Here is a 72,089-nt window from a genome sequence, read left to right as displayed (position 1 = left end):
CAGGGCTGATGCAAGGCCAGGCTGGAAGAGCTCTTCCCTATGTTGCCAATGTTACCCAAGGACGAGGGGACTCCTTCCAAAAGGAAAAACTCTAGCTCTGAACTCATGTGCTCTAGGTTCAGTTTTGGGGGGACCTAGAATCAAAAAAAAGGGAGATAAGACTATTTCTTGTACTCTCTGGATCATGATGTCCTAACCCTGGAATTCTGGGTAAAATCTCTTTAATAATAGCCTTTATATGGTGATTTAAAGTTTATGATATACTTTATCTTACTTGATCCTCACAGCAATGCTGTAAGGTAGGTGCTATTATTATCCCTGTTTAACAGATGAAGAAACTAAGGCTGAGAGAAGTTTTGCCCAGGATCACGTAGTTACTAAGTGCTTGAGGCCAGATTTTAAACTCAGATCTTCCTGACACCAAGTTCAATGCTCTATCCCTTACACCTCCTAGCTGCCTCAGAACATATGTAGGGTAGACCCTAAAAGGGATTAATAGGGTCTCTCCTAGAAAAGGCTACTCAATGTACAAAGTAAATATCAGGTTTAGAACAGCTGTTTATTCCCTCTACCTCAAAAGAAATGCTTAATACACAAAAGGCTCATAAGTTTATATTGAAAAATATTTAAAACATGAACAGTAACACATTATTCCTATTATACGTGGGAGATAAACACAATTTCATAAGACAACTCAACAGATATTTCACTTTTGCCTCGGATCTGTATTGTCTGAGTAATTCCCAAGTGCAGACCTCCTGGAAAGCCACAGCATAGCTTGGGGTTTTCTTAGCCCTTTAAGGTGCAGCCTCCTCCTGGTGATGGTCATCTCCTGGGAGAAGCTGTTGCAGAAATCACCTCTTCTCTTGACCTCATGAGGTTCCTAACAAGTCTGAACAAGTCCAGTTCTGAGGATTGCTGTTCACTGACTTGGATTCAGGAACAGACACCAAAAAGAACAGGCAGCCCCAGGGACTTAAGGTCCAGTCTCAGCCCCAGGGACTTAAGGTCTAGTCTCAGGCTCAGCTAGGCATGGATGTATTCTTGCTATCACGTGCATGTAGCTAGAGAGGAGAGGGAGAGAAATCTTCTCTTCCTCACCCTCAGTCAAAAGTCTAAGGGAGAGGCTGTGTTAGTCCCAAAATGGCATCCTTGAAATAGGGGAAGGGAGAGAGATGGGAACTTTCTGCATTCCTTATATAGCCTGCTACTGAGAGGATGACTCTTTCTGGCTCAGCTGTCAATTATCTTTGACACAGGTCCCAGGTGCAGGCACCCATGGAGATCAACCTCTTGATGTGTTTTGTATGTCCTTGAACAAAGGGGCACATGGAGCTCTCTGAAAGGGGCCAGGGTGAATGCTCAACCCTGCCCATCAGTCCTGTTATACCAAGGAAGATGCTCAAATCATGAGCATCCCACTCCCACTTGAGTCTCTTGCAAATTCACACTGACCTTTTCATGGTTGCTGTGGCTGTAGATGGAAGACACTTTCTCTAGCAAACTTCTCACCCTCAGAGGTATACTTAAGAGTCTAGCCACTACGACTATTTTACTGATTACAAATATGAGCTTCTTTGTTTTTTGTGTGTGTTTAACTGAGTAAAAACTTTAATCAGAATAATAGAAATAAATCAAATAGGTTGATCTCACTCAATACATGCAGTGTGTTACTAGACTCCTTCAATTCTCCAAAATAGCCCCCAAAGTGGCAGATAAGGCAAACGACATTGAAGAAATTCAGTCTTCTACTCCTCCTTACCAGGAATGGGCAGAAGATTTTTCCACTTAGAAAATTCTGAGTTTCTCAAGAAAGTTAGTTCCTGGATGTCCCACCATTTCCTTTTAAATGCCAGAGTTGGAAGTATACTAAAAAGAGTCCTCTTTCTGCTACTTCTGCTAGAAGATTCCTAGCACAAACACAATGTTTGAGAGACAATGAGTAATAACAGTCCAGGTAGGATAAGAGGGTGACTGGGATAGGTTTGAGTGTGGGAATCCCAGGAAAGGATCACTAAAATTAAAGGAATGCCAAAGACAACTCTAGGTTAACTGTCACTACTTAGTCTAACCTGACATTGACTACAGGTATTAATCTCTGAAGTTTTATAGAGAGCATGGTATTTAGAACAAAGAGGGTACCTAGAAGAAACCAAAATGATTAAGAGTTTGCCAGATAATCTAGCCCCTATTTTAAAAAAAAATTAATAGACTAGCTGATTAAAACTCCATGCCTCCATTTCCCTGTCTATAATATGGGAATATTAGCACTTGCCATTTATCTCTTCCATTCCCCTTTTGACTAGTGATGAATTAGTGGTTGAAGTCTTCGGATGAAAGATGCTCAGAGCACAATGTTGCATTCATGAAAAATGGCATCCATTTGATATTTGGAGTGCAATGACATTGAATTCATTTCCAATTTTAAACACTTAGCACATCTATACCCACCCTTTGATAGATATTCTAAATTAATTTTTGAGCCATCCATCCCTATCTCCAGGAAGGGAGTCACCTCTTTGCCAAAAATTTTCCACTCTTTGCATTGGAAACAGAAAAAAATTGTGATTGTGGCAGTTCTCATTTAGCATTTGCTATTTAACTAAAAGCTTCAGCATAGAGAATTGAGAAGGAGTATGTTTTTCTTCCTCTCTTAGGTAATGAATTTGATCTATCGCAGCTGCCTAAGTACTTAGATACCATGGTGATAGGCACCACATAAACATGGAGCTAAACAGGTAGGGAGATATATGGAGGCAAGCATAATTTGCTTTTAAGTGCCCTTTCACTAGCATAAATAAAGCAAGAAAATAAAGTTGTTGCAAGTACCTGCAATACTAATGTAAAATGGGAATTAAGTGGTAATTACAGCATTTTTAGTAAATCTGGTATGTTTCATTGAACCACAGAGGGGAAAAGTACACATTTTTTAAAAAGCTATAATGCATCAAGAATTTAGTGGCTATTAGGTACAGTTTCGCATAAGCCACTCTATTTCCTTAGGGGAGTATCTGTCAGAGCATCTACTCTTCCTCAGTTCTGTGGAATGGGTTGTTTTCTCCATCTGAGACCTCCAGATTGGTATGCGTACTGCCCAACATCCTTTGCTCCAGAGTGCCCATTCTTCTTAAGCTGTCCAAATCATGGGCGAAATCACCACTAAGCTCTTCAATCTCCTTTTAGCTAGCAATGCTAATAGGAGTAGGCGAACAATCACTGCAAGGTTGCACCAGATGACCTCAAAGATCCCCTCCAAATCTCACAGGGTTTAATTTGTTTCTATGATTTGAGCTGCTCACGTTGAAAAAGAGTCAAGTCCCAACCTCACTTGAGATACCTCTGCTTCTCTGTCTTTACAATGAAACTTGCTCAAGGAGTTAAGGGGGCTTGCCTATATTGTTTTCTAATTTGTCTTCATGTGTGTTAAGTGTTCAGTGTTGACTAAAAGTGACATTATGGAAAGCAATTTGGGACTGTGCCTCCAAGGTTACTAAAATTGTGCTTGCAGTGAAAGTGCATTGCTAACCTAGTGGTTACTCTGCACTTGGCATCCACATTCCTCTCCTTTCTAACAATTCTAATGCAACCTAGAAGTGAAAGGGGTCTTGGAAGGCCATTTAGAGTCTATTCCTTACTTTGGTCAAGCCACTTTTAAAATCTCCCAAACAGATGAAAATCTAGTTTCTGTGTAAAGTTAGATATCTGTAAAGCCTGGTGGAGGGACTACAGGGTTGGTCTGAGAGTCAGCCAGATCTGACTCCAAGTCTTTCCTGAGACACACATTAGCTGTACAACAATGGACAAGTCACTTAATGTCCCAGTCCTTCTATAAGTCACTGATTTGCATCTGTGAAGGCAATTTTCACACTTCATTGATGAAATCACAAATGCAGACCGACCAAGACCATGAAAATATACAGAAGAGATACATACCCTTCCCCGGTAACCCATTTCAACACTGAAACCTGTTAGGAGTTTTTTCGTTGCTATTCTATTCCCAGTCCTTCATATTGTCCTTTAAATTCTTTTCCTCTTGTCTTTTCTTCTCTTTATTAAAAAAAGAGCAGCTTTTATTTCAATGCCCTCTATAGACTAAGAAGATGGTTTATATATTTAAAGAAGTAAGCTTACTTCTCCAAGCTGAATAAGCCTGGTCCCTCCTGACTCTTACTTTCCAGCCCTGAGCTACTCCCAGTAGACTGATCTGTTGGCTTTTCAAGACCACTCTGTACAGATGTTAACCCTTAGAATTTCACAGTAGGGGGAAAATACCCCATCAGCTGTAAATCCTCTCTTGCTTTTCCTGCTTAAAGTCAGGGAACACACCCAAAATTACTGCTGGAGACCATAAAACTTCTTTTCCTTCAAGGGCCCCTTTGTTAGGAATGTTCGTGGCAGCATCCATGCCGGTTCACCAATGGCCCATAAAACTGGCCCAGCCTTTGTGCACAGTGACCCCAAAGGATGGCCTTTTAGCAACTACACCCTTTGTCTGTCAGTGAAACAGTTGTTTGGTTCACTGGGATAGCTGGCTGGCCTTCAATTTGCCTTGTGATTAGCTTGTTTGCTTTACAAATAGCTTTTGAATCCACATGCCTCTTCTCCTCCTCCCCAGCCATCCCCTGCCCACCTCCCAATTCCACAGCCACTGCCAGGGATGTCGTCTGATGTCAGGGGAACTTTGGGTCTTGGGGGAGATTTGAAAACAACACACGTATAAGTGTAAATTAACGGTGTTCCTTTCCTTAAAGGTCTAACTCTGATCCAAGTGCTTCCATCCTCTCTAACAATCCTAACAGAATTTGTAGCATAAAATTCAAATCCAATCCATCAGTAAGAAGCATGATGGCATTTGTGAGACACCAGGAAGAGCCTAGGAAGATCTAGACAGAGCAGTGTCTGTCTGTGCTTATTGGCTCTCATGGAACTCACTACTCCCAAGGCTGCCTGGCCTGGAAATCCTCCTCTTTGTCTACAAATCCTTTTGTAGAACCTTCGATAGTCTCCCTTTGCGTGCAGAATTTCTGCTGGGCAGTTAAGTTAGTTGCACTCCTATAGCTTGCTCCTTTCTTGAGTTCAAAGACAACACCCTTCTTTACTGTGAAACATCAAACCATTAGACTGTGAGCTCTCTTAAGAGTAGGCACTATCAATTGCCTTTCTTTGTATCCCAACTGCTTAGCAGAGTGCCCGGCATGTGTTGTTCAGTTGTTTCAGTCATGTCTGACTCTTCATGACTCCATTTGGGGTTTTCTTGGCAAAGATATTGGAGTGGTTTGCCATTTTCTTCTCCAGCTCATTTTTTACAGATGAGGAAACTGAGGCAAACAGGGTTAATTGACTTCCCTAGAGTCATACAATTAGTAAGTGTCTGAGGCTGGATTTAAAGTCAGGTCTTCTTCCTGACTCCAGGCCTGGCACTCTATCCACTGCACCACCCAGTCACCCTGGCACATAGTGGGTGCTTAATAAATGTTTATTGACTGACTGTGATGTTATGATCCTAGAAGCCATTTCCTCCCTTGAGTGACTACTTTTCTGCATATTTTCCCATAGATGTCTCTGCTCCTGACTGGATAAATTATGTCCTACTGGTCCAGTAGCTCCAATGACATGGCTGATAAGGCATGGGATTGGGGAGGAAGCAATCTCTCTCTTCCCCTCTCTTACTGTCCTCTGGTTCAAGTACTGGGGTCTCCTTCCACAGCCCCCATATTAGAATTTAAACTACTGAACTTCTTTGATTTCAAGCCCCCAGAGTTGTGGCTATCTTATTTTTTCAGCCAATCACCTCTTTTCCCTTGTTGACCCAAAAAGGGTTGTACCTCATACAGGGATCACAGAACACAAGCATGAAAACAGACCTGAATTAAAACCTCAACATTTGTGACTGTATCCTGTGATAATATCAGCTAGGCTCAGATGATAGGAATCATTATCACCCCCTCCTTTAATACTCTCTATGTTATCCAGCTTGGTAGCTATGCCAAGACAGTTTTTTATCCATCTCCTCCTTTTCAAGACCTCCTTTAGAGTTCAAACTCATAACTACTGATGCCCACATATCCATCACCTAGGGAAGTTAGGGGGCAGCTAGGGGATAGAGTGCCAGGCCTGGCATCAGGAAAACGGCCTCAGGTACTTACTAGCTCTGTGAACCTGAGTAAGTCACTTAACCCTGCTTGCCTCAGTTTCCTTATCTGTAAAATGAGCTGGAGAAGGAAATGGCAAACCACTCCAGTATCTTTGCCAACAAAATCCCAAGTGGGATCATGAAAGGTTGGACACAACTGAAAAACAATTGAACAAAGGGAAGTTAGGACTACATGCATGCATTAAAATATGACTTTCTAATTCAGTCATGGGCATATTCAAGGGTTTCTAAATCTTCTTCTCTATTGGTCAAACTCAGCGGTTTGCCATAAAATACGATCTTCAGCTGTGTGATTTAAGGCAAGTCCCTTGAGTTTTCTGGGCCTCAAGTCCAACTGTTTCTGAAAACTTATCTTACCACATAATTTATCAAAGCTTCTAGTATAATGTTTGAGGACAATACTTGGGCCTAACATTAATCTGACTTGTACAGTCATTCAGTTGTGTCTGATTCTTCATGACCCTGCAGACCATATCGTTCATGGACTTTTCTTGGCAAAGTTACTAGAGCAGTTTGTGATTTCCTTCTCCAAATCTGACTTGTACCTACCAAGTACATCATATCAATTAAATTTTGTTTAATAAATTTAATAAATATTCAGCACCTAATGTTGAGAGACAGTGTGGTGTAATGGAAGAAACCTTGGTTGTGGAGTTAGAAGACCTAAGTTCAAATTCTAACTCGGTGGGATCTTGGACAAATCACTTAATCTTAAGGTTAACCTCCTTTCTCACCTCTACAATGAAAAGGGTGGGATAAGTTATCTCCAAGGTCCCTCCCAACTCTGAAGCCTAAGTGCATAGCATTGGGCCTTAAATCCTTGATCCACTGTTAGCCCTCTCATTCTGGCTTCATCTGTCTCCAACTTTTTCTTTGATCCAATGGTCTCACTTTAATGTTTCTCCCACTACTCCTCTAGAATCCCTTGCTTCCCTGCCATCCAAAATCTTCACCTGCAAAGGCTTATGCCTGGATAATCACTACCATCCAATTATTCCACTCCTGCTCCAAGACTGTTAAGTATTGCTAGAGAAAGTCAGGACATCAAATTGATTGCATCTCCTACAAATTCATGCCTCAGCTAAATTCTTGCTGTTGCCTGACAAACCTTTCTGCCCTTGACAAACCTATCAACCCCCTAATTCATTCCTCCTAGCAACATTTTTTTTCTCTTTTTTTCTCTCCTTTTTCCAGCCTAAATGCACTCCAACTTGCAACATTTATTGCAGATTACCTAGCCTTCTATTTTGCTGAGGTTGAGGCCATCTGATGTGACCTTCCTCATTCTTCAAAACATTTTCCGTCACTGGCATCCTCCTTTTTCTCTAGTCCCAGGAGTTTCCCTATTCCTCACAAGGCTAATCAGTCTACCAGTGCCCTTTATCTCTTTCCCCATCTCCTCCAGAATCTTCCTGAAGCAGCTATTTTCTCTCTTTGGTCCATCTCAATCTCTCCCTCATCACAACATTCTAAGGTATTCCTAATTCTGGAAAGCTTGTTCTTTTTTAAAGTCAATTTATTTTGATTTATCAACAATCACTTCCAAAAGCTTTTGAGTTTTGAATTTTTCTCCCCCTCCCTCTCCAACTGCCTTCCCAAGATGGCACACAATCTGATAGAGGCTATACATATACATTCCTATTAAACATACTTTCACATTAGTCGTGTTGTAAAGAAGAATTAGAACCAATAGAAGGAACCACAAGAAAGAGGAAACAAAACACAACAGAAGAAAAAGAAGAGCAAATAGTATGCTTCCATCTGCATTCAGACTCCATAGTTCTTTCTCTGGATGTGGATAGCATTTTCCATCATGAGACCTTTGGAGATGTCTTAGATCCTTGCATTGCTGAGAAGGACTAAGTCTATCCAAGTTAGTCATCTCACAACGTGGCTATTACTGTGTACAATGTTCTCTTGGTTCTGCTCATTTCACTCAACAATAGTCCATCCAAGTCTTGGAAAGCTTGTTCTTGCCCCTCTTAAGTAGTGGCATATAGTAGGTGCTTAATAAATGTTTACTGACTGACTGACTGTGATGTTATGTTCCTAGAGGCTGTTTCCTCCCTTCGGTGACTACCTTTCTGTACATCTTCCAATAGACGTCTCTGCTCCTAACTGGACAAATTATGTCCTAATCCCTATTCCACTACTTGATCATGGTTCTTCTGTCTAAACAAGCTCTCCTAATTTGAGTTCTGGATAAAATTACCTGCCCTCAAGGCTTACACTTTCCTACTGCCTATTTCCTCCTCAATTCCTTGAAATCTGGCTTCCCCCTTCATCACTACAATGAGATCGCTTTCTCTAAGGTCCCCAATGACTTCCTAATCACAGAATTAAAAGGCTTCTTAATCAATTATCATCCTCCTTAACCATACTGCAACATTTGGCTACCACCTCCTACTGGGTATTTTGACCTCACAGACAACACACTGAATTTGTTCTCCTCTTACTTCTCTTATTGTCCCTTCTCTCCCTCCTTCACTGGTTCCTTATCCTTTGTCCTTTGCCCTCTACTCTTCTCCCTTTTTAATACCCATTCCCTAGCTGCTTCATAAATTTGTTGCATTGAATTAAGTATAATCCTATCCATTCTCAAGGCTTCATCTAACACCTCGAGGTTGATGGGTCCCACATCTGTATATCCTGTCCCCACTTTTCTGAATCCCAGGTGAAAATCGCCAGAGATATCGCCATAATAACTCAACCTCCACATGTTCAAAACTAAACTTACTATCTTTTCCTCTGAATCTACTCCTCATTATGGCTTTTTAAAAAATTTCTGCGTGGTACTTTGATTCACTCTGTCTCCCACATTTGTTATTTGGAGATTAGTTTGATGCTTCCTTTTACCAGTCCTATAATAATTGTGATAGCTAACATTTAATGTTCACAAGAGCTTTACATATGTCATTCTTAAAAACAAGCTTAAAAGATAGGTACTATTATCATTCCCATTTCACAGATAAGGAAACGGAGATTCAGAGAGATTAAATGACTCTGGCAGAGTCAGACACACTGATAGTAAATGTCAAAAGCAAGATTTGCACTCAGGTCTTCCTAATGCCAAGTCCAGCACTCTATACCACTTATGTGACTCAAGCCAATCACCAAGACCTGTAAATTGCATCTCTACTACATCTATCATGTGTAACTATGCACACGCCACCATTCTAGTCCAAGGGTACTCAGTAATACCTGTCTATTCTTTGCTTTTGTTTTTTTTGTTTTTTGGTGAGGCAATCAGGGTTAAGTGACTTGCCCAGGGTCACATAGCTAGTGAGTATCATGTGTCTGAGGCCAGATTTGAACTCAGGTCCTCCTGACTCTAGGGCCAATGCTCTTTTCTCTGTGCCATCTGGCTGCCCCAATACCTGTCTATTGCAATAGCCTATTAACAGATCTTTTCTCTCCAATCCATCCTTTATACCGCTATCAGAATAATCTTTGTTATTATAAATAACAGGTGGTAGACAGAGAAGAGCTTTCCCTCCTCCCAGCTGGAAATTGGAGGAGCTGATCCCTCCCAGTCCAGGCCTTTCTTCTTCCACATGGCCATCTTAGGAGTACAAGCTTTTCCTTTGGTCCTACTCATAGGCTCCAACATTTAAAGAAACCAGGCCTGGACATGACAAAGATTCCATGTTTAGCCCAGAAGTAAAAGAAAAGTCCCAGATATGGTTTAAACTCCATTGTTCAGAATTATTAATTATTAAAGATTATCATTAATTAAATAATTACTTATTAATTCATCATAGATTGTCAAAATTATCAATTAATTACCAAAATCATTAATTAAAGATTAACATTGAGAGAGGATTCTGGAAAAACGGCAGAGGTAAAAAACTGCAGGCTGTCCAAATTTCCTCCAAAAAAGGACAGAACTTCGCCTCAGAGTGAACAGAGCAACAGACATAAATAAAAGTCAGGGTAAAGCAGTTCTCCTAAGACAACTTGAGAGGACCTCAGGAAAGACTGGACCTCCAGGGGCCAATGTTTAGCCTGGATGAACCTCGAACGCCTCCAGGGAGACTTTGCTGAATCAACAAACCACAAGCCGGGACAGAGCCACAGCCTCAGCCTTGGAAAGTCCACTTCACAGACTGTGTGGGGGTCAATAGCCCAGCAGGGAAGATTGAAGGACCCTCTGCTGTCTTGGGACTGCCAGGCACCAGGCCCTGGTAAGTGCGGTAGCAAAGGACCAGGGACCCTGCTGCTTGCTGTGGGCACTTGCAGGACAGCTGAGTCTCTGATTTTGGTTCCAGAGCACAGGGAAGAGCTAAAGTTTGCAGCCACCAGGACTGCAGGGAGCAAGAGCATTTGCAGGATATTGTGGGGGGGGGGGGCGGCGTGCATAGTCATGACTTAGGGGTGGAGAGGAGTACCCAAGGTTGGGCCCTGTAGACAGAGATCAGAAAATAACAGAAAAACTTGAGGCCTGGGGCACCATTCCCCACACCTCAGGACCAGAACCTGATTATAATAACAAGCTACTAAAAGCAAAATAAAAATAAAAATGAGTAGGCAAAAGAGAAAGAACCCAACAATAGACAGCTACTATGAAGGCAGAGAAAATCTGGGTTCATCATGTTCAGAGGAAGACAGTGAAGTTTAAAAAGTGACTCTTTTTTCAAAGAGAAATGCCAAACAGTCACAAGCCCAAAAAGAGTTCTTGGAAGAATTTAAAAAGCATTTCAAAATCTAATAAAAGAGATGAAAAAAAAAACTAGTAAAAAAAAAAAGAGCAATCCAAGAAAATTAGGGGGAAAATTGTAATATGTAATATTTTATTCTTCCCCAGTTACACGTTAAAACAATTTTTTAATGTTTGGGTTTTTTTTTTAATTTTGAGTTCTAAATTCTATTTCTCCCTACCTCCCTCCCCTGAGGTGGTAGGTTATGCCACATATTTTATACATAGATTATACCATATATTTTACATGCTATACACGTGCAATCATGTAAAATCATATAAAAAATTTCCATATTAGTCATTTTGTACAAGAAGACTTGAATTTTAAAAAAGAATGAAATAAAGAAAGTAAAAAATAGCATGCTTCAGTCTGTATTCAGACAATATTGGTTCTTTCTCTGGAGGCAGATAGTATGCATCATCCTTTGGGATTGTCTTGGATTATTGTATTGCTGAGAATGGCTAAGCTATTCACAATTCTTCATCAAACAATATCGCTATTACTGGGTCCAATGTTCTCCTAATTCTGCTCATTTCACTTTGCATCAGTTTATGTAATTTTTTCCAGGTTTTTCTGAAATCACCCTGCTTGTCATTTCTTATAGCACAGTAATATTCCATCACAATCATACACCACAGCTTGTTTAGCCATTCCCCAAATGATGGGCATCCCTTCAATTTCCATTTCTTAGCCACCACAAAAAGAGCTGTTATAAATAAAATCAGGAAAACTAGTCAACCAATTGGAGAAAGGGATCGAAAATCTTAAGGAAGAAAATAACTCCTTGAAAACTAGAATTGGGCAAGGGGAAGCTAACAAGAAATAATAAAAGCAAAATCAAAGGAATGAAAAAATAGAAGAGAATGTGAAATATCTCAGAAAAAACAACTGATCTGGAGAACAGATCAAGAAGAGACAATATAAGAATTGCTAGACTATCTGAAAGCTACAATCAAAAAAAGAATATTGATACAATATTGTAAGAAATTATTAAAGAAAGTTGCCCTGAAGTTCTAGAACAAGAAAGTACAGCAAAAATGGAGAAAAATCTACCAATCACCATCTGAAAGAGATCGTAGGAGGAAAACTTACAGGAATATCATAGACACGTTTCAAAACTTCCAGACTAAGAAGAAAATATGATAAGTAACAAGAAAAAAAAAACAATTTAAATACTGTGGAGCTACAATCAGGATCACACATTAACAGCTTCTACATTAAAAGATCATAGGTCTTGGAACACTGTATTTTGAAGAGCAAAGAGCAAAAGAGCTGGAGTTGAAATGAAAAATAACTTACCTAGCAAAGTTATCTTAAATTTTTAAAAAATGGTCATTTAATGAACTGAAAGACTTTTAGGCATTTGTGACAAAAAGACCAGAACTTAGTGGAAAATTCAACATATAAGATCCAGGAGAAATAGAAGGTAAACTTTAAAGACCAATTATAAGTAAGTCAAGGAGGTCAAATTGTTTACTTTTTATATGTAGAAATGTTATCAGTACTCTTATGACTGTCATCATTACTTGGGTAGTTTGAAACAAAGGCTTGGGCTGAACTGAGTATGATGGGGTGATTCTAAAAAATAGAACTGAGTAGGAAAAGGTAAAAAGGAGCAATTATCTCATACAAATGAGGTATGATACAGAAGAAGCATGTGGAAGTGGAGGGCTGGTAATACTGGAACCTTACTCTCATCAGAAATGAGTTACAGAGGGAACAACATATACAGATACAACATATGCATCTAGAAAAGTATAAAAATCTTCTAAATCTATAAAGAAATAAGAGGGCAAGGGGATGGGATAAGAGAGGGACTCTTAGAGGTGTGGATAGATTAAGGAATATCAGGGCAAGGTAGTGCTTAGAAGTAGATTCTGAGAAGGGATAGGGTAAATAGGGTGAGAAGGATGGTGAAGAAAAATAGGATGGAGGAGGAAATGCAATCAGTAATTATAATTTGAATGTAAATGGGATGAATTTTCCCATAAAATGGAAACAGCAGAATGGATTAAAAATCTGAATTCAATAATATGTTGCTTACAAGAAACACAATAAAAAATGAGAAATGCACACAGAGTTGAAATAGAGGGCTGGAGGAGAATTTATTATGCTTCAGCTGATGTTAAAAAAAAAAGCAGGGGTAGGAATCATGATCTCAGACAAAGTTAAAGCTAAAATAGATTTAATTAAAAGAGATAAATAGAGAAACTATACTATGTGTCACCAATAGTATTTAATATTATTTTAGACCATTTAAAATAACTGTAGACAGTATAAAATACCTGAAAGTAAACTTGCCAAAACAGATCCTGGAACTACATGAACATGATTACAAAACATTCTTCATACAAATAAAGCTAAATGTAAATAATTAGAGAAATATTAATTGTTCATGGGAAAGCACAGCCAATATAATGAAAATTAAAATTTTACCTAATTTATTTATTTAATGCCATCCCAATTAAATTATTAAAAAGGTATTTTACTGAGTTAGAAAAAATAATAATTCATTTGGGAAAAAAGATCAAAAATTTCAGAGAAACTAATGAAAAAATATGTAAGGGAGGAAAGGTCAGCAGTACCAGAACTCAAACTATATTATAAAACAAAAAATATCAAAACTATTTTGGTACTATCTAAGAAATAGAAGGGTAGATCAGTGGAACACAGTAGACATACAAATGATTATAGTAACCTTGTGTTTCACAAATCTTAAGAATTAAGTTTGGAGAATAAGAATTCATCATTTGGTAAAAGTTGTTAGGAAAGCTGGAAAGCAATATAACAGAAACTGGATGTAGACCAAATACGGTATCTTAAACCATATACCAAGGTAAGTTCAAAATGGGTACATGACCTAGATATAAAGAGAGATATCACAAGAAAATTAGAAGAACATGGAACATATTTACCTATCATACTCATGGAAAGGAGAACAATTTATGAAGAAACAAGAAGTAGAGAGTATTGTGAGATATAAAATGGATAATTTTCATTATATTAAATTTAAAAGTTGCTTACACAAATAAAACCAGTACAGCCAAAATTAGAAGGAAAGCAGAAAATTTGAGGAAAAATTTCATAGACAAACTCTCAGATAAAAATCTCATTCCTCAAATATATAAAGAACTTTGTTAAATTCATAAGAATACAAGTCATTCCCCAACTATAAAACAGTCAAAAGATTTGAACAGGCAGTTTTTTAATGTATATGTGTGAGTATATATGCACACATATATAACTACACACCTACATATACATGTACACACATATATAAAATGTTCTAAACCACTATTGATTAAACAAATGCAAATTAACTTTGAGATATCATGTTACACCTATCACATGGGCTAAAATGATAGACACTCTTCAATTGGGGAAAGGCTAAAAAGTTGAGGTATATGGCTATGATGGAATTCAACTGTGATATAAAAAAATGATAAGTTGGTTGATTTTAGAAAAACATGGAAAGACTCGGACCTATGGAGGAAGAAGCTATCCACCTCCAGAGGAAGAATTAACAAATAGAAATATGCATAGTAACATCTTAGATATATTCATGTGTAAAAGCTGAGTAGCTTTGAAAAAAATGGGTATTATTTATTACATAATTTTTTTAAAAAGTAAGCAGTCTGAAATGGAAATTTATGGTTTTATATTGAATCCTCTATGTTCTCTTGTATACATGGAAATTTTTTTTCTCATTTTGTATTTGTTTAAAATGAATTTAAAAATTTTTAAAAAGAAAAAAATTAAAAATCATCACCATTAGATTCATCAAGCTCCCAGTTAGGGAAATCCCTAATATTCAAAGATTCAGATCTATTAAATTCAGGTTATTTCTAGATAATCTCTGGTATCCACTTTTGCATTACCTGTGTGCAATTAAAGACTGATGCATCAAAAGTACCTGAAGTCAGTCTTATCTTTATCTAGAGAAAATTGGCTTTAAAGGACTATTTAAATTAGCAAAGATAAAAGTTAAAAGAAGAGAAAAGTTCTAGATTTAAATATCTATCTTATCAGATGGAAAAGAAAATGGGGCAGGAGAAAATAGAAAGAGATACTTCACCCACTGCCTGAATTTTCAGCCAGGGGAAAGTTCACCAGCAATCAGGCCTGGCCAACATTCTGATCACAGCTTTCCTGTCTGCCTCTGGTGGATGAAGATGCCAGCTGCCTTCATGGATCTCAGGCATGTACAACACTATCTCCCCCATGTGGAAATAAATTTTACAGAATTTCACATATGATAGGTATTTCTTACCTTCTCGATGAGTGGGGGAGGGGTGGAAGGAGGGAGAGAATTCAGAGCTGAAAATAAAAATTAAAAATAAATATTCTAAAAATATAATTGGGAAATAGTCAACAAAAATAAATAAAAATACAATAAAACATCTGCTTCACTTTTTTCTCTTCACTTCCAGCCACTCTGTCATCTTTGAGTCTATGTCCACTCTGCCTTAGAGGGATTCAAAAAGTTCACATCAGAAATTTGGCCCTCCGACTCAGACTCCACAACAGATCCCCAGCCTTTTGCAGAAAGAGAATTCTACTACCTGCAGGATTACAAATCCCAGGATGTTTCAGAACAACTTCCTCTCTCCACAGAGACCTAGTCTGATTTTGTTTGAATATCCTGTATATAGGATATTCATACAGTAAGAATCACTGTTAGCACTTTTCTAACTCAAAAGTAACTTCTTATTGTCTACCAAATAAAGTTAAAATTCCTTTACCTGAAATTCAAAGCTCCCTACAATCTATTACTGCCCTCTTTATTTTATCTCATATTAATCCCCTTCCACACACTCTTTAAACTCCAGCCAAACTGTATCACTCTCTTCCCCCTAAAATGACTGACTTCCATGGCTCGATGCCTTTACTCACATACTTACAATGTCTTCCCATTCCCTCTTTACCTACCAATGCTCTAAAGCCTAATTTGAATGCCACCACACCCATAAAGTCTTCCCTGATCCTGGAAGGACCTTCTCCCTCAAACCTTGCATGGCACTTTGTTTTGCTAACTCTGTAATTCATTCATGAAGGAATGGATATTACAATACTCTGTGTTTTGGTCTCATACCCCTACTAGAATATAAACTCCAAGAGGAAGGTTATCTTATTTAAATTTTTTATCTCCCTCCATGGTATCTAGCAGGATGCATTGCTTAATAAATGTTTGTTGATTGAAAGACTTCATAAATGACTTTACACTCTGTTGGAGAATATATATAATATTTCTTCAGAGAAGTCTGGAACAGTGCGTTGATAACACTGATGGAATGATGCCTGAGACGACAGCGGAAAAGTGGCATTCACAGAGGGAACATGGGCTCAAGGAATGCATTTTCATTCACACCATTGCGTTCCCAGTAGTTATGCCTTACTGCACTCCTGACCTAGGGGAAGGAAGGGTGAAATGTTTTACAAGTTCTATCATACAGAAGACCTAGGACCTAGATCCACCAAGTTAAACCAGGGGAAATTGACCTCTTTTGTGTCTCTGTATCTCCAAGTGCCCAGCTCATCATAGGTGCTTAGTGCTGAATTTAATTAAATTACATGTTTTCCTCATCACAGAAGAATGTGGAGACTTGAAAGGATGCAATCTCCAGAAATTCAGAGAAAAGAAAAAGAGCACTAGATAGGCTGCGATTTTACATTTGACCACAAGATGGAGGTAGAAGAATGTTGAGTGTCCACTGATGAGTCCAAAAAAAAAAAAAAACCCCTATTAAGAGCTAATCAAGATGAAGTGGATTTTGTGAAGTTTTTCGCCTCTGCTTTCTCCACATTGCCAACCTCCTCTACATTTCACATTGTCCTACCCCTTTTGATTAAAGTGATCTTGAACCTAAGTGTTTTTTTTAATATTTTGGATTTTTCCCCAATTACATGTAAAAGCAATTCTTACGCTCGTTTTTAAAAAATTTTCAAATTCCAGATTTCCTTTCCTCTTTCCCTCTTCTCCCTGCCTCCAAAATTGAGAAGGCAAGCAATTTCATATAGGTTATACGTGTGCAGTCAAGCTAAACATATTTCTATGTTGTGAAAGAAAACACAGACAAAAAAAACCAAGAAAAATAAAGAAAGCAAAGAAAAAGTATGCTTCGATCTGCAATCAGACTCCATCAGTTCTTTCTTCAGAGATGGAGAACATTTTTCATCATAAGTCCTTCAGAATTGTCTTGGATCATTGCATTGCTGAGAATAACCAAGTCATTCACAGTTGATCATCATATAATATTGCTTGTTACTATATACAATGATGAACCTAAGTTTTAAACAAAATTATTTTACTTATTAATTCAACTGGGGGCAGCTAGGTGGCGCAATGGATAGAGCACTGGCTCTGAAATCAGGAAGACCTGAGTTCAAATTCGGCCCCAGACCAAATGCTTGACACTTACTAGTTGTATGACCCTGGGCAAGTCACTGAACCCCAATTGCCAAAAAAAAAAAAAAAGCAAAACACTTATTAATTCAACTGTAGCATGTAGTTCATTTTCTTGTATTTTCACTGTATTTGCTAACCCCTCTTATTAATTACTCTTATTAATCATCCCCTCTCATTAATTACTATTAAGAGCATTTTCCAAATTGGAAGTTTCAAGACATAAATTATCATCTCGTCTTTTAACAATTACAGGTTACTTGATAAGTTCTGCATTTTTACAGTCTGTCCCCTAGTTACTCACTTCCCCTTGCAGTAAGGTAAGGATTTGTACATAGTGGATATTCAGAAAAAGGCTGGTGTTTGAGTAACTGACTAACTTCTCTTCTCCATTTGAGAAACATAGACATGGAATTAGAACAATCTGAGTTGCCTCAAGGTGGAATGGGCTGCTTGGGTAGGGGTCCAGAGTAACGGGCTGTACTTCATAGAAGTGTCAAGGAAAGGCTGAATAACTGAGCACTCATTGGGTGTAATGCAGCAGGGATTCTTTTCTGGTATGGTTTGGATTCATGGATCACTGGAGTCCCTTCCATTTCAAGATTCTGATTCTTTGAGTAATTGAGGCTTGCCCTAACTCCTGAAAAGTTTAATTGTGCCCATTTCAAATCAACAGAAACCTTGTCCAAGGTTCACATAATACTAGTCCAAGAGAATCGGTAATAAATTTAGTCTTACAATGCAAGGTTTCTGAGTTCTAATCCTGTTTTCAGGGCCAGCGTGAGGTATATACACTATCCAGGATTAAAAATCCCAGATCTCCCATTTACTCTGCATCCTTAGGCAAGTCACAGTTCACCTTTGGTTGAAGTTATCCCTTCCTTATTATAGCTATGGGAACTCTGGTTTTCCTTTGAAGCATACTGTGGCTGGTATCAGGTCTCACTAAGTCATTCTGTAAATTAGAACAAATGCACATTTCTTTATTTACGAATTCTTGTTCCTTTTTACAAACTCTTGACAAATTTTCTAAGCTCCATAAGAGAAAAAAAAAAAGCACTTGAAGGTATAAGGCATATTATTTTTAGTCCTTTGTTATTAATTAGTTGTCAATAACAGGACGTCTTGATTCATTGTCTAGATTAGAGCGCTTCTTAAACTGTGGGTTGCCACCCTACATAGGATGGTAACTGAACATGGGGGTTGGGAAAAATTTGGCAACAGTAAAAGGTTTCTGAACACACAATGACCAAAATATCAGTATCAAATATGCTGCCAAGATATAATTCTTTACGTAAAAATAAACAAGCACATCCATCTCAACAGTATGCAGATTTGATAATAAATGGTAAAATTATATGTATGCCAAAGAATTGTTTTAAAATAAATTTCTTTATGATATATTATCAGTAAATGTTTGATTTGTATGCCTATTTTATATACCTATATACCTGGAGTAGTATAAAAATTTCTCAGGTGAAAAGAGGTCAGGAGTGGAAAAACTTTAAGAAGCCCTGGACTGGAATACAAAATAAGGTTTCCTCATTCCTGTTAACTTAGAATTTTTGAGGAACTTTCACATGAAACTCCTTTTTAGCCACTTGAAAGTCATGGAGTACAATAACAAGATAAGGTATTGTTCCATTCATCAAGATAGGCAGCATACATAGAGTTAAAGTTCTTTCTCTGAATAGTGGCTGTGTGACTATGCACTAATTACTTGACTTCTAAATACTCTAAGTATTTCTCTAAAATTATAAGTTAGTTCTAGAGAGCTGCTGATCTGCATTGGCGGAGGAAATTTCCTTAGTGGGAGTATTCTACACTGATGAAATCACAATTCTAGACCAAAAAATAAAAATCCTGCTGGTTTGAATGTTACTGAAGTGATTTTCTGCTAGAGTCAGGAGACTCAAATTATAGGCTTACTATATTAATGCAAATATCAACATTATATTTCCCTATGGGATTAGTAAATAGAGATATTAGCAAGTCAAGAAATATAGACCATAAGGTTGGGGGTTTTTTTGGATGAGAATAAACTAGCCCTACTTGCACATAGGGTATTTGAAAATTTGCAAAGGCCCTGTTAAGTATTTTTGCGCGTAATTCATTAGAGGTTCATTAGTATTTCTAGCATATCACCCTGAACTGATCTTGCATCTCACTTACATTCAACTTTCTTTTGGACACCAGAATATGTGTGGATGAGGCTATTGCTCCCAGTTGACGGAAAATTCCCATGAATCCTCTGCACATGCCATTTATGTATAGTACCACTTCTGACCCCAACCTCCTGCTTCCCCTCTTGGCTGGAATCAAAGTCTCCCTTGGAAAAGGGTGGGGAGGGGCAGCTAGGTGGTATAGTGGATAGAGCTCTGACCTTGAAGTCAGGAGGACCTGAGTTCAAATGTGACCTCGGACATATGATACTTACTAGCTGTGTGATCCTGGGCAAGTCACTTAACCCCAATTGTCTCACCAAAGAAGGGGAAAAAAATGGCCTTAGAAAAGTAGGAAGAAAAGACTGTAGAGGTATCTATTCTCACCTCCCTGCAAGACACATCTAGACAGTCCTTCATGGACAAAACAACACTGCACACATCCTCCTCCTTACATACACTATATTGTTATTCCTTGATTACATGCAGGAGTGGCCATGTAGGCTCAGAAAAGCGAAGCAAGCACTTCCTAGAACTCCTGGGTCCAAAGCAACTTGTGTAGTTTCTGGAGATTTCTAAAGTACTAAAGAAGCTGAGGAATAAATGTTTTATTGTGCACTGTTTTATTGTTATTAGGTATTGGTTAATTGCTTTTATTGATTCTATGCCAAGAGTAAAACATTTGGTGCAGTTAAACATGTTTTGTCCATGCAGAGAGCCAACTCCATTATTACAAGGTCATATAGCTATAACTCCAAAAAATATAAAAAAGCTCAGGGAAAAGGTGGGATTTGACACAAGTGGAGGCTCAAGAACTGATTCTCAAGGGCAGATATACTATATTTCACACACCTTAGCTAGCAAGTTGGTACTTGCCCAAAGAGTGAGGCAGAGTTGTGGGATAGACGATAATGCACTGTTTGTGAACCATAGAGGGTTCTGCCTTTCCTGGGCACTTCTGCCCAACAGGATGGAGGTGTGTAACTGCCAAGGTGATCCTGGAACAAACCCAGCTCCTCATCCTTGCTGCTGAGAAGGACCTGGAGAGTGGCTATCAATCCCACCTGGCCATTTAATATTTATATGATTTTTCTTTCATTTTGAGAATATTTAGGTTTAATGATAAATGATGGTATAAAGCTCATTGCTACCTGATTTATAAAACATATATATGTATATTTCCCCCAGTCGTTTTTCAGTTGTGTCCGACTCTTCATGACTCCACTTGGGGTTTTCTTGGCAAAGATATTGGAGTAGTTTGCCATTTCCTTCTCCAATTCATTTTACAGATGAGGAAACTGAGGCAACCAGGGCTAACTGACTTGCCCAGTGTCACATAACTAGTAAGTATCTGAGGCTAGATTTGAATTCAGGAAGATGAGTTATACCGACTCTAGGGCCAGCACTCTATCCATTGTGCCACCTAGCTCTGTGTGTGTATATGTATATGTTTTTGTTTATTTTATATATACTTACATACACATATATGTATGTGTACATATGTGTATATATACACATAGATAAATAAAATTTTATTTCATCCTTATAACTATTTTGTGGAATAGTCACAGCAAATCTTATACACATTTTACATATTAAAAAACTGGTTTTCAGATTCTGCTACTTGCCAAAAGTCACATGGCAGTCAGTGAACAGGCCAAAAAACTTTGAGTCAAATGACCTGGCTTCAAATCCTGGCTCTTGCTCAAATCTAAGCCTGGCAATAATTTAGTGGAAGGATCAATAACAACTAATTCACATGTTTCCACTAGCAAAGCTAAGCCAGTGCCATCCTATGTCTGCTTACCACCCCCTCCTCAAACAGATCATGGATTGTAAATAATGGAGCAAAATCATTGTTGCTTTAATATGCAATTTTAAAACATTTCAACAAAAGCATTATTTTCAAATATGCTCTTCTGTCCAGATATAAAGAGAGTCAGAGAGATAGAGTCAGACATGGAAGATGAGAGATAAAGTGAAGGAGGGAAGGGAGTGAAGAGATATAGTGAGAGAAAAGTGAAGAATAGTGAGTGAGAGAGAAGGAAGGAAACGAGAGAGATGAGAGGCAGGGAGAGGAGAGGAGAAGAAAGAAAAGGAAAGGAGGAGAAGGAGAGAGAAAGACTCTGTGTGATACAGTACTGGACTCAGGTCAGAAAGATCTGAGGTCAAATCCTATTGCTGACATGAGATAATGTGCAAGTCATCACTTCACTTAAACCTTAGGAAACTGTAATATTTACCTACTAAGTTATGGACTCTACCTTGGGTGAGAGGAGTTCCCACATTGACATGTGTTACACAGTATATACTTAATTAGAATCAAGGAGATTCCCTGCTTCCACCATGTCCAGTGAGTAATGTGACAAAAGAAAAAGGTTCACTTTTTTGCCAAAGGGGTAGTAATTCGTACTTGGAAAGAAAGGACAAAAATTATCTGCCTTCTTTGGCCTCTACTTTCTCAGCTTTGGGCAGATACCGTATGTGCTGTTTAGGGACACAGCTTCCTAATATCTAGGCTCAATGTCTGTGCTAATTCTGGCAGTCTAGTACTTCAGCCCATCTGTTAGGGTGGCTCTGTGCCCTCTCTCAAGGCCAAATAGTTGTAAATGGTCTTTTATGTGCCAGGGTTTTCAGTGTTTATAAGAGTTTCTGCAACAATATTCACCCCATTCTGAAACTGAATGTATTCCAAACTAAGGTAGACTTGCTTACCTTTTAAGTTCTTATATATTTGCAGTAATAAGACCAGATATGTATTTGTATTTATGGAAAACATTTGGTTTGGAATAAAATGTAACCTTACTGTAAAATACTACACATAAGGGGCAGCTAGGTGGTGCAGTGGATACAGTACCAGCCTTGGAGTCAGGAAGACTTGAGTTCAAATCTGGTCTCTGACTAGACACTTGACACTTACTAGCTGTGTGACCCTGGGCAAGTCATTTAACCCCAATTGCCTCACCCCCCCCAAAAAAAATGCTACACATACAAAATTCATTTGTTTCCACAGATATGTTTAAAACCACTGCATGCAGCCATTTCATATGTCTGGACTAAGCACAGTTTAAGAATACTGGCCAAAGTAGGCCTATCCCGACAATCTGAACAATATGGATTAGAAAATATGAAAGTTCAGGTTTTTTTCTCACATAATTAAATTTATGGTACTGTGTCTCTGAAGACAATATCAATTTGTGTGTGTGCGTGTGTATTTTTTAGAAGACAGCATGATCCAGTATCCTCTTTCAGCATCCATTAAAAATTTGCAGATGTCTGGTTGAAATTCTGAATTCTAAGTCCAAGACTTCAACCACACCATTTTCTGACTACTCCTTCAAGAGGCTTAACTCTCCATCAGAAGTGAGAACTTAAGCTGTGCAAAGATTGCGGGGAGAGAGTGGATTGTGGAGCATTACAGGATAGCACACTAAAAGGGAAAGGCAAACTGGTATAGTGGTTAGAGAACAGGCCTTAGAGTCCGGGACATCTTGGTTCAATGCCCACCTCTGACACATCTTGGCTGTTATCATAGGCACTTCACTTAACCACCCACTTAGTTTGCTAAGACTCCAAGTTGAAGGACAGTTGTCCATCTGAACTGGTGGAATGAATTTCTTACCTGGGAGTTTCCTAGGCTGATGAAATCATGAAATCTAGACATCATCTTCCTTCTAATCTCAAATGCACATATGAAAAACCCAACAATAAATGAAAAGCATGAGGATGAATAAAAAAAGAATAGTACACTTTTCTATTACATGTACTGAATAAATTACATTTGACTAGGGTTCATAGGATTTTTTTTTAAAAAGGATTAGAGGGAAAGCCAAGATGGTGGAGTAGAGGGAGCATAAGCCAAACTCTCTCAATATTCCCCTCCAAACAACTTTAAAATAATGCATTAAACAGAATTTTGGAGTGGTATAGGCAAAAAAAAAGTTGAGTAAAGACATTTTTCCAACCCAAGATAGCTTAGGAGGTCAGAAAGCGAGGTCTGTGATGCTGGGATGGGGGGCTGCCCCAGGATGCAGTGCAGCAATAATAACAGCTATGGGACCTTGGAGATTGCAGTGGTGATAGTAGCAGCAACAGCAACAGGGGACCCCTGTGTAGGATTTGGGTGCAAGACTGGTGACCATTCAGCAGCTCCATTACCACTTCCAGCTTCCAGTTCTAGAGCAGGAAGGGGTGGAGAGTAGCACTTGGGGTCACAAGGGAGCAGGGGCCCTAATTACTGGTACCAGTTCCAGGGCAGAACGAGGGGTGCTTACAAAGCAAGGGAGCTGGGGCTCTTCCTGGATAATGACCAGCACAGATTAGGAAAGAATAACCTTACATCTCCCCCATCATATCTTAGAAGCACCACAGAATTAGCTGTGAAAACAGCAAGGTGAAAAAGCCTAAAGCTTGGGACAATGAACCCCACCCCACTCCACCCCTTAAAGTGAGCATAACCTAACTAACATAAAATTCAGAGTCAAGAAACAGGCTGGAAAAATGATTAAATTACAACAAAAAGAACCTGACCATATAAAGCTGCTATGATAACAGGGAAACTCAAAACAGAAATTCAGAAGAAGATAATGATGTCAAAACATCTATAAGCAAAACCTTAAAGAAAAATGCAGATTGAGAAGACATTAAAAATTCCAAATTAATCATCAAATTGGAAATCTTAAAAATTAAAGATGAGATTAATAAAACTGAGTGTAAGAAAATCATTGAATTAATAAATAAAACTAGGAGTTGGTGTTATGAAAAAACAATAAAACAGATAATCAATTGGTTAATATGATTTTTAAAAAGACAGAAGAAAATCAAATCACTAGTTTTAAAAATGAAAAGGTTGAATATGCCACTAATGAAAATGAAATCAAAGTAATTTTAAGGAGTTATTTTGCCCAATTAGATGCCAATAAATAAAAAAAATTAAGCAAAATGGAAGAACACTTACAAAAATATAAATTGCCTAGATTAACAGAGGAGGAAATAGAATATCTAAATAAACCTCTTTTAGAAAAAGAAATTGAACACACCATAAATGAGGTTCCTAAGAAAAAAGCATCAGGATCAGATATATTTACAAGTAAATTCTACCAAACATTTAAAGATCAACTAATTCTAATATTAAATGAATTGTGTGGAATAATAGGCAAAGAAGGAGTCCTACCAAACTTCTTTAAATGAAACAGATAAGATAGTTATACCTAAACCAGGAAGAGTAAAAAACAGAGAAAGAAAATTATAGACCAATTTCATTAATGAATCTGGATGCAAAAATTCTAAATAAAATACTAGGTAGGAGACTACAATATATTACAAAAGTATACATTGTGATCAAGTGGGGTTAATACCAGGAACGCAGGAGAGGTCTAATATAAGGAAAATTATTAACATAATTGATAATATCAGTAACAAATGTAACAAAAATCATATGATTATACCAATAGATGCAGAAAATGCTTTTGATAAAACACAACACTCATTTCTATTTAAAACACTAGAAAGCATAAGTATAAAGTGATTCCTTAAAATGATAAGAAGCATCTACCTAAAACCATCAACAAGCATTATTTGTAATAAGAATAAGCTAGAAGCCTTCCCAATAAGATCAGAAGTGAAACAATATTATTCAGTCACCAATATTATTCAGTATCATATTATAAATCCTAGCAATAGCAATAAGAAAAGGAAAATCCTAAAGATTTGACTAAAAAGTTAATGGAAATAATAATTTTAGAAAAGTAGCAGGAATAAAATAAACCCACATAAATCATCGGCATGTCTATATATCACCAACAAAATCCTGCAAGAGAAGTTAGTAACAGATACTCCATTTAAAATAATTGTAGGGGGCAGCTAGGTAGAGCAGTGGATAGAGCACCAGCTCTGGAGTCAGAAGGATCTGAGTTCAAATATGGCCTCAGACACTTGACACTTATTAGCTGTGCGACCCTGGGCAACTCACTTAACCCCATTGACTAACCAAAAATAAATAAATAAAATAATTGCAAACAGTATAAAATACCTGGGAATATACCTACCAAAACAAACCCAGGAACTATATAATTATAATTATATATAATTATATAATTATAAAATATTTTTATACAAGTGAAGCCAAATTTAAATAATTGGAGAAATATTAATTGTTCATGGGTAGGCAGAGCCAATATAATAAAAATGATAATTTTACCTAAATTAATCTTTTTATTTAATGCTCTCCCAATTAAATTACAAAAAAAAATTTACTGAACTAGAAAAAAATAACAACTCATTTGGAAGAATAAAGAGTCAAGAATATCAAAGGAATTCATGGGGAAAATGTAAAGGAAGGACTATAAGAAAATAAGTATCAAAACATCTGGCACTGGCTAAGAAATAGAAAGGTAGAGCAGTGCAACAGAGTAGACATACAATACACAGTAGCAAATGATTATAGTAACTTTATGTTTGACAAATGGCAATATTTAAGCTTTAGAGAAAAGAATTCATTATTTGGTTAAAAAAAATTACTGAAAAAGCCAGAAAGCAGTCTGACAGAAACTGGGCATAAACCAATATCTTATACCATTTACCAAGATAAGGTCAAACTTGTTACATAAACTAAAAAGATATCATTAAAAAAAATTAGAACATAGAACATTTGCCTATCAGACTTATTGATAGGAGAAAAAAATATGAATAAACAAGACATAGAAAGCATTGTGAGTTATAAAATAGATAATTTCAATTACATTAAATTTAAAAGATTTTGTACAAATAAATCCAATGTAGCCAAGAATAAAAGGAAAACAGAAAACTGGGAGAAAATTTTATACAGTTTCTCAAATTAAGGTCTCATATCTCAAATATATAAAGAACTTTGTCAAATTTATAAGAATATGAGTCATTTCCTCCAACTGATAAGTGGTCATAGATATAAATAGGCAATTTTTGGTAGAGAAATCAAAACTACATATAGTCATATAAAAATGCTCTAAATCATTTTTGGGGGGAGCTAGGCAATGGGGTTAAGTGACTTGCCCAGGGTCATACAACTAGTAAGGGTCAAGTGTTTGAGGTCAGATTTGAACTCAAGTCCTCCTGAGTCTAGAGCCAGTGCTCTATCCACTACACCACCTAGCTGCTCCTTCTAAAACATTATTGATTAGAGAAATGCAAATTAAAACAGTTTTGAGATATCATTTTACACCCATCAGATTAGCTAAAATGATAGAAGGGGAAAGTGACAACAGTTGGAGGGGATATGGAAAAATTAGGACACTAATTCACTATTGGTGGAACTGTGAATTGATTCAAACATTTTTGAGGACAATCTGGAATTAGGCCAAAAGAGTTATAAAACTATATACCCTTTGACCCAGCAATACTATTATTAGGTCTGTTTCCTAAAGTGATTAGGGAAAAATGAAAAGAACTTATATGTTCTAAAATATTCATAGGCACTCTTTGTGGCAGCAAAAAACTGGAAATTGAGGGGATGCCCATCAATTGGGGAATGGCTAAACAAGTTGCGGTATATGATTATGGTGGAATATTATAAATACTCAAATCAACTACAGAGGACCTATAAAGGAGGATGCTTTTCACATCCAGAGAAAGAACTAATAAATAGAAGTATGTCTGCTATGTTTTACGTATATATGTAAAGATACACATACACATATTTACACATACACACACACACATATATACATATACACACACATTTGTGTCTAATAGTAACCATCTCTAGCACAGAGTGGGGAATAAGGGAGAAAAAAATAAAAAGTACATAGTAGAGAACAAAAGAAAACTTAGAAGGAAGCACAGAAAAGTGGGATAGCTTTGAAAATGATGGGTAGTATTTATTGCATAGCTTTTCAAAAAAGTAAACAGTATGAAATATAAATTTATGGTTTATATTGAATCTTCTTTTTATGTTTTGCTGTATGTAAATGTTCTCTCTTTTTCTCTTTTTGTATTTATGTTCAAAATGAATAAAAATTTTTTAAAATGTAGATTATATAAAAGTCCAACAAGAATTCCTAGAAGAACTAAAGAAAGTCTTTTTTTAAAGAGTAAAAAATTACTTTAAAAATCAAGTAAGACAGCCCTGGAGTCAGGAGGACAGCCTCAGACACTTACGAGCTGTGTGACTCTGGGCAAGTGACTTAATCCCTAATGCCCCCAAAATAAATTTTAGGAAAAAATCATATGAGTGGTAGAAGAAAAATTGGGAAAAGAAATGAAAACAATGAAAGAAAATTATGAAAAGAGAATCAACAGCTTGGTAAAAGAGGCACAAAAATACTAACTCCTTAAAAATAAAAATAACTCCTTAAAAAGCAGAATTGGCCAAATGGAAAAAGAGGTGCAAAACCTAACTGAAGAAAATAATTATTTAAAAATTAGAATTAATTGGGGCAGCTAGGTGGCACAGTGGACAGAGCACTGGCCCTGGATTCAGGAGGACCTGAGTTCAAATCTGGCCTCAGACACATAACACTTACTAGCGTGTGACCTTGGGCAAGTCACTTAACCCCATTGCCTAGACAAACCAAAAGAAAACAAAAAATTACAATTAATCAAATGAATGCTAATGACTCCATAAAACATTAAAAAACAATAAGACAAACTTAAAATAATGAAAACCAAAAGAAAATATGAAATATCTCAATAGAAAAAACAAGTGACCTGAAAAGTACATCAAAGAGAAATAATTTCAGAATTATTGGGCTGCCTAAAAGCCATGAACAACAAAAGCCTAAACACCATATTTCAAGAAATTATAAAAGAAAGCTGCTCAGATTTTTCACACTAGAGTGCAAAATAGAAATTGAAAGAATCCACTAATCACTTCTTAAAAGAATGCTCAAAATGAAAACTGCCAGGAATATTATAGACAAATTCCTGAGATCCCAAGTCATGGAGAAAATACTGCAAGAAAGAAAACGTTCAAATACCATGGAACTACAGTTAGGATCACACATGATTTATCAGCTCCCATGATAAAGGAGCAAAGGGCTTAGAACAGGATATTCCAGAAGACAAAGGAGCTAAGATTACAACCAAGAATAATCTACCAAGAAAAACTGAGTATAATCCTTTGAGGGGAAATGGACATTTTATTAAATAGAAGACGTTTTCCTGATGAAAAGACCAGAGTTGAATAGAAAATCTGACTTTCAAACACAACAATTGAGAGAAGCATAAAAAGGTAAACATGAAAGACAAATCTTAAAGGACTTAATAAAGTTAAACTCTTTACATTCCTATGCGGGAAGATGATACATGTAACTCCTAAGAACTTTATCATTATTAGGACAGTTAGAAGGAATCTACACAGACAGAAGGCATGAGCGTGAATTGATTAGGCTGAGATCTCAAAAAACGAATAGAAGGATGGGAAAAAGGGATGCACTAGGAGAAAGGAAAATGGGTAAAATTATCTCACATAAAAGAGATGTGCAAGATACAGTTAAATACTCTGGAGGGGAAAGTAGGGTGGGGGATAATGCTTGAACCTTACTCTCATCTGAAGGTTCAAAGAGGAAAGAATATATGTATACATTCACTTGGGCATAGAAATCTATCTTACCCAACAAGGAAGTAAGAGGAGAAAGGGCTAAGAGGCAAGGAGGAAGGGGAGTGATAAGAGAGAGATCGAGACAGTAGACAGAAGCAAAACAAACTTTTGAGGGAGACAAAGGTAAAAAGAGAGAAGAAGAAGAAGAAGAAGAAGAGAAGAAGAAGAGAAGAAGAAGAAGAAGAAGAAGAAGAAGAAGAAGAAGAATCAACAGAAGAAAATAGGGTGAAGAAAATACATAGTAATCATAACTGCAAATATGAATGGGATGAACTCACTCACCAAATGGAAGTAGATAACACCTAGATCTGATACTTGCTAAGAAATAGTGTTGGATCAATGGAATAGATTAGGTACATAATATACAGAGGTAAGACTACAGTAATCTAGTGTTTGATAAACCAAAAGATTCAAGTTTGGGGGGTAAAAACTCACTATTTGACAAAAATTTCTGGGAAAACTGCAAAGCAGTTTGGCAGAAATACAATATATACCAAAATAAGGTCAAAATGGGTACTTGATTTAGACATAAAGTATGTTATCATAAGCAAATTAGGGGAGCGTGGAAAAAACTGCTTGTCAGATCTACGGATAAAGGAAGATTTTTATGGCCATACAAGAACCACACCAGAGATAAAATGAATAATTTTGATTACATGAAATTAAAAAGGTTTTGCACAAACAAAACCAATGCAGCCAAAATTAGAAGGAAAGCAGAAAACTGGGGGGAGAGGGGAATTTACCACAAGTTTTTTCTGATAAAGAACTCTTTTCTCAAGTATATAGGGAACCGAGCCAAATTTATAAAAAGAAGAGCCATTAACCAATTGAAAAATGGTCAAAGAGTATGCATTGGAAGTTTTCAGAAGAAATCAAAACTATTAATAGTCACCTGAAAGAATGCTCTAAATTACTATTGATTGTTGTTCAGTTGTTTCAATGATATCTGACCCCTTTGGGGCTTTCTTGGCAAAGATACTGAAGTGGCTTGCCATTTCCATTTCCTACTCATTTAACAGATGAGGAAATTGAAACAAATAGGGTTAAAGTAACTTGTCCAGGGTCACACGGCTAGTGTCTAAGGCCAGATCTGAACTCAGGAAGAGTCTTCCTGACTTTAGGCATGGCACTCCATCTACTGTACCACCTAGCTACCCATTATTGATTAGAGAAATGCAAATTAAGACAACTCTGAGGTACCACATCACACTTATCAGATTGGCAAACATGTTAGAAAATAACAAATGTTTCAGAGGATGTGGAAAAATAGGGGCACTAATATACTATTGGTGGGGTTGTGAATTGATCCAAGCATTCTGGAAAACAATTTGGAAGTACTTCCAAAGAGCTATAAAATTGTGCATGCCTTTTGACCCAGCAATACCACTACTAGGTCTATCTCCCAAAGAGATCAAAGAAAAAGGAAAAGTATCTATACGTACAAAAAATATTATAGCAGCTCTTTTTGTGATAACAGAGAATTGGAAACTGAGGGCATACTCATGAGTTAGGGAATGGCTGAAAAAGTGATAGCATATGGTAGTGTTGGAATATTATTGTGCTTTAAGAAATGATGAGGGGAGACGGCTTCAGAAAAACCTGGGAAGAGTTCTATGAATTGATGCAAAGTAAAGTAAGCAGAATCAGAAAACCATTGCACACAATAACAGCAATATTGTAACAATGATCAAGTGTGAAAGAGTTAGCTTCTCTGATTAATGCAATGATTCACAATAAATCCAAAGGACTCATGATGAAAAGTGCTACCCACCTCCAGAGAGGGAATTGATGAACTCTGAGTGTGGATTGAATCATATTTTTTTTACTTTCTTTTTCTTTCTTTTTTTTTTTGCAACACAGCTAATATGGAAATGTGCTTTACATGCCTTCATATGTACAGTATAATGGGTATCATATTGCTTGCTTTCTCAGTGGGTGGAGGAGAGGATGGATGGAGGGAGAGAATTTGGCACTCAAATTTTTTAAAATGGGGGGCAGGTAGGTGGTGCATTGGATAGAGCATTGGCCCTGGAGTCAGGAGCACCTGAGTTCAAATTTGGTCTCAGACACATAACTCTCACTAGCTGTGTGACTCTGGGCAAGTCACTTAACCCCAATTGCCTCACAAAAAAAGAAAACAAAATTTAAATGAATGTTTAAAAAAAGAATTAGAAAGGGGTAGAGGAAGGGATACATTTGGTGATATAAAAACAAAATATTTCCCTGGGCACCCCAGGCTTGTCTGGGCATGCCCAGTTCACCTTACATAGAGGCAAACTTGAGAGGTCTTTAGAGCACATCCAGACTGTCTAACATAGAGGCCTCTGGGTTCCCTACTATGTGAGTGGGGGTAGATTCCTTTTAATTTGGAGGGTTTTTTGCCACCATAAAAGAAGCTGCTCTAAATATTTAAGTACACATATGACCGTTTCCTATTTCTTTCCTCTTTGGAAAATATAGGCCTAGAAGTGGTGTAGCTGGGTCAAAGGAGATGGAAAAAATTACTTATTGGAGCTCTGGATAGACAAAAAGATCACAAATAAACAAAAGATAGAGAGAATTATAGAAGACAAAGTGGATAATTTTGATTACATCAAATTAGAAAGGTTTTGCACAAATAAATCCAATAAAAAAGGAAACAATTAACTGTGAAAAATCTTTACAGCAAGTTTCTGTGGCAAAGATCTAATTTCCATGACACAAGTGTATGAGATAGGTGAAGAACTCACAGTCCGGTATGTAACTGTTAGCTTGATTAGCTGAAGCCTGGAGGCCTCAGTCATGTGATGTTAGATAAGGACTGATGTATAAAAACTGCACACACGCTCAGGGGAGCGGCCCTCCTGCTATGAGCATTTCTGTTGTTCTTTCGGCTCGCAGTGGGACTGCCCGCTTCTCATGAGATTCTAATAAATTTTCTGCACCCTACTTGAATCGACTCCTGAGTGGTCAATTTGGGTAGGGGTCTTCGCCGTCCCATACACAAGGAACTGATTCAAAGTTATAAGAATAAGAGCCATCTCCCAACTGATAAACGGTCTTAGGATATAAATAGGTAGTTCTCAAGAAAAGAAACCCAAGCTATTTGTAACCACATGAAAAAGAATGCTCCAAATCACTACTAATAAGAGAAATACAAATTAAAGCAATTCTGAGGTTCCTCAATTAATGGGCATCCCTTTAGTTTCCAGGTTTTTGTGATCATAATAGAGTATAGGAGAGACCATTGAAGTTGGAAATACAGTTTAGGGCCAGGTGATATAATATTTTAAATGCTAATCAAAGGAGTTTAAATTTTATACCACAGGTAATAGACAAGAAGTAGAGTCAGATGTTTACATCAATACTTAAAGAAATTTACCTTGACAGCTGTGTATAGGGATACTAATGAGGGATACTAATTAGAAGTCTATTGTAATAATCTAGGTGAGAGGTGAGGTCTTAAACTCAGTAGCTGTGTGAGCAGGAAGAAAGGATCAGATTAAAGAGATGTTGTGAAGGTAGAAATAGCAAGATTTGGCAAGTTAATGGATATGTGGGATGAAAGTAAATGAGGAGTCCAGGATATTGACAAGAATATGAACTTGAGACAACAGAATGACAGTGGTAACTTTGACAGAAAGGGAAGTTTGGAAGAGGGGTGAGACTTAGAAAGGAAAGAAAATGGGTTAAGTTTTAGATATGCTGAATTTAAAATGTCCCCAGGATATCCAGTTTGAAATGCCCAACAGACATTGGTGATCCAGGACTGAACCTTAAGAGAGAAACTGGAACTGTGTATCTAAATCTCTAAATCATTTGCATAGACATGATAGTTAAACTCACAGAAAAGTATGAGGTTTCCAAGACAGACAGTATAGTGGGAGAAGAGAAGAGGGCCCAGGAAAGAACAATGGAGAATGTCCATAGTTTGTGATCATGAGTAGTCATGAGCCAGAAAAAGGAAACAGAGAAGGAGCCAGCAGACTGGTAGGAGGCTCATCAGAGAAGAGTGGTATTAGTAAAATCCAGAGAGGAAAGAATAATATTCATGAGTGGGTAGTTAACAGTCTTATGCAGCAGATAGGTTGAAAATTATTAGGGCTGAGAAAAGATCATCCAGTTTGGCAATTAAGAGATTGCTGGTAACTTTGAAGAGAGTTGAGTTAGGTCAGAAATCAAATTACAGAACTGAGAAGTTAGAAAGGCTGCAGCTAGGTGCCCTTTGACTGAAAGAGAGCTCTCCTGGGGTCAAGCAAGGGCTACCTCTCCAGATTTGGACCAGAAAGCACCACCAATAAAAGAGACTGAATGTAGGTATATCTTTGTTGAAAGTTGAACTTGAATTGATTGGAGGGTTGGAGGGTGGAGAAAAAAAAATCTCCAAAGCTTCCCTTTATAGAAGGCTTGGAATCCAAACCACCTCTTCATTTTCCAGCAGTGGCTTGGCTTGGTTTGGACTCCACCATCATCATACCTTCACACTGGGTACTCTCTGGCACCCCCTTCCCCCATTAGATTGTGAGCTCCTTAAGGGCAGAGACTGTCCTTTTTCTTAGCACACAGCCTGACACATAGTAGATACTTAGTAAATGTTGACTGTATTGTATATATTCTTCTATAGTTACTTTGTGCAAAGTGTACATATCCATATAAAATGGACAGTTGTTTAAATACGTTGCTGAAGGGGAAGCATTGGAATCTTGCTTTGAGGGCAACAGGGTAATTGTTCTAATTTAAGAGGGGAGTACTAAAATTGGAATTATATCTACCTACTTCTCTAAATAATGCTGGTCCAGGGGAATGTTTGGTTGGTTCAGAACAAAAATGCTGCTTACTTTTCTGGTCACTCTTCTTTAAAAGAGAATGGGAGATGGTCTCTCTTAGTACATTTGCCAGTTTGACTCCTTCCTTCCAAATGCTAGTTACACAACAGACCATCACAAATAGTGAGTAATAAGTAAACTCATTTTCCCAGGCAAATTACAAATAGAAATCAGAAAAGTTATACAGATTAGAATATACCAGAAAATTAACAGAGTGAACGAGCTTTGGGGGTAGACAATACACAAAAGGAAGCTGAAAATGGGAGGGAGTCAGGGGTTTAGGGAAAGGGAGTAGCAGAGAAGATACACAGAGACATGGAGGAAAATTCAAAGAAATTCCAAAGTTCTATAGCCAGTTTAGAAATGAGGAGAAATTCTGAGCCAAATTCCCTCCTTAAATGGAAGTTTGGTAGTTCATGGCTCCACTCTCCAATCAGAGGGACAGAGTGTGGTGATGAAGAAGACTACCAAGGCTGATCTTGCAGGATGATGATGTTTTCCCAATGATAAATTAAACATTTTGTTAATTCTCTTTTCTTTACATCATTGTCACCTCCCAGTAACTAAACACTGCTTCCTTTAGAACATTCACTTGTAACAAATTAATGGGGCAAAAAAACAAAAGACCTACTATGTGCTAGGAACTATGATCCACTGGAGATGAAAATAGAAAAGTAAAACAGTCCCCACGAATGCACATTCTTTGGACACATATGATTTAATCAATAGTTATGTGTGAACCCTTTCTTGAAATCCTCTTGAATAGTTATAATTTTAATGCATTGTTGTCTGTAAATGATATGTTTTAATATTTTTGCTTTTATGCATTGATTTGAATTATTTATTCCTACCACATGGTCAGTTTTTACAAAGGTGCTATGCAAAGCTGGTAAATAGAGGTGTTCCTTATGACTTCCACTTGGTAACTAAATAAAATAGCCAGAGGTCTATCACATATAATTTTTTTAAAGTTGTGTTGTTACTTAATATGTTTCTTGATTATCTTTCTATTATATTTGTCTAGGTCTGAAAAGGACATATTGAAGTCACCAAAATTATTGTTTTGCTTTTAATTTATTCCTGTAATTTTATTAGTTTCTTCTTTAAGTACTTAAATGATATGACATTCAGTGAATATTTAGTATTATGTTTTATCATGTATGGAGCCGTTAAACATAATTTAGTTTCCCTGATTATCTCTTTTCCCCTTATTTAAATTTTCCTTTTTATTATTACAAACTTGACAAATATCAACAACCACGAACTTTTCCTTATACAAAGAAGCATAAAAAAAGATAAAAACCTAAATCTAAGTACAGCTTGAAGATCATATATATGCATATGTATATGTAAATATGTATTATACACACATATATGTTTCAAATTTTACATGGTAGTTACAACATTGCCCTGCTTGTTTGTATCTTCTTCTAAATTTATTTCTATTCTCCTTTCTGTGTTTTTAAGGATTAATTCTCATTTCATTCTTTTCTCCTTTCTTTTGCATCAATGGTATGTCCCCAATTGCTTCCCTAAATCCCTTCACTCCAAAAAAGAAATAAACGTCCTACTTTATAACAAGTCTATACATTGGCAGTAACTGAAAATGTATATCTCATTTCATGCTTGTACTCCACAATTTCTCTGCCAAAATGTTAGAGGCATATTTAACGTGTCATCAGTCTTCTGGAGTTATTGCTTTGATCATAGGTCTTAAATCTTTCACAATTCTTTTCCTTTATAATGTTGTGATCATATATTCTCCTATTTCTCATTTCACTCTGTATCTATTCATATAAGCTTTTCTAGGTATTTCTGAATTTTCTATCATTTCTTTACTGAATAATACTATTCCATTCCATTCACATACCGTATTCCCCAATTGATGGACATCATCTTAATTTCCAATGCTTTGCTCAAATGAAAAGTACTGCTATAAGTATTCTGTACATATGATTCCTTTCTCTCTGATCTTTTTGGGGTAAAATCCTAGTAGCTGTATCATCAGTAAAGGATGTGTGTGATTTTGGGGGCATAGTTACAAATTACTTTCCAGAATTGTTGGACCAGTTCACAGTACAACCAACAGGTCCTTGGTATGCCTGTCTTCCAATAACCCTTCCAAGACCTTTCATTTTGCTTTTCTGTCATCTTTGTCAATATGATGTGAAACAACAAAGTTGCTTAAATTTACATTTATCTAACTATTAATGGTTTGGAGCATTTTTTTATGTGATTGTTGATAGCTTGTCTTTATTGTTTTAAGAACTGCCCGATCGTATCCTTTGACAATTCATCTATTATGTCTTTGAATCAACGACCTGTATGGGTTAGATATAAAATTTTTATCAGATGATTTTGCTGAAAACATTTTTCAGTTAACTGTTTCTCTTCTGATTACATTTATTTTGATTGCACAAAACCTTTTGATTTTATGCCCCCCAAAATTGTCCTTTCTATTGACTGTGATCCTCTCTATGTCTTCTTTAGTCAACAACTCTCCATTTATTAATAGTTGTGAAGGGAATCTCCTTACTTGCCCTTCTCATTTGTTAATGATATGACCTTTTCTATCTAGTTCCTATGTCCATTTGGAGCTTATGGTGATAAATGGTCTAAGATATTGATTTTAACTTAATTTCTACCAGATTCTTTTCAAGTTTTCCCAGTACTTTTTATCCAATAATGAATACTTAACACAAGTAGTTGAGGTCTTTAAGTTTATCAAACATTATGCTATTATGTTGATTTACTTCTGGATCTTTTGTACCTAAACTGTTCCACTAATCAGCTTTACTATTTTTAAATCAGCATCAAATAGTTTTGATGATTACTGCTTTGTAATATAGTTTGGAATCTGGGACTAGTATGCTCCTTTTCTTCTTACTTTTTAAAAAAATTTCCTTTGAGATTCTTTTACCTTTCGCTTTTCCAGATGAATTTGAAATTACCTTTTTTCTGGTTCTATAAATTGATCCTTTGGTTGTTTTGGTATGGCACTGAATCAATAAATTAACTAAGAAAATGTCACTTTTATTATATTAGCATGGCCCAACCTGAGCAATTATGTCTCCAATTATTTAGACCTGTCTTTAAAAAAAAGTGTTTTATAATTATATTATAGCTAAAAATGGCTAGTATTTATATTGCACTTTAAGGTTTGCAAAGGGCTTTACAAATATTATCTCATTTTATCTTAACAATAACCCTGGCAGATAGTTACTATTATTATGCCCATTTTACAGATGAGGAAAGTGGAGCAGACAGATTTGCCCAGGATCACACAGCTGGCAAGTGTCTGAGGCTGAATTTGAACTTAGAGCTTCCTGACTCCAGGTCCTATGTTCTCTATTCTGCCACTTAGCTGCCTTGGTAGGTGGACTTCCAGATATTTTACATATTCTATAGTTATTTTGAATGGAATTTCCCTATTTCTTCCTCCTGGGTTTTGTTGATAATATATGTTGTTCAGTCATTCAGTTGTGTCTGATTCTTTGGGACCCCATGAACCATAGCACACCAGGCCCTCTTACCTTCCACTGTCTCTCAAAGTCTGTCCAAGTTCATGTTCATTATTTTGACAACATTATCTATCCATCTCATCCTCTGCTGGCCCCTTTTCCTTTTGCCTTCAGTCTTTCCCAACATCAAGGTCTTTTCCAGTGAGTCCTGTCTTCTCATTTATGTAGCCAAGGTATTTAAGCTTCAGCTTCGGTATTTGACTTTCCAGTGAAGAGCCTAAATTAACTTCTTTAAGTATTGGCTGATTTGACCTCCTTGCTGTCCCAGAACGTGCTCAGCTTTCCTTATAATGCACCTCTCACAGCCACATATTGCTATTGGAAAAACCATAGCTTTAACTACACAGACCTTTATCAGCAAGATAATGCCTCTGCTTTTTAGTATGCTGTCCAGATTTGCCATAACTTTCCGTGCAAGGGGGAAGTGTCTTTGAATTTCATGACTGCAGTCACCATCAGCAGTGAACTCTGATCCCAAGAATATAAAATCTGACATTGCTTCCATTTCTTCCCCTTCTATTTATCATAAAGTAGTGGGACCTGTTGCCAAGGTCTTTAGGTATTTTTTTATGCCAAGCTTCAAGCTAGCTTTTACACTCTCATGTACATAGGGTTTTCTTGGCAAAGATATATTAAGAGAGGTTTTCCAATTCCTTTTCCAGAAGCTCCTTTTGTTAGAATTCTCCACTATGACCTGTCCATCTTGGGTAACCCTGCACAGCATAGTTCTTAATTTTATGGAGCTATGCAAGTCCTTCCACCACAACAAGATAGTGCTCAAGGGGTAGTAATATATAGGAAGGCTGATAATTGATGTGGGTTTATTTTATATCCTGCTGCTTTTCTGGAGTTATTTACTGTTTCAATGAATTTTAGTTGACTCTCTGGAGTTCTCTAACTAAACCATTATATAATCTTTAAAAAGTGGTCTTTCCCCCCCTTTTTGCCTGTGTTTATTCCACCAAATTGTTTTCCTTGTCTATTTACTACAGCAAGCATTTCTAAAATTGCATCAATTAATGGATGTGACAATGGACATACTTGTTTTGCCTCTAGTCTTATTGGAAAGGGTTTTTATATTTCTCCATTGCAGAGAATCCTAACTCTTTGGTTTATATAGATATTTTTACCATATTAAGGAATAGTCCATTTATTCTCATGCTTTTTAATATTTTTAACAAAAATGATTGCTGTATTTTCAAAAACCTTTTATGTATCTATTGATATAGCCATGTAATTTTAAATATTTTATTACCAATGTGGTCTGTTATTTTTATCAAGTTCTTAATAATGAATAAACTTTGCATCCCTGATATAAAATAAACCTAGTCATCATGTGTAATATTTTAATACCATTGTAGCTTTTGTTAATATTATATTCAATAATTTTGCTTTGATATTAATTGGGGAAATTGGTCTGTAAGTCTTACTTCTGTGCTTTATTTTTAGCTGGCGTAAGTATCAGGACTGCATTTGTATCACAAATGGAAGTTGGTGAGATTTTTTTTTCCTATTTTTTCAAATAGTTTGTGTAATACTAGAGTTAATTGTTCTTTGAATGTTTGATGCAATTCACATATAAATATATCTAGTCTTGAGGATTTTTCTTTGGGAGTTCATTTTATAGCTTGTTAAATTTGTTTTTCTGGAATTGTGTTATTTAAAATGTCTATTTTTTGTTCCGTTAATATAAATATTTTATTTCTTTGTAAATATCCATTTCATTTAACTTATCGATTTTGCTTACATATAATGAGGCAAAACAGTTCCTCATTCTTTGTTTCTTCTTAATTTGTTATGAATTCTCCTTTTTTCATTTTTTATATTAACATTTTAGAATATTTTATATATTTTACTAATCTCCCCCAAAGCCTCCTAGTTTTATCTATTAGTTCAATAAGTTTTTTTCACTTTATTTCCCTCTTTGATTTTCTGAATTTCTATTTAGAATTCTGATTAAAAGCAATGATAAACATGAAACCAAAAGAATGAAGAGAAAATATGCTATTCCCTCCCCCTCCCCCTCGACACAGTGATGAACATAAAATCCAGGAAGAGATATGACATACATATTAAGATGTGGTTAATATGTGAATTTGTTTTGCCAAACAAGTATCTATATGTTGAGAAATGTTTTAGTGCTTTTTTAAAAATTTGCTTGATAGGGGGTATGAGGAGATAATGGGAAGGGTAGATTAATTTAAAAAATATTTGCTACTTGAAAAATAAAAAATAATAAACTGTTTTTTAAAAGAATGTGGTATGTTAAGATCACCAACTATTATAGTTTTTCTATTTCTCCTAGTAATTTCATTAACTTTTCTTCCTAGTATTGAACATGCTATGTCATTGAAATATACTATTGATACTGTTTCAAGCACAATGTAATTTCTCTGTCTTAACATAGCAAGAATATACAAGGATATGGTGACATTTAGCTTCTCTGAACTCAGTCCTCCTTGTCTCCATCTGGAAACTCATCTGTAAGTTATCAGGGTATGATAGTCTCAGGCACCCACCAAGTCCGAAAGACCCTGACTAAGCATTGCTGAGACCTTTTATGCCCCCAGACCAGGAAGCTGGGTCAAGGAAGCTGAAGTCAAACAGGTTTTGTGGAGGTGGGGAAGAATCTGTATCAGGGAAGTGAAGAGACATCAAGGAAGCTAAATCAGGAAAAATTACGGTTACATCTCATACTACTCCTTGGTGGCAAGGTCCTAATAAACTGCTAGTAGACTTTCATCATTTCAATGACAGTCCTGTCATGTATAGTATTGAGGGAGGGAAAAAGAAAAAAATAAAAACAAACAAAGCAAAACCAAAACAAAACAAAAATGTGGACAGCAATATCAGAAATTCTTGGCCTTTCCACCCTCCTTTGGTAGGACCAAGTTTCAAATCTTTACAGGAGAGTACTCCTAGCATGAGCAGCACTAAGGTAAAAGTGGGGAATAGAAACAAACCAAAATGTATGAGAATACAAAAGCCAGAAGTCCTAAGCCTTTCCTTCTTCCTTCAAAAAAAAAAAACTAAGTCTCAAAGTCTCACAGTTTGGTCAATGTGATGGGTGATGCTACATCTTTGAAATTCATAGTGGTGAATTTCAGTCCTAATACAAAGTGGTGATAAACCAGAGCAGTACCAAGAATATCAGAGCCACAGTACAGATTATAACACCTCTGGTATGATTGAACATTTCTTCTCCTGAAGTGAGGTGGTAATGATGAGCAGGAGCAGCTCCAGGAATATCATCTTTCCTTTGAAGGACTTCTGGCTTTTGTATTTCTCTACATTTTGTTTCTCATTTGTTTCTGTTTCCCCATTTTACCTTAGTACTACCTGCGCTAGGAAGATTCTCCTGTAAAAGACTTGAGACTCGGTCCTTCCAAAGGAGGGAGGATTGACACTTCTGGGACTGCCAATTTTTCATCCTGTATCAGGGTCACCTGTAAAGTGGCTAAGAAGTCAATAAGCCTCTTGCATGCAACCTGTCCCAGGACATAAGTTGATACTGAGACTCTCCCAGTACCACCGATCACTCAGTATTTCCTGATCCACCTGCCAAACCTCCTCCTCCTTGAGAGCTCCATCATAGGACTGATATAAAATCTTTACCCCCTTAGATGCCTCGGTGGAGGAGTTACCCCTTTCTTCTATAGTGGCTAAATAAAGACTCTCCCTCACCCTCATGCAGTGACTCAGAATTATCACCAAGTCAACTAAGGTATCTCCTTTCTTCTGAGGAAAAACATACTCACCAGATATATAGCAACAGTTTCACCTCCTCGTGCTATTAGAAAGCAAGATGCCTCCCAACAATACCACCTCTTGTTCTCCCAACTGATTTCTAGGGAAAAGTTCTTTGAACCATCCCAAAGGAAAGGAAGTTGTAAGTAAGGTGGATTTTAGTGTGTGTAAAGAAGATTTTGTTATTCTTTTTACATAACAGTTCTAGCATTCTAGCTAATATTTCCACAAATTATGGCTGAAAACAACTACTGTGCAGTTGTAGTAGAGATACAGGGGTGACATGATGTATGCCTGCGCTGTCCTAGGTCATGACAATATTGCTAAAGTTAACATGTGAGCTTAATGTTGGCAAGATGCCTTCTTTGCCTGTTGCCCTATAAATCAAGTGGGCACTGGTCAGTAAGGAGGGAACCCATTTTTTGGGATTTGGGTAATGCATAGAAGAATGGATGTACCTGCCTTGATTGGCTCCCATCAAGGCTTGGGAAGAATCTGTGTGTTTGCCTCAACTGGCCCCCATTGAGGTTTAGGGGAATGAGATAGGAGTTGTAGGTCCTACCATTCTAGCCTGCCCCTTCGAGAAGTGTGATTAGGGAATACTATATCATTTGGTGCTCCCATTATCAGCAATTTTTTTGAGAAGACTAAACTAGAATAAAGTTTATTCAACACCTCCAAAGCTGTCTTCCTGTCTGACCGAATCAAAAGTGAACCTGTGCTAGAACACCTATTAGTGTTAGGAGCCTTCCTGTGTTCTCCTGCCCAATAAATGGTGTTTCCTGTGTGTTTACCTGTGAAACAGAAGTCCACCAGCTGAGGGGCACTTGAGCTACTTCTCCAGGGTATGTAGAGTCTTATGAGGGGACAAGGACCCTGAGGCCAAGGCAATTCTGTGCTGGGGAAGGAACAAGAAGGGATGGAGAGAATCAGCTAGAACTATGTTCTAAAATAGTCCATTCTCATCAGGAATCCAATCAGGAATTCCTGGATACTGGATCCAAGAAACCACTGAACAAAGAAGCCCTTCCCCTTTCCAGAGTAGCATCAATTTATCATGGTCATGGCTTCTGGGAGGTTGGGCAGTCAAATGCTTAATGATGCACCTGTTTGTCAGTAGGAACTAACCTTTTACCCCATGATGAGACAGCATCATTTTGCCAATTAGGGACAGGTTGAGGGACACTTGAGTTAGGAACAGTTGCCTTGTTTGTAGTGAGGGGGATCATATGGTCCTTTGCCCAACACAGCATGGTATCACCACCCAAATGGACACTGGATCTAATCCCCAACTTCTGCTACTCTTGTAATAGCTCCAACCTGGTTGTTGAGCATACATCTCTGATGGGAGCTGACAAGTTCCACAAACAACTGTATGCAGAGGGAGGCATCAGCAAAGTCCCTCTATTGGTTTGACTCCAAGGGGTCCTGACTCCAAAGGTTCTCACCTTTGATCATCCAGTCCTGTCCTCTCCAGACCCCACACTACTTGGGTAGACCTGGCCACTACCCAGGAACTAGTATAAATGATGGTCTTGCCTACCTTATCCTTCAAGGGTCTCTCACATGCCAGCCATGCGGCCTGGAGCTCAGCAAAATAGAAGCACTTACCAGTAACCTTATTGCCTAGAATATCTCCTATTAGTGGCTGTTGCAGTCTAGCTGGCAAGCCTCTCTTGTGGCAGATGAGATAATCAATTAATCAGACAAAAAGATGTTCCTCAGGAACTAAGGTTTTACAGGCGAGAGCCCACTGGGTCAGCAGAAGAGGCAGGGTTCCAAGGCCTGATCCAAGGACCTCAGCTCCTAGTCTTCACCTGTTTGTGAAGAGCAAGAATATCAACAAGTGTGATTTCTGACATATCTTTGCCACTTAGCAATAGAAGCCTCCTGCACTCTACCCATCTTACTAAAGAAACCATCTTGTTATCACCCAACCCATACTAGGTAACTCTGGACAATGGGTGATTGTATGACCTGGTGTTATCTGTTCAGTAGCAATTAGGGCCTAGCAAGAGGCAAGCAACTGCTTTTCATTCTTTTTTTTTAATATATTTTTATTTATTTTGTTAAATATTTCCCAATTACATTTTTGAAAATTTTAACATTCATTTTTTAAAACTTTGAGTTCCAAATTCTCTCCCTCCCTCCCATACCTTGACAACTATACACGTGGAAGCAACTGCTTTTCAAAAGCTGTGTGATGAGTGGCTGCTTTGAGGAGTTTGGAGCTCCAAATACCTAGTAGCGGCTTATTTAAGTCATCCCTTGGTGCCTGCCAAAGGCTTTACCTGCCCTAGTCTTTATGGACAGAGATGGGCCTTGCAAGATAATAAGGACCCAAGGAACAGCCTGCTTTACATCTCCCAGGGATGTAGTCTGTTCTGGACTCCAATTGAAAAACAGACTTGTCAGTGACTTGGTAAATGGGAGCCATCAGAAGATCCAGGTAGGGAACATTGGTTTTCCAAAAGCTAAAGAATCCAGTTAAGTCTCTGGGCTTCTTTTTTGCATAGTGAGGAAACAAGTGTCAATATTTTTTATTCCAGACTGTGCCTGGAATCCTTTGGGTTTTCCCCACCTTCTGTATTCCCTAAAACTAGACTGAGTAGACTAGAGCCTGGATTTTCTTAGGGTTGATTACCCACTCCTTATTGCTTATATGGGCCCCCAGCTGATCTAGGGATTCTGCCATCATGGCTTCATCTGGGCTGGTCAACATTATGTCATCAATGTAGTAGTATACACCAACGCCCTTAGTAAGGGAGGGAGGCTTCTTTCAGACTTGAACACTTAACTCCTTCAAGATAAAAGCAAACTGCTGCCTAATCTCAGCCACAGGAATAGAGAAAAGAACCTTGGCAAGGTTGATAGCCGAAAACCACCTACTCTAGGCCTAGGATCTACAACACTGACGTCACTTTATTCAGCTCTCTAGCTCTCTGCTGGCCACTGTAAGTTGCAGATGCTGCCTGTCACTAGAGAAGAAATATTTTTCAACCCCTTAGGAACCCAATACTATATGGTGTTAATGCCTAAGAAGACTGGAAAGGTGGGGGAGAGGAGGGTCAAGATTATGATGGTCTTTCAATACCAGAGAATTTTCTATTTGATCCTGGAGATGATAGGGAGCTGCTAGAGTGAGGAGGTGTGGGGGTGGGGGAAGGGTAGAAACCTGGTCAGACCTGTGCTTCAGAAAGATCCCTTGGAGTGGGGAGACACCTGAGTCCGAGGCTATTGCAATCGTCCAAGTATAAGGCGATGGGGTGCACCAGGGTGGTGGCAATATCAGAGGAAAGAACGGAGCGTATTGGGGAGCTCTTACAAAGGTGAAATCGACAGATCTTGACAACAGACCGGATATGGGACAGAGAGGTGTTAGAGAGTGGGGGGTCAAGGAGGACATCCCAGGTTGTTAAATAAATTAGGGGATGAATGCACGCCGCCCTCCACAACCAAGCACTAAGCCAGCTCAGCTCAGCTCAGCTCCCTCTCCCCTCCCCCACCCCGCAGAGTGAGAGCCAAGATGGTTTAAATCCTTCTGCATTTAGCTGAACCTGGTTAGCATTTACTTGCTGCATTACATAACGGAATTGACGGGGGATGGGAGGCAGATAGAGGTCTGCGACAAGAAGACAGAGAGATGAAGGCACTGGAGAAACAATCAATCCTTTGCACCCACCCCAGCTTCCCCAAGGCCGGCTCTACCACCCAGGGCCCCGTGACTGCAGATCAGCGTAGGGGCGTGGCTTCCCCAGAAAAACCAGCTGCTCCCTCCCATTGGCTGATATTCCCCATCAGTCACTGAAGGCCCCGCTCCCACTCCCGACCCAACGGAAGCTGCACCTCCACAGGGAGGCAGGCTTTTACAGCTGATTGGCGGAGAGTGTGGCAGCGGAATCAGCTGGGGGGCTGTGCGAGGAGGCGAAAAAGCAGAGAAAGGCGGGGGGCGGGATCTGGGAAACGTCATTCCCCTTTCCTCTTCGGCTCGGAGGCTGCGGCTGCGGTGACTGCTCGTGCTGTTGCTGTCGCCGCTGCCGGTTTGTTACCATGGCTGTGCTCGCCCTTCTGGCTTTGCTCCTTCCTGGTAAGGAGCTCCGGGTCGTTGTGGGGAACCTGAGGGTGCCCCTGGCCACCATGTGCTTCTGGATGTCCGGGCTCACGCAGACCCGGGAAGGAGAAGGGGGGGCGGGGAAGAACGGAGTAGATAGAGGTGGAGGGACTAGGTGTGTAGATGAAGCCTGAGGGAAAGAGGCAGGGTGGGGGATGGATGAAGGAACGGGGGAATGAGCACCTTGTAGATAGAGAGAGGAACCTGTGTGGGGGGGGAGATCGGACTGTGTCGGAGGAAGAGCCGGGAGTGGGGGTGGGGCGGGGAATCCACTGGTTCTTTGGCAGAGGGAAAAGAGGGAAGTGGACCTGCGTTCTAGTGCCGCAGTGCTGTCATCGCTGGGAGGGGTCTATGGGGGGGGTGGAACCTGACGAGAGTCTCGTGACCCTGTGCGAGCCGCCTCCAACCACCACGCCCCCCCATCGCCCCCCCTGTCCCCAGCCTCGTTTTCATATTCCTCGACTCCCCCTTCCCATCCCCAGCCTCTCTTCCAGATCCACCCCTTCCACCTCCAGGTTCCTAGCCTCGCTTCCAGATCCACTTCCATTCCCATTCCCCAGCCTCGATTCCACTGCGTGGGTTCCTGGAAGATGGAGGTGGCACGGCTGTCGTGACGATCCTGCAGTGGAAGCCATCTTTTTTGTCAGGGGCTTGGTGGGGGGGGCATCGTGTTGTTGCCTCCTATATAAATGACTTGAGGAAAGGATCTACTTGCTACTGTTTAATAAGGCAGCCCCTAAAAAATGCATATGATATTGTAGCCCTACCCCCTTGTCTCCCCAGTATGGGAGAATTGTCCATCCAACCTGTCTCCTCTTTATCCCTGCCTGTTGGGGCAGAGGTCCGGGGTCTGTATCTCATGTCGTTGCACGTCTCTAGTCCTGTGGGGAGCCCATCCAGTCTGTCAGTCGGCCAGTGTAAGTCACTAAGCTTTGGGGAGACAAAGACTTTTAATGGTTCCTGCCCTCAAGGAGAGTACATTTTAATTGAGGCGACAACATGTAAATAATGTATGAAGAAGGCACGTACAAATTTAATCCAACCCCTTATTACAACTAAATTGCAGTTGAAGCTGTAGTGTCTTAAATTGCTAATAACTCTTAATATGGTCCTGTGAAATTCAGTAAATCCTTTTTCTTCAGTTCAGTTTGTGCACAGTATGTCACAGTCTTCAGGAGTGAAGAGATTACCTTATGTCTTGGTCTCTGCAGAAGACCACCAGTCATGTTTTTTTCCAGTATATAGTACCCACTACCATCCTGTTTGGAAAATACCTGCAATCTAAAACTAGTTATAGAGGCCTTGCTTTTTTCCCCAGACTTGGATTTTTAATAAAATTACAGATTTTGTTTTGCTTTTTTTAATTAAGAAAGCCATTTATTTTGAAAACTTTAGTGTCTAAATTTGTAGTGTATATATAAGCTTGAAATGGACTTTAGACATGTTCAGTGAATTTAGAGTTTGAAAGTATCTGAATAGATCTTCTGATTACCTTATTTTATAGATGAGGGAACTGAGAGTGGAGAGTTAAATTCATTTGCCCAAGGTCATACAAGTTTAAATGGCAGAGAAACTCTTTCTTAGGATCCAGTGTGATCCTTCCACCACAGTGTCCTCAAGCCAGTGGAATTTTAATGCTCACTTAATTCTAGTAGTATCGTTAATACTGTGTTTTTTGTAGTAGGAGGAATTTGGCTTAGGTTATTTTCTTGCCTAAGGTAAAATTATGTTTTGTATACATTTTGTGAAAATGTATTGGTATTTTCTTACTAGTTTAATCCAGCACACACAACCCAAGAAACTGATTTAGTCAACTTTTGCCTTAGCTGTGCTTGTCAGCTGACATTACATCATACTGTTTTTCCCAGTGACTGAATGTGTTTTAGTGAGAAATATCTTTAAGGAGACCAGCTTCTCTGTTTGAAAAAAAAAAGTAGATATTTTCTTCTAGTACTTTCCAGTAAGGTAGAATTCAAGAAAGCAGAAGGTTTCAAAACCGTCTTATATGAGGCATGGTTGAAAGACTAGATTCTTTGATCTAAAGAAGAGATAGAGATATCAGAAAGTTGCCATCTTTAGATATGTGTAAGAGGGATTAGATTAGTTTGGTGTTGCTTTAAAGGTCAAAAGTAGGACATGATAGACGGATATCACTAAGTTGGATTTCAGCTCATAGAAATAGAAGAAATAATTTTCTAACAATTGTAACTCTTAACAGTGGAACAGAATGTCTTGAATTGAGTGTCTTCTTAAGTAGTGAGCTCCCTATCACTAGAAATATCCAAAGGTAGAGGCTAGATGACCAGTCAGTAATATAATAGATGGGAATCCTGCTTAGGTTAGGAAATTAGGATTCCATGTTTCAAAGAATTTTTTAAATTGAAATTCTAGCCCCTGAAGATCTTCTGTATAACTCATAAGAACCAAAATAAGCTTCTGGGAGGAGTTGTGGTAGCAACAAGAAGGATTTGAACCTGAAATCTAGTTATGGGGATATTCCTCCAGGAAAGGTATAAAGGTTGGTAATTATAGAGAAAAGATAAAAAGACTAAGTAATTAAGATGAACATTTGTTTGTGGTATATCTAAGAGTGTTGAAAGTAGAGAAGAGAACTTCTTTCTGACATGTTGTCTCTCTGCCCTGATTGCTACCTGGGTGATGGAAATTACAATGAAAAGAAAGGCACTAAAAATGATGGTGATGATAATGGAAAAAAGGCATTTATTAACAGCTTTCTATGTGGAAAGCACTTGGCCATTTTCCTTTCTCTGCCATTGGGAAAGATCTAGAATAAGTGTCATACTGTTTAAGAATGTTATGGGTAGAAATCTGGTCATAATGTATTTAGGAAAAAGAGACTACAAAAAACATGGAGTTGTCTAAAGAGACCATAAATGGATGCCCTGGGATCTCTCTAATTAACTTAGCTTTTTGAAAAATGTCAGTAAGAGATGGAATCAAGAGCAGGTAACAGGATGAATACAAAAGCAATGATTTTTAGTCATTAGTCATTTTAGTCCTATGATTGCTGTGACATTTAGACATCTTGGATTGTTTGTTCATTATTCATCTTAAACTCACTGTATTCAGAACTGAACTCATTTTCTTTCCCCCAAACATTCCCCCTGACTGTACCTTCCTATGTAGAGGATAACATCATCCTCCCTGTCCCTCAGATGAAACCTAGGTGTCATCCTCAATTGTTGCCAAGACCTATTGATTTCAACTTTGCAACATCTCTTATACCCCCTTTTTTAATTTTGATATTACCACCACTTTGATGCAGGCCCTCACTACCTCAGACCTTGACTTTTGCATTAGCTGCCAGTGGGTCTGCCTGCCACTAGGCTTTTCCCACTCCAATCCATCCTTCAAAGTGATTTTCCTAAGGTATGGTCCTACCATGGTTCCTCATCCCGTCCCCTCCTTCTGTCCTCCATTGGCTTCTCTCTTGTCTTCAGGATCACATACAAATTTCTCTGTGTGGTGTTCAACCAGTACCTAGCCACTTCTACCTTTCCAGTCTTGTTATACCTTACTCCCTCCTACCTAATTCATTAATACTGGCCTCCTTGCTGTTCCTGGAACAAGATACTCCATCCCTCAGTTCCAAGTATTTTCTCTGGCCATCCTCCATGCCTGAAGTTCTCTTGCTCTTCATCTCTACCTCTTGGCTTCAAGGCCTAGCTAAAATTCTGTCTTCTATAGGAAGCCTTTCCCAATCACCTTTAATAAAGTGCCTTCCCGCTTAATTATTTCCTCTTTACCCTGTATATGGCATTTTTGTTTCCTTATTGTCTCTTCCATTTGATTGTGAGCTCCTTGAGGTCAGGGACTGTCTTTTTGTATCCCTGGCACTCAGCACAGTGCTTGGCACTTAGAAAGTGCTTCATAAATATTTATTGACTGACAAAGTCTTGAAGGTACACCCCTGGTTATCGGGCCTTAACTATCAGTGATTACCTAAATTTTAGCAGGGAGTTGGGGAGAGGGAAAGAGCATTTTTTAATTTTTTTCACTTACATGTAAAGACAATTTTCAACATTCATTTTTTGAAAGATTTTGAATTCTAAATTTTTCTCTCTCCCTCCCACCTTGCCCCCCTCCTCCAGATAGCAAGCAATCTGATAGACATCATACTAGAGCGTTTTATTCCTGTTATGTGCCAATCACTGTGCTAAGTGCTTTACAAATATTATCTGATGTTATTTTGTTCCCAAACTGTCTTTTTCTTTGAAGCTTTGCTTGTAAGATATTCTTTAAGCTTTGTGTTTTGAATATTCCTATCTTTATAATAGCTTGTTATGGTAGGTTTCTGCTTTGTGTTTGCTCATTCTTCGAGCCCACTTCCTGACTACAGACTAGCTGTTAGGACTGGGCTGTGTGTACTTCTGGAGGGAAAATCTGGGCTGATCCTATTGTTTCTTTCTTGGGGGTATTAAGTGTTATGTTATTCCAATATTTCAGGGGCAGCTCAGGCTAGGGATCTGCAAACTTTCAAGGCTCCCAAAATGGTCTGATACAGGGCAAAATTTGATTGCTATCTTCCCGGTCTGAGCTCTGAAAGTTTCTCACCTGGATTTGGGTCTGAGCCACTGTAGACTGTTGGTGTCAGTGAACTCAGCCATTGTCAGCCAACTGGTAAGCTAGTGGCACTGCTCCCTGCTACTCTGCCATATTGGTTCCGCCCTCAACTGTTTAACATTTCATGTTATTTTTCTAGAAAGATGGAGAGATGTGAGCTAGGGAGTACTGTAATAGATGGATTTAGAACTGGTTAAAAAACTTGGCCTCAAAGAAAAAAAATTAGTTTTTTGTCAGCATTGATAGACGTCCTTAGTGTAGTGTTAATTAACATTTTTAGCGGTGACTTGGAAGGTGAATGTGTAGATAGCATGCTTATCACGTTTGCAGATTACACAAAAGCTGAGAGATACTGCTAAGACTAGATAGCAGTACTTTAATAACTGCCTAGAACAAATTGGTCAAATTGAGTAAGATGAAATTTAATAAGAATAAATATAAATCTAACACTTGTTTAAAAAAATCAACTTTTCAAGTACAAGATGGAGGAGACATGGTTAGACAACATGCTGTTTATTGGAGGAAAAGATCTTCTGGTTTTAATGAATTGCAAGCTTAGTTTGAATCAGTAGTGTTCTTTGGCAGCCAAGAAGGCTAATGAGGAGCCTGAGCAGCATAATAATAGCTAGCATTTATATAACCCCTACTGTATGTCAGGCACTGTGCTAAGCACGTTATAAAATATTGTCTTGTTTGATGCTCATAGCAGTCCTGGGAGGTAGGTGCTATTGTTATCCCCTTTTTATAGTTGAGAAAACTGAGGTAAATAGGAGTTAAGTGACTTGGCTAAGGTCACACAGCTAGTGTGTGTGTGTGTGTGTGTGTGTGTGTGTGTGTGTGTGTGTGTGTGTGTGTGTGTGTGTGTGAGGTTGGGTTTGAATTCAGGTCTTCTGGACTTCAGGCCTAGTTCACTGTGTCACCTAGCTGCCCAGTAGCTTTTGTGATTTATTAATTAACATATACTGGGCAATATGTTTTGCAGAGTAAAATCATTTCATTACAGTATGACATGGAAGGAATATGCTAGGCAGTCATGGAGTTGAAATTGTTTAGAAAAGCAGATTCTAGGTGAACAAAACACCATTAGATAAATAGGCACTTGAGTGGAAATGTGGTTTGGCTAACATGTATAATTTCTCCATTAATGTCTAGATTGCAATCTTGTGTCTCTCTGTTAATTTTACATTGCTGATCTGCCTAATGTGCTAGCAGTTTTCCACTGCTACTTTTAATAATTTTTTTGAACACCAGTGTAGCACTCAAGCTGACCTATCTTCCTCACTCTGGAAACTAGCCCTCCACCTTTTTGGTCATATATATGACCGTATATGAAGTCATTTACACCATTTGCTTGGGAACAAGCAATAGTAGGCAATATGTAGTGTCTTATTTGGATCTGTCATCTTTCTATTGTTTTTTAAGTAACCTGAAATTCTGATTCTTTTAGGATTAAGGTATTTCATGAGTTAAAGCCATCTAAATATATATAGATAGCATCATTAGGAAACTATTGATGCGAAAAAAGATGGGCTTTTGAGGTAGGGAGCAGCTAGACATCTTAGAAAGTATCATACAACTATAAATGTGAAGCACTTAGCACAGTGTCTTACACATTTAAGTGCTATATAAATATTAGCTACAATTATCATCATCATCATCATCTAGCATATATTTTTGCCTCCTCCTATTCATCCCTGGTACCAGTTCATTGTCCATTTGTGGCTTCTGTCAAGACATGCTGAGGAGTGGATTTCAGTAGGCTGTCTGTCCATCTGTAGTTGATATGGGTGATGTACATTCTTCTTCCATTTATTGATACTAAGTTGAACAAGGTTGTACTTGTATGGTTGCATCTACAATGGATTTCTGTAAGAATCATGACTATAGGCAAACCAGGAAGAACTGATTAAAAGAAATTAGACTAAACCTCAAAGAAATCTGCAGATAAATTTTAAATAGAAATGGAAAATGTGACCTGTTCCTAATACTTAGTATTGATTTTTATGCTATCAGTTCATATGTTATTCTTAAGTATGGCCAAAACTTTGTAGGTCTGAAAGTTAATTGGATATATCTGCAAAGCTGAGATGAGGTATTTTATAGCAGCCATAACACTGAAATGATGGATGAGTAGGCAAGACCCTCAAATCATATATTCCTTCTATAATTCTTTAACTGTAAGTACCAGATATGTATTATCACTGGTCTCTTTCCCTTACTAATTGCTGCCTAGTTTTATATCAAGAAAAATTTTAGAAATTCTTGCTTTAGTGAGTGTACTTTATTTGTTTATATCACTTTCTGTTGGTATAAACACCATTCTAAGGTTTTATATTTACTGTTGGTACCACCAGAATTTGTTTACTATTCTAGCTCTATTAACGTGCTTAGTAAGGTTGGATTTTTTTTTAAGTCTGCTTCTATCATACCAAGCATGGCTAGACTTTTATGGACTAGGAACCACTTTCCACATAACAGGAACCTGAAAATGAGCTTAGGCTGTTTGTACCTTTGCAGTCTGGGCAGTTTCCCCAATTTTCTCAATACTTCAGTTTATGTTATTTTAACATAATTGTTAAACTGAAAAAAGTGGTATGATAAGTCTAGATTAAAGAGCCATCAAAATAAGGAAAACCTGCATTCAAATCCACCCCTGGACAAGTCACTTAATTGCTCAGTGACCAAGGCAACTTGTTTCTTAGAATATACATGCATTGGTAGTAAAAATTATCTTCCAGAAGATCCATTGAAATCATAGGTTCTGTCCCCAAAAAAATATTTATATGTACATATATATACATTGTATGTATACACACGTGTATATGTTCCACGTAGTTCTACTTTTAACCTGAGGAAAATATCCTACTCCCAAAATGCCTTTTCCTGCATTGAATCTTTTGGTGTTAGAGAATATATTCCTGGGCATGTGTACCTTTCATTCCTTACCCATATGTGTCTGTTTCCTCTGTAGTGCTTTGTAACAGATACCTTTAAAATACATATGTAGTAGTGTACTGCTTTGGAGGACCTGGGGAAAGGGAATAGAGGGTAAATCAAGAAAACCTGTATTTTTCCCCTTTAGAGGATGTAGTTGTTAAGGAATCTAGGAAAAGAAGAAAAATGGTGACAGTAAAGAATCCAGTGTGGAGTATCAATAAGCCAGATCTCATGATTGACTCTATAGGATAGGGGGAAAGGAGGTATGTGGAAGGCAACCTATGGTTTCCTACTCTGATAATTTTAGTATAGGAATAGTAGTAGCAGTTAGCATTGTGAAGACAACTTGAGAATGTGAAGAATTTGAGCATAATGAACACTTTTCTGGATTCTTTCCAATACCCCAAAGGGTCTACAAATCTCATCAATATGTGGGAACTTCTTCCAGTAATGCGTTATATCCACATCTGCCCATCTATTGAAATTTATAACCTTATGTAACTATCCCAAGTTGTCCACTTCAGTCTACCTTTGGAAGTAGAGGTGGGAAATTTGCTAGTATTTAAACTATAATTAAATTAACCTTTTGTGTTTCTTTTTTAGGTGTATTGGGGAATGAGTTTAGCGTGCTAAGATCACCAGAATCTGTTGTTTTCCGAGATGGAAAATGGCCAATACCCGGAGATCGAATTCCAGATGTGGCTGCATTATCCATGGGCTTTTCTGTGGAAGAAGTATGTATACTTTCAATAAAATATTTGAAACTATTTGAAATCACTTCTATTGGTTTTTACTAAAGTCAGTCAGTCCATCAGCAGATTCTGGAAAACTTTGTTTGGCTTTATTGCCAAATGATATTATTTTAGGTCTCATTCTATGAAAGAGGTTACATCTGCAAAGAAAATGGAATGGGACATGGAGTAATTGGTAAAATAGAGATGTTGGAGTTAATTTTCAAAATTGCTAATAGTGATGAGTGTTTTACTTTTGTCTTTCTATATCCAGTGCTAATGCTTTGCTTATGTAATATGCTTAATAAATGTTGCAATTGAATGTACTTTTAATTGGTTTTGTTGTTTTAAGGTTGTTTATAATAGTTTTTTTAAAGCCGTATCTGACTCCCCATCAAATGGCCTTGCAATTTGATTTGGTTTTCCAATACTGGTGATGGATTAATAGATCATTAGTGTGCCTGTTTGTCTGTAGCCCTTAGAACATTCATTGACTCTTTTCATCTTATCTTCCCCAGTTTGCTGGGTTTGAAATGAAATCAGTCTTTCAGATGGTTGTTAATAATTTGTGATTCTTTTAAAAACTGTTCTTATTTTTTGATCACTTGTTCATTAGGGAATGACATTTGGTCTTATATAGTTACTATATACATATTTATTTGATTAACAGACAGGAAAATAATTATTATTGATGTGGGATTTTTCCCTGAGTCTGCATCTGAGTGCAATCAAACCTGATTTGTTAGAGCTGAGATCAGAATTTGGAAAAAAAGAAAAAAATATATAGTATATGATTAAAAAGATTTAATCTTTAATTATTTAAATAAGTTATTGAAGATCAGAAGTGGGAGAGGGACAACAGACATTAACACCAATGAATAGTTTTGTCCACAAGTTAAGCTAGTGTAAATTAATTTTTATTACAAGAATAATGAAAGAATCCAGAAAGTACATTAGTTAGCAAACAACTTACTTACCAAATAGAAATGGCCCTCAATGACAAGGTTAAAATATAAACTCCTCTGTAAAATCTTATGAATGAGGGTGATTGGTTATCATCTTTTAAAGCAGAGAGAAGCAGTGGAGGTTAAAACCAGTTTAAAGAAAGTTTGGCAAGATATCCAGCAAAGTAAAGTCATTCCAAGGACATTCAAAGGTGAAAATGAAAAGTGTGCTGCTACAAATGGAAGAAAAATGGATCCTCCTCCAGGTCACATCTGCTATGTGGAGTGCCTCCCAAGGCTCTGTCTTAGGCCCTCTTCTCTCTCTGTACTATTTGCTTGGTGATCTCATCAGCTCCCGTGGGTTCATTTATCATCTTTATGCAGATGATTCTCAGATCTATATAACTGACCCCCTTTGTCCAGTTTTGCATCACTGGTTGCGTTTTGGACATCTCAAGCTACGTGGCCCAAAGACATCTCATTCAAATTGAAAACAGAACTCGAAGTTCTCCCAAAACTCTTTCCCTCTTCCAGACTTCCTTATTACTGATGATACCTTTTTCCCCATCACCCAGCTTCTCAGGCTTGGTGTCATCATCTTTTTTTTTTTTGCTAGGCAGTAGGGTTAAGTGACTCGCCCAGGGTCACACAGCTAGTAAGTGTTATGTGTCTGCGGCTGGATTTGAACTCAGGTCCTCCTGACTCCAGACCAGTGCTCTATCCACAGCGCCACCTAGCTGCCCCCTTGGTGTCATCCTCAACTCCTTATTTGCACTCACCCTACATCTTCAGTTTGTTACCACACCTTGTCATTTCTACTTTTACAGCATCTTTCACATACATTCCCTTCCCTCCACTTATACAGCCACCACCCTGGTGTAGGCTCCCATCATTTCCCACCAGACAATTACAATAGCCTTCTAGTTAATCAAGTATCTTCTCACTCCAGTTCATCTTCAATTCAGCTGCCCAAGTCATCTTCCTCGAACATAAGCCTGACTGCCACTCCTTTATTCAGTAAACTACAGTGGTTCCCTATTACCTTGATGATCAAATATATAATTCACAATTTGGATTTTGAAGTTCTTCATAACTTGGACCTTCCCTGTCTTTCCAGTCTTACACCTTACATCCAGCCCACCTTTTCTATTTTTAGCTCTTCCTTCTGTTCCTTGTACATAATACTCTTATCTTCAGACTCCATTCCTTTTTATGAGTTGTCTCCCGTGCCTGCAGTATTCTCCTTCCTCATCTCCTGATGACTTCCCTGGACTTGGCTCAAGTCCTACCCACTGCAAAAGGCTATTCACAGCCCCTCTGACTGCTAGTGTCTTTCTGAGATTACCTTCTATTTACACTGTATGTATCTTGTATATGCCTGATTGTTTGCATGTTGTCTCTCCCAGTCTCCTTAAGGACAAGCACTGTGTTGTCTTTCATTGTATCTTCGGTGCTTAACACAGTGCCTGGCATGAAGTGAGCAATTAATAAATGCTTGTTGACTTTTTTGTTAAAAAAACAATTTACAAATCTGTTTCAACAAACTGTTTTCTCTATCAGGGATAATGGAAGCACCACACTTAAATCACATTCCCTAAAGTGATAATAGAGGAGGGAGAAATGGTTCTAAAAGGAATAAAATACGGCAAAAGCAGCTAGATTGAAACAAGTGTAGATATCTGTGTTAGAGGTAATATATTGAGGGACCAGTATTCAAGGTAACTGAGAGGAGGGGAAGATGCCAAAAGTGTGGGGGAAAGCTTGGACCTTATGAATGTCCACCAGAAAGGAGACCAAGAGAACAGAAGTAAGTACTGGCCTACATTCATGCCCTCTCAACTATACAAATTTGTGAGTGTTACCCATACACAGATTGAGAGCATCTTTGATGAGGGCACTAGTAGTGAGCAAGGAGACTTTGACAAACAGTATTCAACAGTGAACCAAATCATTGTCATTTCAGAATTAACTGAAAGAGAAAATAAGATCTCATTGTACTTACTGTTGACAACAAAAAATCATTTGATTCATTAGAACAACATGCAGTCTTACAGGCACTTGTACAAGATCTGTCTGCACCGTGTTCATTCACAATTCCTTGGAAGATATAATAACAGAAATAACCATTTAGTGACCCTCTAATGATAAATATCAGGTGAAGCCTAAAAGAGGAATATGTATGATTGTCAAAGGTATTTACTGCTGTTAAGAGGAGATTCAGCACAGAGTCCAGGTTAAGGAGGGGTTTCTTGTGGTTGGTCAGGTCCTCCAGATCTTCCTGTTTGGAAGGTACCATATTGATTGTATCAGTTGCGCTCCCAAGACACTGCTGAGCCTCAAGGAAAAGATGTCAAAGGAGTTTGACATGTCCATTCACATAGGAGAGACCAAGTGGATGAAGACTGTTGCTCAGATTTCAAAATGAATTTGAATGGAAATCCTAGAAAACTTGTCCACATGTATTTGGGAGAAATCGTACAGATGGAAAATGAACTGGGCATGGAGTTGAAAAGTGGGGAAGAGAGCAGGCTAGATCATTTTCAGGAAATTACTGAGCTCTTTTTACTGACCTCATGCTTTACATGAAAGCAAAGACCCAGCTTTTCACTGATTTGTTTGTTTGTTTATTTATTTGTTACATTTTGATCCAAGTTGTCTCCCTCCCAACCTCGAATTCAAGGCCCACATTTGATATAGACATGTATGTGGAACCATACAATAAATATTTCCGTATGTCAGTTCTTTCTGTGGAGGTGGATAGCATTTTCCTTTGTAAGTCTTTTGTAGTTGATTTGAATGTTCATATTACTCAGAATAGCTTAGTCATTCACAGTTAACTCTTTGAATTCCTGTCATTGTATACAATGTTCTCTTGGTTCTGCTCATTTCACTCTGCCTTATTTCATGCAAGTCTTTCCATGTTTTCTAAAACACATGCTCATCATTTCTTACAAGACAGTAGTATTCCATCACATCTGGCTTTTTGGTATTAACATTTTATTAGTATTGCTCTATAGCAGTAAGACATGGAACATCACTACTTCCAAAGAATGAAAGATGAGTATCACACAAAGGTCAAGCACTATGGAGGTACACAGAAGATATGAGCAGGCAACAAAATATAATTATGGGTATGACATCTGTGTTCCTGTTCTGTGTGTTGGTATTTATGCCACAAAGCTGTGCATTACCAACTACCTATTTGCATAGGCTTCAAAATGTACCTTCCTACCCTCAAAGAACCTCTTTTCCCATCTCTGTTGCCAGCCATATTTGGCAAATTTTACACCTTTAATATCAGGCAAACTATTCTTTGACACCAACTTAAGAAAAGTGACATAACATGTTTAAGGGCAAATTTATGGGTATAAATTTTCTAATTTGACTAAACACTAAAAATATTGAAGTTTCTAAGCTGTATTAGCTATCCTTACCCTAGGTTTTTTTTTAAATAGGACTAAATTCTCTAGTCCAAAAAGAGTTTATTTGAATGATTTTATTCTCTTATTTATTTACTTTTTATTTACTATTATTATTTAATACTGTGAGAGGTGATTTTTTTTAGTGGAAATTTTCCTGCCACTGATTTAGAAACCCCGATACCTTTTCATTCTGTCCTCATACGTGTTCCCCCATAAATTGTTCACAGTTCCATCTAATATATTGGGAGACTTCTCATTACATAATTAGCTGAAAATTTCACTTCTGCTGCTAACCCTGTTACTCCCTGTTTTTTTTTTTCCTTAGATGTTTTGGAGGGAACTTGCCTAAGTTGAAAATTAAGCCTTATTTTATACTTTTAAATATTTAGGATCTTTCATGGCCTGGACTTGCTGTGGGCAACTTATTCCATCGTCCTCGAGCTACTGTTTTGGTGACGGTGAAGGGAGTGGACAGTTTGGGTTTACTCAAGAATGGTGTTGTTTCATACCCTCTTGAGAATGTGAGTATTTTAGAAGATTGATTTTTGAGTGTTGTTTTATGAATGGTCACTAGGTGCTTTTGTTTAGTTTTTGTTTATGTGTGACTTTTTAGCATATAGCTATTTCCTTATGTTTGTTTTAATAAATTGATTAATATGAGGAAGTTATCCCCTTTTTTTCATAAAGAAAAAATACATAAATTATCAATAAACTTGATGAGCTCCAGATTTCTTGGATCTTATTCACTGTGGGCAGGATAACCTTTCATTGTATGGACAAGAAGAATTCTCTCCTCATTCTGAGGAATAGGCCCTAAAGAAATCAGGGAGAAGAGCTGGTGAAACATTGATTTTGTTGTTTGGGAGACACTGCGCACCAGTCATTCTGGTTAGAATTTTGCTTCCTTACTTTTTTGTATGTGTTGTTTAGTTATCTTTTCACCTTCAGGAGAAGAGTTCAAGAAGAAGCTGCCAAGAGTGTTATAGAGTGAGCTCTCAAGCTTAAAGAGGAACATAACCTGAATGTTTAGACATTGTGGTGGGCTGAAGGAAGCTGGTTATAGCTGAATGCTTTTATTTTCCCATTGGGGTTAAGTGACTTGCTCAGGGTCACACAGCTAATAAGTGTCAAATGTTTGGTCTGAGGCCCGATTTGAACTCAGGTCTTCTTGACTTCAGGGCCAGTGCTGTATCCACTGCACCACCTAGCTGCCCCACTAAATGCTTTTAAAGGATTTTTACACTCATCTTACCCTTATAAAATTATATTGCATCTTGGATTAGAGAAAAAATTAAATTTCATTTGGTTTACATTGAACATAGGCAGAATTGCATGGTAAATAGAATGGAAGACCTGATCAGTGGGGTTCAATTTCTTTGATATTTACCATGTGCTGTGGAAAAGTCACTTACCTCTTTGAGCCTCAGGCAACTCTGTAAAAATCTAATTTATAGACTGCTAAAGAGTACTGAAGTCAGAGGATCTGAATTCAAATCCTTGCCCTGTGACCTGGAGCAAATCATTTAACCTCTCTAGACCTTAGTTTCATAGTTTGTAAAATGAGGAAGTTGGCTAGATGACCTCCCAGCCCCTCCCAGCTCTAGACCTGTGATCCTATGATTTTTATGGTTGTAATCTTCATTAGGAGGAGAGAAGTCCTGCACTAGACTCACAAAATTTACTGGTGCTTGATTAGGGAATGACTGGTCATTTGGAATCAGTGTCATATTTCACTACTAGATTTTGCCATTTTTGCATGATCTTTTGGTCTGCTGGGTTGGGAGGGAATAGTGATGTACTCAGTAATCCTTTGGTGGTTGCTTGTTGATTGATTAGAATGATAGAACAGCTGAATTTGGAATCAAGGTGACCTATATTTATATCCTATCTCAGACACTTACTAGCTGTGTTCTTCTGTGAATATCACTTATCTTCTCAGGACCTCAGTTTCCCTAATCTGTAAAAGGAGAGGATCAGATTTAACTTCTCAGGCCCCTTCTAGTGCTAAGTCTATGAGTTAATGGCATTTCCTAAGGAAGTAGTGACTTGGGACTCTTGAGTTGCTACAGATAATATACTTGCTTACATAGAGAGAAGTTTCACACGAGCAATAATCATCCTAGTAGCCTTTTAAGATTTGTTTCCAAATTATTTTTCTCTTTTTTGGTAAAAGTTTTAAAATAAAGTATTATTCTTGTATCCTAGGCAGTTCCTTTCAGTCTTGACAGTGTTGCAAATTCTATCCATACGTTTTTTTCTGAGGAAACACCTGTAGTTTTGCAGTTGGCTCCTAGTGAGGAAGTAAGTAATATACTTTTAAAAATATTCTAAAAACAAAAATTGCCTTCTGTCTTCAAACTTGTTTCTTATCTTCATTTTTTCAAAAATTATTTTAATTATAAACTTGACAATCCTCAACAGAGACCCATATGTAAAATCTATATAGAAAAAGATCAAATTTCCATCATCTGTTTAACAAAAATATGTACGTTATCATTAAGAAATCTCAGACTTTTCTACCTTGATTATAAACTAAAAACAGCTGCTGTTACTTGTACTGTTTATGTGTTGAAATGACTCTGCAGTGTGTGGATGAGCTTTAAATGTGTTGTTGTTTCAGAGAGTGTATATGGTGGGGAAAGCAAACGCCGTATTTGAAGACCTTTCAGTCACTCTGAGGCAGCTGCGCAATCGCCTGTTCCAGGACAACTCCATTCTTAGCTCTCTGCCTCTTAACTCTCTGAGCAGGAACAATGATGTAAGTGGTGTTGAGATAATGAATGAACAGTGTTCTTCATTTTCCCCTTCCTTACATTGCTGAATTGAGGATAAACTTGGAATGTGGATGATGAACAAGAAAACCTATCCTTCCTTCAAAACTTTGGTTATAGTCATTAGTATCACATTCAGGTATGAAGATTGTCACCTGTCTTTAAAGGTGAGAATATAGTGGTTATCTTTGCTTGCCACTGGTTGCCATATTTTTCTGGTTCATTCAGAACATTACAGCAGTGGAGACAGTCTTAGTACAGCCCCTACTTACCCTTGTCTACCAAGCCAACCAGCCATCTGACTCAAACCTCAACTACATTATATTCACATATGTGTACCATACCTCTTAGGTCTAACATGGCTAGCATCCTTCATGGAACTAATTAAAAATTGGCAAAAGGGAAATGAAAACTTGGGGCATTGTAATATAGAGATATAGACCAGACCTTTGATTTCACTTTTATAGGGAACTCTCTGGTGAGGAAATGCCCTCTAATTCAGATGAGCATCTTGTATGCAACTCTATTATGACTCCATTAGAAAGTTTCCTAAACTACTGAGAGACCTGGGATCACATAGCTAGTATGTCAGAGGCAAGACTTGAACCCAGGTGTTCTTGGCTCTGATGCCAGATGTCTCCTCCTATAACATACTACCTTCTCATATTGTAATAAGACCACAAATTTGGATTACTGTGGTGTCTTGGTGCATTTGTGATTAATAATGTTTTAGAGTGATGTGATTTTTAATCATTAATACTTGGGTCATTCGTTTTACTTAGAATATTTACTATGCATTTGAAAGTTATCTTTAAGTGATATATTCTGTAAAAGATCATTATATAGATCCATCTGTGCTTTGTTTATGCTGATGTTATTTTGGTTATTTGCAATGTGTTCTAGAGAACAAAAATTCACAGAGGATCAAGGCTATGTATAATTTTATATATGTCTACAAAATTGTTTTCCCTATTAAATGTTAGCAAACAGTCTCGGTTGACCCATTTTTCTGCTAAAATGAAAGCTAATACTGATTTTATTTTGGTCTTCTAGGTTGATTTGCTATTTTTCTCTGAGTTACAAATTCTACATGATATTGCAACTTTGGTAAGCAGGCAACTTTGATGTTAAAACAAAACTTCTAAAAATACCCAGTTTTCCCCTTTGTGTTCCAGAAGGTAGTTTTCAAGAAAGTCTCTAAAAGATTGGTGGGTGACTAGGAAAACTGATTGGAATATGTGACTTGACATATCTGATAAACGTCCCATCACAACTATCATTGATTTTATATCTGAAGTTAGCATAGATTTGGATAGAATTTGCATGTGTTATAGCTATATTAATATATTATTCATATCATGTATTTGTGTGTGTGTTTATGTATTTTTTTTTAACTATCCCAGTGATTTCATCGGTCTAGGGAGCTCCTAGTTAGGAACTAAACTGTGCCTGAGACACAGAGGTTAGAAGTGATTTTACTTGGGTTATAAAACCAGTATGTGTCAAGTGGTGGAACTCAAACCCAGGCTCTAAGACCAGCTCTCTAGACACTATGCCATGTTACCTCTTAGGTGTTTAGGTGTATATCTTAATTAAATAGCTGGTCTGTTAGATTTTTAGCAGTGAGATCAGGGTATGCATTTCCCCTGCTTTGACAACTCAGCAGCAGTTTGCATGCTTTTAACCCTTTTTCTTTTTCTCGAATTCGTGTAGCATGAGTGGATAGTTTATAAAGCAGCTAGGCAGCCCTTCTATAACTTAGAAGTGAGTGAGGCAGTGATCTTCCCCCACTACTCCACCGTGGTGCCACTTATGTGAACACGAAGGCAAAGAAACCAAGTTTTATTCATGTTTTCACCGCAAATCAGTAGCAAAATTAGAGGTACAGTTACCAAGTATTCTCTTCATCCTGTTCTGTTCTCTTGAATGACCATCAATGGCACGCATGCACACACATGCATTTACACACACACACACACACACACACACACACATACACACCATGTACCAAAAGTCTTAGAGAAGTTTTAAGCTTTAATAACTTAAGAATTATAAATGCTACAGACTTACAAAAAAATATTTCAAAGGCTGGTTATTTAAATTTTTACAATCATAATATATTGTTAAATTCAGCATGACCACCATCTTGTGTGATACATCTCACTCTAGTTGATTTTTGAGCTTTGTAAAAAAAACTTTAATCATCTATTGCTCAGCGACTGACATGATTGCATTTAAAATCCTAGCCTTAATCCATGGGTCTGAAAAAGTGTCATCTGGAAACTGTCCAACATGTAATACATAAATAATGGCAACCTTGTTGAACTGAAAGACTTATTATTCAGAATTCGCAGAATTTAAGTGTAAAGAAATTTAAATAATTAAACTTTCAAATTATATTTTTTATAGTTTGTAACACTTACACTTCTGTTATTAAAGCTTAACACAGTACAAGACTTTGGGGACACTGTTTAACAAGTCTACATTTATGAGGTATTCAAGAGAATTGTGTTTGTGTGTGCATGCATGCACATGCACAGCAAGTATAGTGTAGTGGATAGAGGCAGAGGTAGGTGGCTAGCTCTGGAGTTAAGAAGTCTTGGCTTCAAGTCTTGCTTCTTGACATATATTAGATCTGTTATCATGGATGAGTTACTTGACTTCTTACTATTCCAAGAATCTGTCAAAGACTATAAATTACAGAGGGATTGCTTGACTGCATTGGTGATTTGCATACTTAGAATTTCCTAGAAAGATGGCATCGTAGGACTGTTTAGTATATCACATCTCATCCTCAACTCCCACTCCCCCTTAGAAAAAAATTTCATGTATTTGAAATCAAGTTTAGACCCAAAAGGGTCACATAAGACGTAAATAAGCATTTGAACTACTTGTTGACTTTTAGTTTCATAATTATGTCATTGAAATCAGTGATCTGCTTCTAAAGCTTTTTAGTGATATGTTTTTTTTACTTTCATGCATAGGTATATTTTTCTATCTTAGTCATGATTCAAATTGATCAAAGTAGAGATTTACACTTATTTCCCAAATCTCCACTGGTGTTTAGTTGTAGGAATTTGGAAAAGAAAGTGTCAAGGGCATGAGTAGTTCTACTATAGACCTCATTACAAAAAAAGTATCAGTCCATCTGTTTGTTTAGTTATATAATAATTACTTAGCATATTGTGTTAGGTTTTTTTTTAACATAGTAAGCAGGCAGTTTGCAGTAGAAATTAATATTTAAATGACCAGAGAATATTTATTATATGTCTAGGAATTATCATTACTCCCCTTAGATTTTATGAAGAGTGCTTACTACTTTTATCAAACTACTGATGTCATGACTGTAATATGATGCTCATCTTTTTATAGTCTCAGGGAACTAGTTGGGAAGTTACTAAATATCTTGATTATAATTGTATCCGACTTAGCTCAATTATGTATGAAATTTAGTTTGACATTAAATTTTAAATGAATATATTTGCAATGTTATTTGTTCTGTAACCTTTTCCTAAGTTGTCCCGACACAAGCATCTAGCCAAAGATCATTCTCCTGACCTGTATTCTCTGGAGCTGGCAGGCTTGGATGAAATTGGAAAACGTTATGGAGAAGATTCTCAGCAATTCAAAGATGCTTCCCAGATCCTTACCGACTTTATACAAAAGGTGACTTTACCAATAGATAAAACTGAGGCAGTAGTAAAAATAGTACCAAGAAAAATAAACAAGGAAAGTACCTTATGCTTAAAGTACCATAGATAATGTAAATCCATCTGGTCCTGGGGTACTTTTCTTAAGGAATTCCTTTATGAATGATTTGATTTCTTTTTCTAAGATAGAGTTATTTAAGTATTCTATTTTCTCTTATTTTAATGTAGGGAATTTATATTTTTATATTAAACATCCATTTTATTTAGATTGTCAGTTTTATTGGCATATAGTTGGGCAAAGCAATTCCTAATAGTCATTTTTATTTTTTCTTCATTGGCTGTGAATTCACCTTTTTCATTTTTGATACTGGTAACTTGGTTTGCTTTCTTTTTTTAAAGTCAGATTAGCCAGTGATTTATTTAATTAGTTTTCTTCATAAAACCAGCTCCTAGTTTTATTAATTTAGTGGTTATTTATTTTCTGTTTTATACATCTTCCTCTTGATTTTCAGGATTTCAATTTTGTTGTTTAGCTGGAGGTTTTTGTTATTCTAGTTTTCTTACTTCCATGCCCAATTCATTGGTATGGCCTTTCTTTTATTGAATAAGCATTTGGAGATACAATTTTCCCCTGTTACTTTGGCTGTATCCCACAGATTTCAATATCTCATTGTTGTCATTATCTTGAATGAAATTGTTAATTATTTCTATGATTTGTTCTTTGATCCATTCATTTTTTAGCATTAAGTTATTTGGTTTCCAGTAAATTTTAAATTTATATTTCCTAGGCTCTTTACTGAATGTAATTTTTGTGAAGGTGCCATGCAGGGCTGGGAAATAGGTATACTCCTTTCTATTCCCATTCTTCCCAGTATTCTCTCATGTTTTCCTGTTGTGTAAAATGAATTTCTGTACTCAGCTGTGTGGGTGTATGTTTATTCTTCACTTCATGAACCAGTTTAGATAGGCTTAAGTGTTGCCTCGTCCCCTCCATTGTATAAACTCTTCCTTTCATGCCCTATTTATGTAATTTTTCCTGTTTTTTTTCTTCTCCCTTTTCTCATCCCCCAGTGCATTCCTCTAATAGTTAAGAGTCTAGCCCTTCCATTCCTACTTTAAGATCATCCCAGCATAATAGTGTCATACCCAGGCCCCGCTGTCCTCCCAATTAAACTCCCTCTAAGAGCCCTTTTCTAAGGGGTTGAATGTAGAAATTGTAAACAGTTTTATCTTTTTTAGTCCCTTACAGTTCTGTCTCATATTTGCCTTTTTATGCTTCTCTTGCTTCTCTTGTGTTTAAATGTCAAATTTTCGATGCAGCTCTGGTCTTTTCATCAGGAATGCTTGAACTCTATTAATTAGTTCTTTCCCTTTCTCTCTCCCTCTTCCCCATTAGAATTATATTTAGTTTTGCAAGATAGGTTATTCTTGGTTGTGACCCTAGATACTTTTTGCCTTCTATAATATACTATTCCAAACTCTACATTCTTTTAGGTGGTGGCTGCTAAATCTTGTGTGATCTTTATTGTCCCAGCCAGCCCCCACCTTACTGTCCACAGACCTGTCTGTCTTCCTAAACTGCCCTTTGCTGGAAAAATGACTCACTTTTTCCTGGCTTTCTTGGTCAAAATTCAGTTTGGTGCATTTTCTGGGTTGTTGTGGAGGAGTTGTATTGGGGAAACTAGATAGAAATGTTGACTCCCCTTAACCCTCATCTTGATTCTGCCCCCTCTACCATACAAAATGAAACTTTTTTTTCCCCTGTACTTATGATTTCATTGCTGAAGGGAACTACCAGTAAAGAAATTCTCTCCTCTAATGTAGATCGGCATCCTGTCTTTAACTTAGAGGCTTGGAGTTGCCAGAAGCAATGAGAAATTAAGTAATTTGCCCAGGGTTACAAAGCCAGAGGTGACCTGTGAATCAGGTCTTTCCTGTCTCGTGGTCATCGCTCTACCCATCATGCCATCCTGCTTCTCTCAATAAAAAAAAAATACTGGATCTGCTGGATCATGATAAAGGGAACTCCTGGTTAAGAAAACTTTCTCTTCCACTGAAGATTGGTACTTTTTCTGCAACTTGTAATTTTAAAGAGTTGCTTACAATGCTAAAAGGTTAAGTGACTGGTTCAGAATGTGTCAGAAACTCTTGAACTCAGGACCTCTTGGCTTCTCAATCCACTGTAACATATTTATATACTGAATGGCCCACCAACTTACTAAAAAAGCTAACTGAATTGAAAAAAGCTAAATAATTAGTCATTGAAAGAGATTTCAATATGCGATGTTTAGACTTAAGTATATGTAACAGATATATCATAGGATGATAGATTTTGAGCTGGAAAAGACCTTAGAGGCTTTTGAGTCTAATACCTTCATTTTACAGAAGAGAGAAATGAGGCACAGGGAAATTAAGGAGTTTGTCTGGAGTCACATAGTTCATAAGTATCTTAGTGGGATTTGAAAACCCAGGTTTTCTTAACTTCCACAGTCATTACCTTAATCCTACTACACTATTTTGGAAACAAAAAGGAAATCATGTATTTGAACAAAACATTGGAAACATTAAATATGCTAGCCATTAGTTATTACTGAATAGGAATCTTTAAGAATATACTTATTTTTCATTATCATATGGAACCTTTACAAAATCTGATCTTGTGCTAGGTCATTTAAAAAAAAATCTAGGGGCAACTAGGTGGTGTAGTGATTAGAGCTCTGGCCTTGGAGTCAGGAGGACCTGAGTTCAAATGTGGCCTCAGACACTTGACACTCAGTAGCTGTGTGACCCTGGGCAAGTTATTTAACCCCAATTGCCTCATCAAAAAGCAAAAAAGAAAAAAATCTGTAGGCAAAAATGTTTACATGCGTTCTTTAAAAACTGTAGCAAAAGAGGTTAAAAGCCATAGGGGAAATTTGAGCAAAAGATATAGACTTAAATGGGAACTAAATAATATCCAGATAATGAATGGGTCAGAGAATAATTACAGAAAAATAATTATCACTCCATTTAATATAATGAGAAGATAATATTTGCCAGATGTAGCAAAATGATCCTTAAGGGGAAAGTTCCCATTGACCACTCATTAATCAAGGAAAGAAAGAGATGGCTATTGAATTCTGCCTCCAGTTTTTAAAATCCTCAAATAATGAGAAAAATATAAATATTAAAAAATATATATCAAGGGGGGGATGTACAAAATTAACATCAGAACATAAAACATTGTCTTCAAAGAATGCAATAAACATGTTGGAAGAGATCTGGAGTAGATAGGAGGGTAGTTATTGCTAGCCTTTTGTATTCCTCCATCATTTTGTTGTCTTTAAATAATCTTGAGCTATTATTTGAGATAGTGGTATTTCAGTGGATTATTTAAATCAGTTAGTTTAGTAGTGATGATAGATGAAAACAGACTTGGAAGAAACTCCTTTAAGATCTTAGACTCCAGGAATGTTAACATCACAGAGAAATCATTATAATAAACTTCCCTTCATTTTGTACCTTTTCCTCTCATAGTCCTTCTGTCAGGCATGAGACCTGGTGTTTCCAGATGCATGACACCCCTGGCCATCCTCTCTAGCACTAGCTGCCCCTTCTCTTATCTCCTACTCCCTATCAGTACTGAGAGGGAAATTGGAATAGTCCTTGCTCCCCATTGCCATGTCCAGACTCTTCCTTTTGCCGCCATCACTCAGCAACCCCTCATTCTTTGAAAATTTACTCTATCAAAATAGATTACCCAATACATGGTGGTCATCACCATTGGTCCCTAGGTCATTCTTCCACCTTTCTCAGAGTTTAGTATTTAGCTCACTGTCTTCCTCCCTTTCCTGACTTGTGCACTTTTACAAGGGGATTTTTATCATTCACGTTGACGCCTCTGTCAGTACTCTAACCTCTGACTTCTTCAGTCTCGTCAAATTCCATGACCTTATGCCTTTACTCTACCTCAGCCACACATAGGGAAAATCTTGTCCTGGATCTCATCATTACCTACAAGTTTTCATCTGTGATCAAAAACTCTTGACATTCCTGTATCTTATCATACCCTATCATTCTCTCTCTTCATTGTGCCTTTCCCTTTTCTATACTTTTCTTCTCCCTTATTATGACTTCCAGTTCCTCCACCTTATTTCATTTTTCTCCCCTTCAAATTTCAACTTTATAGTTAACCAAATTTTCTTCACAGTGCCACCTACTCAGATTATTTTATACAATTCTGTTTAATTTTAATAGTAAAATAAGTAATCTTTCTTAGTTTGCAGATGACATGTATGACCTTTATGGTGGGAATGCAGTAGTGGAAGTAGTAACAGTAAAGTCGTTTGACTCCCCCCTTGTGAGAAAGACACGTTCTATTCTTCAGGCAAAACAGAATGTAAGTGCGTTTTATATACTGCTTTAGAATCAAGAGATATACTTTTTTTTTCCTAACCAAATCATAATTCACTTTGAAGCTGCTGTACTAAATGCATTGAATCTAAGCTGATTATAATTAAAGCTGTTGAATTGCAACATACTAGTGATTTTGAACCATCTCTCCTTTTGGTTGGAACTAGATTTTCGTTTGGTAAACACTTGATTTTTCCATATGGGTTAGGGTCAGGGATGAAAGGGAAATGGTTCAGAAATAATAAGGTAATGCTCATACTGTATTGCTATGTAATTACAGTATTAGAAATTAATGGTGAAAATGTGTATATTTTTCCTTGGAGACTTAACTGTCTAAGGATATGATCCCTTCATTTTTAAGACTCAAGTATAGAAACATAATTTAAAATACCTATTTTCTTTAGTGTGTTCCTTTAGTATTCTCTAAATACTCATTTAGAAGAATGGTAATATAGGTCATTCAAAACAGTGAGTTGTTGATATATATATGACTTTTGAATAAAGTCAGATATATACTTACTCATACACATAGTCATCTCCATGTCCAACCACAATTTTCTCCCTATCCAGTTCTGTTGGGAAGTGGAATTAAGGATTTTAAAATAATAACCCACTTGTAGATAGCCCGGAGTTCACTGATACGTGCACTTTAGTTTTGAAGAGAATTTTAAGGCTGAGCACTCATATTTATTAATTTATAGTTTTTAAAATGTTAACAAGTCATGTCTACTAGTGGCTTAGGAAAGTCTTTGCAGTTCAGGGAACCAGACAGAAAAACATTACTTTGCAGGTTGATGCCTTATATCTGAAATTCACTTCCCAAACCACATCTCCTTGCTCTAGACAGTCTTGGTTCTTAAAGGTGAACTATGAGTTCATCCCTCAGGCATTTGGCTTAATTGTGATAGAATTCGTTTACAACTGATGCTAGACTTCTTTATTACATAGAAAGTTTCTTCTCTTTATTTTTTAAAAAATTAAGTAAAATTAAGTGTATTTGGTGAATAGAGAATGAAGATATAGCATTGATTTTGATGTACTTCAAATTATATTAATATCACTTCCTAATTAGTACAGATATGAAATTTGATTTATGTAAAATATGGTAGTAGATGAAAATGGAAATTTCTTTGGGAGTTAAGACCTAACATTCCTAGCAGCACTATGTTGCCTGTGCCTTCCTGACATGTTATAATCTTTAAAGTGACAATGAGGTAACTTTCTATGTTCAAATCTTTTCTTTTTTTTCTACTTAATTATAGAACAATCCAGGAAATCCATATAATCTTGCGTATACATATAATGTAAATTATGCAGTAGTCTTCAACATAATTCTTTGGATAATGCTGGGCTTAGCCTTAGCTGTGATCATCATCTCCTATGGCTTGTGGAACATGGATCCTGGATACGATAGCATTATTTATAGGATGACAAATCAGAAGATCCGAATGGATTAACCTTTTTCTGTGCCATCCTAATAAAATAATATGGAAACCACCCATATTGTATTAAGATAAGTCTTTTGGTATGGTTTAAGGTGGATATTGTATTTAAAATGTATTAAAAGACAAGATTTGTTTTCTATTTTGTGTGTACTTGTAACCATTTTTCAAAGTGGTAATATTTAAGTGAAAATGTGACAATAAATCCTTCACTCTGCTATGTTATTACAGTGGCATTAAAATGATTTCATTCCATTTTAAATTTGGAAATATGCACTGGAAATACTTTAAATATTTACAAATGTTAGCCTGTGTTGCTCATCTATGTGAAACAAATGCACTGAAAGTATAATAGAAATTTTTTGCTGAGTTCTTTAACAGTATGGGTAGAAATCATCTTTAGATTGTTATGTATTATGAACTACTTGTAAATGTCTTAAGGTGATGTAAATATCTTAAACACAGTTACTGGATGAAAGTTTTTATGATCTACAAAAGTCCTAAAATGGGGGAAACACATAGTTTTAGAAAAATATTCCCGTAGACAGAGGATAACTGTTTTTTAACCTCTTCTGAAAGTTGGGTGATCTATTAAGAGGTGGTTATGACCTAGGAAAGGAAACATGTAGAGTATTTGACTGGACTGGACCCAGGAGATCAGGGTTCTAATTCCACCTCATCCCATGTGTAGCTATGTGACATTAGAGGAGTCACTAACCTCTTTGGGCCTCAGTTTCCCCTTGTGTAAAATGAGGGGGTTGGACTAAATGTCATTTCGGTTCCTGCCAACTCTGAAATACTCTCATCTGTCAGCATATGGTATTGTGAATTCTTATAGTTATGCACATAGACATACTTTTCTGTATGGTGGTATTTTTGGGAATGGCTTGAGTTGGAAATCCATTTTTCATTTTAATGTCTGTTTTTCAACTCCCATATTAGTTGGTAAGGTTGATGTTACAATTTCATTCTACAGATTGCAAAATGGATGATTCCTACTTTTTGATGTGGACCAATGTTATCAAGCTTATAAGTGACTGAAATAAATAAAAGTTGATAAGGATTGCAAATATGTGTTAGTCATTCACTAAATCCAAATGACTTTATATTATATGAAATAAGTAGTTCTATAGAAAAATTGTTTTGTAGTACATTTCAGAAAGTACATGTACCATTTTAAAATTTACCTTTTTAAATATATTATCAAAGACATGTGATAAAATGTAAAGACGGATCGTGTGGTGAGAGTGAGGAATAAATGATGGACAGCCCTCAGGTTCCATGTATGCTTGCAATATCAGGAAAAAGTATGAAAGGCCCTTAGTACATTGGATTTACCTGTGTCAAACCTTACATAAGGGAATTTTTGGGAAGATGGGCAAGCATGATGGATTTTGGTCTGCTTCACCAGAGGAAATACTCAAAATAATGAAATAAGTCCATTTGAATACTGACATTGCTTACTAACATTGTTATGAGTATAAATAAAAGAAAAGCATTTTAGTTCTCGTTATAATTTTTTTTTTTGCTAAACACATAAAATATACAATATGATTTTTTAAAAATGAATGTAGCAATAAATGGGGGCTGCTAGGTGGTGCAAAGGATAAAACACTGGAGCTGGAGTCAGGAAGATCCAAGTTCAAAGCAGGCCTCAGACAATTACTAGCTACGTGACCCTGGGCAGGTCACTTAACCCTGTTTGCCTCAGTTTCCTCATCTGTAAAATGAGCTGGAGAAGGAAATGGCAAACCATTCTTTGCCAAGAAAACCCTAAATGGGATCATGATGAGTTGGACACTGAAATAACCAAACAACAACACAAAAAATGGATATAGAGTTTGAAGGTAAGAATCAATAGTGTATTTTCTTTAGACACAGGTAAGTACTTTACTGATGACCTAAAAACCAAGTATCTAGCATTTGTGCTTTTTGAGAAAAAGAAAAAGAATTAAGAGAATTAAAGTTGTCATGGTTGAAAAAAGTGAAACAGACTTACACATTTGAACACTTCTTTGCTGTGTCATTGTGAATAATATTCT

General features: G+C 37.3%; 1 protein-coding gene and 1 long non-coding RNA gene across 2 annotated transcripts; one reads left to right on the top strand and one right to left on the bottom strand.

Annotated features, from left to right (window-relative positions):
• Positions 1-15,120: 15,120 nt before the first annotated feature.
• On the bottom strand, positions 15,121-42,869 carry LOC110194636 (uncharacterized). The gene is made up of 3 exons (XR_002320752.2): positions 42,675-42,869; positions 41,858-41,961; positions 15,121-15,168 (listed from the first exon to the last, which is right to left on the bottom strand). It is a non-coding gene; the product is annotated as an uncharacterized LOC110194636 (long non-coding RNA).
• A 2,148-nt stretch (positions 42,870-45,017) lies between these two features.
• On the top strand, positions 45,018-71,117 carry ATP6AP2 (ATPase H+ transporting accessory protein 2). Its single transcript, XM_020967119.2, has 9 exons — positions 45,018-45,150; positions 53,299-53,429; positions 58,182-58,313; positions 59,998-60,093; positions 60,413-60,550; positions 61,617-61,670; positions 64,080-64,229; positions 68,472-68,591; positions 69,868-71,117. The coding sequence occupies exons 1-9, from the start codon at positions 45,114-45,116 to the stop codon at positions 70,060-70,062; spliced, it is 1,053 nt and encodes a 350-aa protein (XP_020822778.1). The 5' UTR covers positions 45,018-45,113; the 3' UTR covers positions 70,063-71,117.
• The last annotated feature ends 972 nt before the right edge of the window (positions 71,118-72,089 follow it).

This window comes from Phascolarctos cinereus, unplaced genomic scaffold, assembly GCF_003287225.1.
Source record: "Phascolarctos cinereus isolate Bilbo 61053 unplaced genomic scaffold, phaCin_HiC Scaffold_726;HRSCAF=1367, whole genome shotgun sequence".
Lineage (NCBI taxonomy): Eukaryota > Metazoa > Chordata > Mammalia > Diprotodontia > Phascolarctidae > Phascolarctos > Phascolarctos cinereus.
This window is presented reverse-complemented; position numbering and strand designations above follow the sequence as displayed.

Coding starts and splice junctions, on each gene's coding strand:
- ATP6AP2 (XM_020967119.2), top strand. CDS start 45,114: ATGGCTGTGCTCGCCCTTCTGGCTTTGCTCCTTCCTG. Junction 45,151..53,298: donor TCTGGCTTTGCTCCTTCCTG/GTAAGGAGCTCC, acceptor TTTCTTTTTTAG/GTGTATTGGGGAATGAGTTT. Junction 53,430..58,181: donor TGGGCTTTTCTGTGGAAGAA/GTATGTATACTT, acceptor TTAAATATTTAG/GATCTTTCATGGCCTGGACT.